Source organism: Coregonus clupeaformis, chromosome 30 (assembly GCF_020615455.1).
Source record: "Coregonus clupeaformis isolate EN_2021a chromosome 30, ASM2061545v1, whole genome shotgun sequence".
Lineage (NCBI taxonomy): Eukaryota > Metazoa > Chordata > Actinopteri > Salmoniformes > Salmonidae > Coregonus > Coregonus clupeaformis.
This window is the reverse complement of record NC_059221.1, coordinates 32,871,074-32,932,021: the sequence shown is the minus strand read 5'-3', so window position 1 is coordinate 32,932,021 and position 60,948 is coordinate 32,871,074. Positions and strand designations below refer to the sequence as shown.

Here is a 60,948-nt window from a genome sequence, read left to right as displayed (position 1 = left end):
TAAGCCAAGATAGACCACAGCCTGTCGTATCCAATGGGAACAAATTAAACATAGTGGGTCAAACAAGCAAGGAGGTGGGTAGAGCCAAGCACGAGCTAGCGATATCCTATTGGCGCGTTCTGGCATGTATTTGCATATTTCCGTTAGGGAACGCCTATTATGTAAAGTGCATGTGTGAAATAACTCAATTTGCCCTTGCATTCCTTCTAAAGAAAGCAATTTCTTACAACTTTGTCAAAGGGTAAACTCTATTTGACGTAGTACACTCTGTTCGTAATAGATTCTAGTTTGGGAAACAGAAAATTATATTGAAATCAAATCTTTCCTCGATGATAAAATTAGCAAAATGTCAGCCAAAATCCATCTTGCTCCATTTTATTCCCACTGCCGGACACTGGGCTTCCTCTCATCACCATATGGTAGCGAGTGGAAACGCCAACCGGATGCTTCACATTTATACATCCGGTGAAATATCTGGCTCTTTGTTCTATCTGCGCGGAAGCTCAAAAACAGTCAAAATGGCTACGACCATGTCATGGGGATCATATCTCCTCATTCATGTAGTAATATTTTCATGGTATGTCTTTACCTTATCGGCGAATTGCTCATTGAAAATCACAGAGGGCCACCCAGGAGCTAAAACATATGGAGGCCGCTGGAAATATCTGACTTTCCTCAATCTGGTGAGTGTGGTTGGTGGCTACTCTTGGTTGTTAACATCGAGGGCGATGCAAACGAAATGTCATTGAATGGGACCTGCAGTAGGCAAAAAAAAACGGCACTATGTTAGAAATCGTTTCCATATCTGCGCTATTGTATTACCCTACATCATTTTGGACCTTCCTGTGGCTTCGAGCCAAGTGAGACAATTATATAATTGCAATGCTGTGTTTATATAGCCATGTTGCTAGTGCCGGTGTCCTAAGTAGTCTAACCATTTCTGCATAATTTCCCCAAAGGTTTTGCAGACGGTGTTCTTCGGACTCGTTGTTTTGATTGACATTATCCACCTGATATTGCCATCCAAAAGTTTGAGGTGTGGTGTACCTCTCCTCCTAGTGAAATTAAGAGACACCATTTTCACCATTTGGGCTTTTCCTGTTGGGACAGTAAGTGCCTTTAATGTCTATATTTATATTTTGTGTGTGCGCACATTTGACCACATTTATGAGGTGTATAAGCTACAGTACATCTAAACTATGCTATTACTGATAACATGTTTTGTATTTGGACATAATAACCAATTTTCTCTTCATCTCTAATCCCCAGTTTGTGTTCTTGTCCTTCTGGTTGATATATCACTACAACAGAGAGCTGGTGTTTCCAACATTTCTAGATGACATTATTCCTATCTGGTTGAACCATGCTATGGTAAGTGTCACAATCATGTGCACAAACTGCACATGGTGGACTTTGTACCGACTGTGTGATCCCAATGTATTCAATTAAAGATGGGGCTGTATCCAATTGGCTGTGCTGGTCAGTGGCTTTGTATCACATGGCTCTTTGAAGAGGTCATGTTTTAGTAATTCAAGGGTAGAGTTTTCTGAATAGGATTATAGTCAGATTCACTTAGCTTTGAACAGTCTCTGATAATTCAATTATGGTTGCATTGCATATTAATTAATGTAGCCAGTCACACAGCAATGTAGTGTTGCCAGTGTTTTCCAACCAACTGAGCCATCGAGACAACATTTCAGAGCTACACAAGCTTCATTAGTAATCTGTAAGTGCACAGTGGACACACCTCTCACTCTGTGGCCTCTGTCTCCACTACACCTGTACAGTACACACCTCGTCAGTTTTACAATTTTAATAATAATAATATGCCATTTAGCAGACGCTTTTATCCAAAGCGACTTACAGTCATGCGTGCATACATTATTTTTTTTTGTGTATGGGTGGTCCCGGGGATCGAACCCACTACCTTGGCGTTACAAGTGCCGTGCTCTACCAGCTGAGCTACAGTAGCATACCTTGTCAGAACTGGTTTTAACCAGTTGCGAGCTGTACAAAAGTCTAACAGACACTTGCTGTAGATGTTTCACAAGCAGGCAGTGCTGAGTACATAATGGCCTGACCTCTTCCTCTATTTCTCCAGTCTATCCCATTGTTTCTCAATCTTTTCCAGGGGGTGCATGTTTTTAGTTCTTGCCTAACACTAACATGACTTACCCTTTTTTATGTGGCCAAAATGCATCAACACATGCAATGGACTATTACACATTGTTACACTTGGGGCTATGATGGTAGGGTTGGTTTCTGTCATTCTTTATTTCAGTCATGTCTTTAATCTCTGTTTACAGCATACTGTCATCCTGCCATTGGCGCTGTTGCAGATGTATATTCAGCCTCATAGATACGGCAGCAAGATGAGAGGCATCCTAGGTCTGGCTGTCTTAGCTGTTCTTTATCTGGGATGGTAAGTAAGGTTCTATCAATCACATGAAGTTGTTGTGGTTTGACGAAAAATGCTCTGTGTTTCTTCGAGGCCGTCTCTCTTACTCCTCCACTCTCCTTAACTGAATGTTATGATACTTTTAACAACATTTTGACATCTTCCTATAACCACGCTATTTAATTCCCCCCACCCCTCAGGGTTCTGTGGGTGCGTCATGCGGCTGGTATCTGGGTGTACCCCATCATGGAGCGCCTGAATTCTGTGGGCCTGGTGATATTCCTGGGGGTGTCGAGCATCACCATGGCCCCCCTCTACCTGCTGGGGGAGAAACTCAACCACAAGATCTGGAGGAGCACTGCCGTATCCGCAGGTGGGACAGCTCTCCGACTGTATGACAGGAAAGGAGAATAACCACACACTGTTTAGATGGACCAACCATTTCAATGTAGCAGTGTTTCTCTCCTAGAGTGCCACAAGGCCTTTGAATTTGATTTGGCAGGGTGTCAGAAGAGGAGGTTACCTTTGGTGTGTCAGTGTGTTGTTCATTAACTACTCTCTACTCTCGTTCTCTCTCTCTGAAAGGACCTCAGAGAAAAAAGAAGAAATAAGTGTGTGCTGGCATGTAAGCTGAGCGCCACAGAGGGGATCAGAGAGGAAAGACAGACAGGACACAGTACCCCCAGCACTGGTCACCTCATCCAAAAGAGACTGGTGGATCTCTTGGTGAAGGTAGAAGTTGCCCCTAGTCACAGATCTAGAATCAGATTACCTTACCCTCAGTCCTATTAATAACATTAGGATTAAACATCTATATCTTATCCTGTATCAATAGTTCGAGTCAACTTTTACCTGCTCAGTATCTCTCAGGCAGCTCTCAGGCAGTGGGCATTATGTGCTTCTATGGTCAGAGGCCAAATTATTTTAAGATTAAATTCAATAATTAGTCTTCATTTACGCCACCACAGGATATTGTGCTGTGTCACAGTGAGATAACAGCTCAATATAATATTTTATATTAAGTTGATCCTTATTGGTTGAGTTAAACCATATTGTTCTCTCACCCTCCATGGAGTAGACTTGCGCTGGCATAGTAGAATAAAATGACAGTATAAATACATTTTGTGATTCATTACCTTTATCATGATGCTGTTTCACTTGATACGGTACTGTTGGTTGTGAAAGGCACAGTTCCTTATGTGCACTTGTTATTTTACCTTTTGAATTCATGCTTATACTGTATGTTCACTTTTAGAACACTATGATTCCTTATGTAACTTGGAGGGACGTAAGACCTTGATCAAATTAAATTAAAAGAGTTGAATTATATACATTAATGTGACTCCTTTTATTAGGGGAAATAGTTGACATATTGCAATCTGAGCTGCTTTATGACCAAAGTGAGGATTAATTATATTTTACTGCTCTGGAATCCTTGCCTGTCACTGCCATTTGTAGCCAGGTGATGGAGCCATAAGGTCAATGTTTCTCCTCTGCAGGCAACCAGGGTACTACCCCCCGGGCTATCGGAAGGTACTACAAGCCTTGTCCACTAGTCTGCCGCAGGGCCTTTACCTGAATCCAACTGAGTGCCAAGCAGAGGGTCATCGGTTGACGGGTGCCATTTTTAGAGTCTATGTTATAACTTGACCGGGGGGGGGGGGGAATACTCTTTAACCACAAAGGCCATTGAGCTGGTTTTTGTTTACCTACTGAAAACGTTCAGATCTAGATTAAGTGTCAAGAGGGAGGGACTAGAGATTGTTTCTAGACGTTAATTTAGTTATTGTGTCTGTCCCTGGTTAGGCCTGCCTGGACAGCTGTCCCACACTATGATCTCATTCATCCGGCCAGGCTAATCTTCTCAACAGCATCCTCATCCAGAGGCCATGTATCACCCTCTATTATGTAACACTCCTACACAATTTGATATCTGTACAAAAGAGTGTACAATTAAGCATTGTGTCCTCAGAGGATTCAACAAGACTGAAATACTAAGCTGATCAGATAATACCAGAGATTACAGTAACCTTAAATCCTTCATGAACAATACAATCAGTTAAGTGCAGGACTGTCAATCCACTAATCAATTTATCCTCCTTACCATGTCACACATTCATCAATCATCTGTTGCGAAAGCCATTGTTGGCAACACGTTCTACCCTACCAGAAGGTTCCATCTTACCTCAAGGAGGCTGGAGTTAACACTTTCCCTTCCCAATTACCATTCATGGTTGCAGAATGGCCTGAGATGCGTCAGTGTCGTATCTTTTCCTTCTTAGACGTATCCATAATCATCTTTCAAGTACCTCAGGTAAGCAAATCATGATCGAACTTGACACTGTGCTTCCTATGTCATTCAGGTCCTGCCCCTTACCTGAGTAGGGTAGAGACGATCTACTCTACAGTGTCTGAACCTGGATATCACAGTCATTGATAGTTGCTTCACTTTGGTTGTTAATCCCATCAACAAATAAGTAAATGTACCATAGGATTTTTGTGTGTAGGATTGATATACAGTGCAGCATAGCACCCTGAATGACTCCATGAGATTACAGTTAATATTTTGGTGTAAACATACTGTACATTGGATGTATTGATTTCTGATCACATGATATCTCTGGATGATTGATCCGGAGACAGTAATGAAATGACAAACAAATGTTATCTCAGTGTGGTTATGAACTGAAGGGAGTTCAAATCTAGATGGTCAGAGATTACCAGTCATTTTTGCTCTATTGTGAATTTGAGTGGCCACTGGGGCTTTTGCCTGTTGAACCTATTTGTACAGTAATGAGATTAGTGGGTTAATCCAGGAGTCAGGAGGTACAGTACATGACTAAGGAGGAGAGGAGAGGAGTGTCCAGGGAGTTGTCTTAATGTCCAGAGCCATGCTACAGATCAATCTACACCTCCTCCTTTCTCTGACACCTTTCAATGGAGGCAGCCCAGGATGCTATATTCCCATGGGTCAAAATAGCTGTTCCTGGTGAGCTACATGGCACTGGCAGTCCAGAGATGAGCATAATGGATTCAGTGGATGGTGTCGTTGCCACACCCTCATTTACAGAGATAATCCAGGCTGATTAACTGAAGACCCGGGGTGGTGCAGGACTACTAAAGCTTAGAATGAAAGCATCTGTGCAGACTGCTGTCTGTGGGCATGTGGAGTCGTTTTATGTTGATGTCTGAAGATGCTGACGATCACTAGCTCCACATCCTTGTTGCTGCAGGTGTAAGTGCTGATTATACTTTATCTTACTATTTTGAGGTTGCTGTTACTTTGTTTGTTAATGTGATTAGGTTTTTATCTTAGACTAACCTGTGTGTGTGTGTGTCAAGGCACTGCCATGTCAGTGGAGGTCTGCCTGAGTATTCCGTCATCTAGTACTCCACCCTCAGACAAGCAGTGGAGTCCCCTACCTCTTCATGGAGTCAGGTATGCCTTTAATATATCATAGAGGATAATATAGCTAGTACTGTTAACAAAAATATTTGTTCAGTATGTATGAAAAGTTGAAATAGGTTGTTGTGTTGCTATTTCTACAGTAATTCAGTTACGTCTGGTGGAGTGTGCCAGACAGATTAGCTAGCTGTAAATGGCTGAACACCTCATACTTAAGCTTGACACTACTTCTTTACATTGTGAACACCTCATACTTAAACTTTACACTACTTATTTACAGTGTGCTAATCCAATCACAGATGTTGATTCTGCAGTTTGTTTCAGAAAGAAGAAACACTGTAGTGTATGCTTTACCTGTATGGTAGTCCATTGAAGTATCAGTTCTTTCCAAAATGTCTCCACAAGCAGACTGCAACATAAAATATAATTCTGAGCGCGAACTGCTGAGCTCAGATGGTTGAAGTGACAGAGGATGATATTCTACAAACACCACCATCCCACCACCCTTGATAACACCCCTCATCTCTCCTCTAAAACCCCCAATCCTCCCTGTGTCCCCCAGTCATGACCCCCCGGGCGAAGTACACGTTGGTCGGGGAGGTGATACGTCACGTCATCCCTTTGCCCACACAGTGCTCCATATGGTGTGGAGGTCTGAACTGCAAGTATGAGAACCCTGACTGCTGGAGCGAGGACAAGCAGGCCATCAAAGGCCTCTATTCCTCCTGGTAGGAATCAGAAAGGCTCTATGAAAATGTGTATGTTGAATGTAAATGGATTATACCCATAAGTTTAATGCAGAAACATGCCTTTCTTTTCAGGGTCACGGAGAACCTACTTGCCATGGCCAGGCCCTCTACTGTATTAATAGAAAAGTACAACATCATTGACCAATTTAAAAGGTAATTTAATAGACCTACTATTTCTGGGTTTGCTCTCCTCATAAATCAGTTCAATACAGCTAGTAAATATAAAATAATAGATGTGTGTATGTATGTGTATATATATACAGTGGGGGGAAAAAGTATTTAGTCAGCCACCAATTGTGCAAGTTCTCCCACTTAAAAAGATGAGAGAGGCCTGTAATTTTCATCACAGGTACACGTCAACTATGACAGACAAAATGAGAAAAAAAATCCAGAAAATCACATTGTAGGATATTTAATTAATTTATTTGCAAATTATGGTGGAAAATAAGTATTTGGTCAATAACAAAAGTTTCTCAATACTTTGTTATATACCCTTTGTTGGCAATGACACAGGTCAAACGTTTTCTGTAAGTCTTCACAAGGTTTTCACACACTGTTGCTGGTATTTTGGCCCATTCCTCCATGCAGATCTCCTCTAGAGCAGTGATGTTTTGGGGCTGTCGCTGGGCAACACGGACTTTCAACTCCCCTCCAAAGATTTTCTATGGGGTTGAGATCTGGAGACTGGCTAGGCCACTCCAGGACCTTGGAAATGCTTCTTACGAAGCCACTCCTATGTTGCCCGGGCGGTGTGTTTGGGATCATTGTCATGCTGAAAGACACAGCCACGTTTCATCTTCAATGCCCTTGCTGATGGAAGGAGGTTTTCACTCAAAATCTCACGATACATGGCCCCATTCATTCTTTCCTTTACACGGATCAGTCGTCCTGGTCCCTTTGCAGAAAAACAGCCCCAAAGCATGATGTTTCCACCCCCATGCTTCACAGTAGGTATTCTTTGGATGCAACTCAGCATTCTTTGTCCTCCAAACACGACGAGTTGAGTTTTTACCAAAAAGTTCTATTTTGGTTTCATCTGACCATATGATATTCTCCCAATCGTCTTCTGGATCATCCAAATGCAGTCTAGCAAACTTCAGACGGGCCTGGACATGTACTGGCTTAAGCAGGGGGACACGTCTGGCACTGCAGGATTTGAGTCCCTGGCGGCGTAGTGTGTTACTGATGGTAGGCTTTGTTACTTTGGTCCCAGCTCTCTGCAGGTCATTCACTAGGTCCCCCCATATGGTTCTGGGATTTTTGCTCACCGTTCTTTTGATCATTTTGACCCCACGGGGTGAGAACTTGCGTGGAGCCCCAGATCGAGGGAGATTATCAGTGGTCTTGTATGTCTTCTATTTCCTAATAATTGCTCCCACAGTTTATTTCTTCAAACCAAGCTGCTTACCTATTGCAGATTCAGTCTTCCCACCCTGGTGCAGGTATACAATTTTGTTTCTGGTGTCCTTTGACAGCTCTTTGGTCTTGGCCATAGTGGAGTTTGGAGTGTGACTGTTTGAGGTTGTGGACAGGTGTCTTTTATACTGATAACAAGTTCAAACAGGTGCCATTAATACAGGTAACGAGTGGAGGACAGAGGAGCCTCTTAAAGAAGAAGTTACAGGTCTGTGAGAGCCAGAAATCTTGCTTGTTTGTAGGTGACCAAATACTTATTTTCCACCATAATTTGCAAATAAATTCATTAAAAATCCTACAATGTGATTTTCTGTATTTATTTTTCTCAATTTGTCTGTCATAGTTGACGTGTACCTATGATGAAAATTACAGGCCTCTCTCATCTTTTTAAGTGGGAGAACTTGCACAATTGGTGGCTGACTAAATACTTTTTTTCCCCACTGTAGATGTGGCCTGAAGACTGTGATAAACCTGCAGAGACCAGGGGAACACGCCAGCTGTGGTCCCAACACACTGGAACCAGAGAGTGGATTCTCCTACCGACCTGAGGTGTTGATGGAGAATGACAGTAAGTTTATGACTTTCTCTACAATGAGGAAAACTAAAGAAGGCCAAGGCAAACATACAATGAGAATGGTTAAATAATGACTGTCCTTATACTCTAGTATATTTCTATAACTTTGGATGGAATGACTACGGGGTGGCCTCCCTCACATCCATCCTGGACATGGTGAAAGTTATGTCCTTTGCGATTCAGGAGGGGAAAATGGCTGTCCACTGTCATGCTGGTCTGGGAAGAACAGGTAATGTAGTATAGGACAAAAAGGTTTATGACAGTCACAGTAATCAAATGACTATGCTTTGTGGTCACGACTGACCATCACGCTGATGGTTTTGCATGTGTCTTCTCTCAGGTGTGTTGTTAGCGTGTTACCTGGTCTTCGCCACCAGGATGACCGCTGACCAGGCCATCGTGTTTGTACGTTCCAAACGTCCCAACTCCATCCAGACCAGAGGTCAGCTGTATTGCGTGCGGGAGTTTGCCCAGTTCCTGGTCCCCGTCAGGAGTATTTTCTCCTGTGCTGAGCCCAGGACTAACCCAGTGACCCTGTCCCAGTTCCTGACCCGCCAGGGACACATGCTGCACGGCTATGAGCGCCGGGAGCTCAGGCACCTGCCCAAGATCATCCAGGTGATCTGCAAGCTGCTGCTGGACATCGCTGAGCACTCTCAGGTCATCGAGGAGGACATGCTGGACATCCCTGACATGACGGCCGAGGAGGAGATGGAGTTTGAGCGCTACCGCGACTTTGGCTTCACCAAGGGTAGCTTCGGGGGAGGCAGCATGGGGGGCCAGCCCCGCTTACCGGGACCCCCAACCAAACACCGACACGCCAACGAACCGGCCCTCTTCTACCACCGCAAGAGCCTGAGCTACAGCGAGTCGGACCTGCAGAGGCTAGGCTGTGAGCTCCATCTGCTGACCCAACCTCTCTCCAACTCTCTGTCCTCTAGCAACGTGCCTGTGGCCTGTTCTCCCTCCCTGAACTCCCTGCCTAGAACCCTGGCCACAGGCAGCCACGTCACCACCACATACAGCTCCCAAAATGGATCCCTCCCCCATGGGTCCCTCTGGGAGCAGAAGAGCCTGGCGGAGGGATCCCCACTCCTAAAGAAGAGTCAGAAAGCCTGCCAGCGCAGCGAGTCCGAGTGCCACCCCAAGCAGAAAACGTTTGGCAGCATGTTGTTAAGCTGGAAGAAGAAGCAGAGGGAGAAGTTAGCAAACAATGGGAATGTGTCTCAGATAGAGGAGTCAGAGGTGCCCTTCATCACCATCCAAACAGAGCTGTCCAAGGAGGCCAGGCGGCAGCTGGTGGCCCAGGCTCTGGCTGTGGATCTGGAACTGGATGGAGAGGAGGAGCACAGGGAGAGACTCCACGCCTGGCAGGTAGGAACTCCATATTCAATCCCATCATTTAAAAAATACTGTACATACAATATAACAATCTCGATATACTGAAATATTATAAGACGTGATGGTACTTATAGAGTAACATAGCACAATTGACGAATCATGTTTACCTGAACCTTATCTGACAACTACATTTGTACATACAGTGAGGGAAAAAAGTATTTGATCCCCTGCTGATTTTGTACGTTTGCCCACTGACAAATAAATGATCAGTCTATAATTTTAATGGTAGGTTTATTTGAACAGTGAGAGACAGAATAACAACAACAAAATCGAGAAAAACGCATGTCAAAAATTTTATAAATTGATTTGCATTTTAATGAGGGAAATAAGTATTTGACCCCTCTGCAAAACATGACTTAGTACTTGGTGGCAAAACCCTTGTTGGCAATCACAGAGGTCAGACGTTTCGTGTAGTTGGCCACCAGGTTTGCACACATCTCAGGAGGGATTTTGTCCCACTCCTCTTTGCAGATCTTCTTCAAGTCATTAAGATTTTGAGGCTGACGTTTGGCAACTCGAACCTTCAGCTCCCTCCACAGATTTTCTATGGGATTAAGGTCTGGAGACTGGCTAGGCCACTCCAGGACCTTAATGTGCTTCTTCTTGAGCCACTCCTTTGTTGCCTTGGCCGTGTGTTTTGGGTCATTGTCATGCTGGAATACCCACCCACGACCCATTTTCAATGCCCTGGCTGAGGGAAGGAGGTTCTCAACTAAGATTTGATGGTACATGGCCCCATCCATCGTCCCTTTGATGCGGTGAAGTTGTCCTGTCCCCTTAGCAGAAATACACCCCCAAAGCATAATGTTTCCACCTCCATGTTTGACGGTGGGGATGGTGTTCTTGGGGTCATAGGCAGCATTTTTCCTCCTCCAAACACGGCGAGTTGAGTTGATACCAAAGAGCTCGATTTTGGTCTCATATGACCACAACACTTTCACCCAGTTCTCCTCTGAATCATTCAGATGTGCATTGGCAAACTTCAGATGGCCCTTTTATATGTGCTTTCTTGAGCAGGGCGACCTTGCGGGCGCTGCAGGATTTCAGTCCTTCACGGCGTAGTGTGTTACCAATTGTTTTCTTGGTGACTATGGTCCCAGCTGCCTTGAGATCATTGACAAGATCCTCCCGTGTAGTTCTGGGCTGATTCCTCACCGTTCTCATGATCATTGCAACTCCACGAGGTGAGAACTTGCATGGAGCCCCAGGCCGAGGGAGATTGACAGTTATTTTGTGTTTCTTCCATTTGCGAATAATCGCACCAACTGTTGTCACCTTCTCACCAAGCTGCTTGGAGATGGTCTTGTAGCCCATTCCAGCCTTGTGTAAGTCTACAATATTGTCCCTGACATCCTTGGATAGCTCTTTGGTCTTGGCCATGGTGGAGAGTTTGGAATCTGATTGATTGATTGCTTCTGTGGACAGGTGTCTTTTATACAGGTAACAAGCTGAGATTAGGAGCACTTCCTTTAACAGTGTGCTCCTAATCTCAGCTCGTCACCTGTATAAAAGACACCTGGGAGCCAGAAATCTTTCTGATTGAGAGAGGGTCAAATACTTATTTCCCTCATTAAAATGCAAATCAATTTATAACATTTTTGACATGCGTTTTTTCTGGATTGTTTTGTTATTCTGTCTCTCACTCTTCAAATAAACCTACCATTAAAATTATAGACGGATAATTTCTTTGTCAGTGGGCAAACGTACAAAATCAGCAGGGGATCAAATACTTTTTTCCCTCACTGTAAAGGAAATTCATATAGGTTTGATTTTCCTTTTTGATACTGCAGTGCCATTAGGTTAGCTCCACTAGGCCTTTTGTGTGCTTGGGCGGCACTGATTTGTCTATTCTGTATGTGATTGCAGTCCGGGTTAAACATGGGAGGGGCGTGGGAGAGGCTGTGTACATTGGAGAAGGACCCATTTGTGCTCTCTGGGCTCATGTGGACCTGGCTGGAGCAGCTGAAGGAGCCAGTCATCTCCGTCAAGGATGTACAAAAACTGGACCTTAACGACAGTGACCCTGCAAACCCAGAGGCTGTCTTCAAACCACTGGACCAGGTCAGCAGCACTTATTGTAAGCCACATCAGGGCTTCTCACTCTTGGCCCAATCCTACTGTACATGATAGATCTACCACAGAAAACTTGGAATTACTAAATACTGTGTGAATCTACTGACTACTTCTGTTCAGTTAACCTATTCATTTGGGGGCCGGCAGTTGCCTAGAGGTTAGAGGACCAGCAGCCGAAAGCCCCGGGCAGGGCAACACAAAAATGGGAATGGAACTGAACTGGCAGCTGGAAGGCTGCTGGTCTCTGATCCAATGGACTATCTACCTTGAGCAAGGCACTTAACCCCACATAATTGTTCCCCATCCAGGGGCACTGCACTGTTTCTAGGGGTGTTGGGAAAGGCAGAAGACACATTTTTGTTCAACAATAGTTGTTTTTTAATTTATTTGATCACACCCCCTCCAGGCTCCCAGGGAGATGTTGGTGTGCATTCTGGACTGTATGGCTCATGTTCTCACAATACCAGAAGAGGTGGAGGCTGCTTTCCTGGAGCGCACCATCAAGGCTTTCACAAAGGTAGAATACTAGATGATGTAGCGTTCTCCCTTTTAACCACAGTCGTTTTTTAAAGGTTTCAATGGGTATAAACAGCTTTTTTGACTCTTCACAGATGGGAAAATGCTCAGCGGTGTATCCGGCCTTGGCAGAGATCCTCAAGCTGGTCCTACATGACATGAGGTTTACAGCCATAGAGGAGGATGAGGTACCATTTATGCCTCCCGTCCCTATGATTCTGATCCCATAGCCCTGCTGGATTCTGTTCCAGACCGTCCCTATGATGCTGATCCCATAGCCCTGCTGGATTCTGTTCCAGACCGTCCCTATGATTCTGATCCCATAGCCCTGCTGGATTCTGTTCCAGACCGTCCCTATGATGCTGATCCCATAGCCCTGCTGGATTCTGTTCCAGACCGTCCCTATGATTCTGATCCCATAGCCCTGCTGGATTCTGTTCCAGACCGTCCCTATGCATAGACTTGTTATATATCAAACAGCCATATGTTGTGCCTTCCTGCGCAGTTTGGATTGTTTTGAATCCACTGTTTTTGTTATTTTGTCATCACATATTGTACTTTAAGTGTATTGTATATAAACGATTACTTGTTTACCTCAATATTGTACAATTTACAATGCAGACCCAAGGAAATGCAGTTTATTTGAGAGTTTAAAATTAAAGTGTCAGTTTGATTTTGTTAAGCAGATCAAGGTGGAGTATTTGTTACAGTATATGCCTTAAATACTTTTAGTTATATTGAACATGTAACATCCAACACAGGAATTGAAATACTTCATCTCCACATAAAGCCAGCTCAGTGACTATCACCATCCCTGTACAGAAATGTGGTATTACACAAAAATAAAGTATAATGGCACAGTAAACTGCAATGGTTTCCCCATTCATTCTTGCATGTGCAGGCTTAACATAATGGCAATATTCATCTGAATTAGTTATTGATTACAATGTCAATTGCATAAACAAATTGTTTATAAAGCAGGCACAATACCAATGATTAAACTACTCGTAAACATGTAGACATTTCATTGACTGGTGCGAACTGCTGTAGCACCTGCGAAGTCCTCCCAGAGGGCAGTGTTGCTCAAGAGTTGAAAGAGTGCCTTCAGGACATCCTATCAACTGCTTCCACTGAGGCCACAATGCTCGAGTAATCACAGACCACATTACGAACGCTCTGTAAACACAAGACATTAAATGTACATCCAGTTCATCACTACAGTACATCAATCCAACATTAAATACTGAGCCAGAATGTACTATTTTATTTGTTTCCATGACGGATGGAAATGTCTTTCTGTACCTGGACATGGAGTGAGAGCCTAGGGGAGAATATGTTGATCTAGAACACTGCAGATGTGTGGTTTCCCAATCCTATGTATAGTGCAGACATGCGTTTCCCTGATACTAGTAGAGCACCTAAATAAACAGTCCAATTATATCCATGGTTATTATCATCTGTAGTAGATACGCACAACAAATAAGAGTGAAAAGTTTACCACAAATGGAGGAGATTGGTCCATTATGGTCCTTGAAGCTACTCTTTTTGGCATGGCTAGCTAGATGGCTAATTGTTTTTGTTCGAATTATGCATCTGGACACTACCTAGTAGTGGGGATTCGACTCCAAATGAATTGATTCGTCAACTCCTTGCCCGTCGACTCCCATTTCTGGGTGTCAAACTGGAATCGACTCCTAACATTCAGTATTTTTGCAACGGAGGAAACTACTTTCTGTAGTCTACTTCGAGAACACGAACTTTCGCATCTTTCACAGCAAAGAAAGAGCAGGCAAGCATAGGTAGGTATGTCAGCCACAAGGCAGACAGTCCGAACCGTGCATCGATAATCAAAAGATATAGGCTACCGCAATGCTGTATTTCGCAATTTCCCCCACCCTAGCTAGTTAACATTAGCGTTATACATCTAGCTACTTTACATATTGAACTTCCGTCCTCTCAGGCCAGGGGCACAACAATGTATGAATTAATGGTTGGATCAGAATCGCCATTATAATCATTGGCCAGTACGGGGAATTAAGTAAAACGACAAGTCCAAATCCCTATCTCCATCCATGGCAAATGTAGGAAAGGGCCAATTTTTGCTAGCTAGCTAGCCACCGGAAGAAAACAACACAAGGAGATGCAACAATTCAAGTTATTTCTGTTAATGAAATATGCTTTCCAAGCGATTTGATTGGAGAGACGCCAAATCAAAGCTGGCTTCTCTTAACACTTTTTTTTCTGCTAAGACCACATGTTGTATACTTTTTTTGTCAAGGGAGGCTAAATGTTCGCTGGCTTCCCTTGCATTCAATGCTATGGACGGCAACAATGTCATACTCGTTTGGACCAGACAGTATCAGATAGATGGCCTACACGTAGAGAGACAAGAGGGGCGCTGTTTCGCTCACTCAGATGCTTTCTCCTGTGAGATACATTCAGCCTCTTGCGAATTGAAGGGAAATTATGAAACACAGATAAACGAAAGATAAAAAATAAAAACATAAAATACTTAAATTATTTTGGGAAGCCTGGCGTCACTTGGCGTCCATGAATACACGCCACTGACTGTACCTAACATCTTTACTAAACTTTAGACATGAGCTACCACACCCGGTCTCAGGGATGGTTAACTCTGGAAATTATTTTGGTCTACTGAGTTAGGTAAATCAGCTTTTAGGTTTCTTGCACCTTATTTGTGGAACAATCTTCACAATGTTCTTACATTTTATGTTTTGGTGCCTCTAGGGCAATTCAGAAGGCAGATTGAGGACCTTATTACTGATGAATTAGTTAGTTTTATATGACCATGTTGTTCTGTCTGCTTGCATTTTGTATTTATATTGATGTGTGTATTTTCTGTAATTAATGTAATTCAGGGCTCATCTGTAAAAGAGACCTTAGTCACAGTATGACTCCCTGATAAAATAAAGGTTAAATTAACATGAGATTGTATGAGCATCCATTACATTTGTGTTTTGTGAGTCGAGAGTCGACTCCTTTGACTCCAACCACAGGAGTTGGAGTTGAGCAAGAGTCGACTCCAATCACAGGAGTCGGAGTCGACTCCAAAAATCCTGGAGTCGTGCACCACTAACTGTACCAGCTGTTTTGGTTTCACCTGCCTGCTGGTTCCTGATCTTTTGAAAACATCAATTGAAGAGTCACCTGAACCTTGAGAGGAATGTGAGATGCAGTAAAGGAATGCAGTACTGAGACAGAGGGCTCGTAGTAAGGACGACTGGCTACTACTCTGAACTGTGTGTGGTGAGCTTTCTGGCGGCCAGAGCTGTTGAGGCATCACACAGGTGGGTGCTGTACTTTGTGAAGGAGGAGGTTCAGTAGCTACACGACTGCTTGTTTGTTTTTGGGGCTTTTGAAGCGCTTTGAAATGATGAAAAGTGCTATAGAAATTTAATAAATTATTATTATTATTACAGAGTGCTGCTGCCCTTCCCCTCCAGAAGGAAGTCGGAGGTCCTGCCCTCAAATACCAACTCAAATATCTCTACCTGCTCAACTGAAGTAGGAGAAAATGTGTGACAGTTAGACCAAAACTCCATTAAACACAACCATGAAAATGAGTACAACTGACAAAATGAACCTTGGGGACAAGCTTGTTAAAGTAACAGGTAACGAGAATCTAAATAGATGAAGATATTAAACGTCTCAACTTGACACTTTACCCTGGATCTCTGACTTGTATCTAGTCTTTTTTAATGCTGATGTCGAACACAGAGAGGACCTTGTTGTGATGTGTGCGAGTGTGAGTGGTCCTTGCAGGTGACACTGGCCAGTCTGACCGGCTGGGAGGGCAGGAACGCCGTAGCCTGAGACAGAGACACTGGCACAGATAGGCTCATGGCCGCAGGAAGATGTTTAGGGGTTGAGGGTGCTGACATTTTATTATTCAGATTTATCAGCGGGTGCTGCAGAACCCTCAGCAACCCGACTTCCCGCGGCAATGGATAGGCTGAGTTTACACAGGCATCCCAATTCTGATCTTTTGCCCAATTATGGGAAAGATCTGATTTGTCAGAATACCAATTAGTGGCAAAAAAGATCTGAATTGGCTGCCTGTGTAAATGCAGCCTTATTGAAATAGCCTAAATGGGTAATTCCATGTTAACAGAGTGACACTGAGGCTCATATTTTTCACTTTAAAATGTACATCAAACAAAAACCAATGATTGCAAAGTTAAACAAACCAACACAGAAAATGTTACAAAAACACATTTACTTGAAGAACAGTGCCGATGCAAAGTTTGATAAGAGAATATAGGCACAAACAACCCATCATTCTGTTACCAAACTTTGCATCTGAGTCTCAGTGTTACTCTATTATCGTGGAATTGCCTAAATCCATCAACAGATATATTACAAACGAATAATAGCATTGTTTCAAAGTAAAGCAACCGCTTGACAAAAGAGCAACAAAATGTGGAACGTTATGCTAAAACAGATAGAGAATAGCCTATATTCGAAACTATTTTGCAAAACTTGAATTCTTACTTATACATTGTTGTGACTCTCTTAGCTACTTTACAGACACTTGATGCTCGGATTAAATAATATTCGTGAAAAAACGAGAAATCTTAAATCAGACAATCATTCTACTTTTTACAGCTGTACTGTATTGCTGGCTGTCAAATATCATTTCAGCGAATCTTTATTCACTTTTCCTTTATTTGTTGGACGCTACCAATCCTAATTGGTCTGTAGATGGCGCTATTATAAAAGGTACAAAACTTATCCAAACGTGAGACGCACGGATGCACTGGACGCATGTGATGAAGGAGCTGTCACAGGTAAGCAAATAATGTAGAAATAGTGCCAACATGCTATATATAAAGGTGACCATTTGTTGACATGTTTTAATTCAAACTAGGTTATGTGGACAATTTATTAAGTGAGTGCAATGAAAATGTGTGCATGCAATTCAATTGGTGATGTGTTCGGCAGTTCGAGTTAGGCTAGGTTTATGCCCATAATACATTTTTATTTTTGAAGTGTAAAGGAAAGAAAACATACATAGACACAGTTTTTTTTGTTGTTTTTTGTTACAGAAATCAAAGTAGTCGGCTATTTAATGATAATCATACGTCATTAGTGAAAATCATTTATTCTCATTATGAACGCACAAGATGTACAACCATCACTATCCACTGCGTGTATGTTTTCATTTATTAGAAAGGTAATAGGCCTATAAATTAATGAGTAGGTGAACTGACACAACTGGAATAGTTGTGGAGAGATCCAGCCCAGGCGGGATTCCACAGTAGGGTCCCATGTCTTCTCTGAACACGCCCCGGATAGATGAGCCAGATATATAGATCATGCGGGTAGCAAAGGAACTGTGAGAAGGAGATAATCACACTACAAGACTTGCTCATCCTCAGTTTTACCTGTGACATCCTCGCAATGACAAGCCGGCGCAGCAAAGGAGCCACTTAAGAGGAATTTACGGATATCATTACAGCTAGGGTACTATATAAAATTAGTGAGAGTATCTATTGGGGATATTCGTTGGTACCGACTTGGACTAACTTTGGATACCTGGACAGTGACTATCGGAGAATATCTATCTATTCATCGCTTTCGCTTACACATTGCATGAAACTAAGAGTGAAGCACCATGAGTCGGAAAACTAGACGTTGGATTTTTCGGGTTTTGCTTTGCCTTGGGATTGTCTATTTGAAAATCGGGTGAGTTTGATTCTTATTGGCATGTTCATTTAACATAGTTATGTTACTAAATATCAGAATAGAAAACATAAGAGTGTAGCCTAAAACAGAAAGTTTTGGATGTCATTTTGTTACACAGGCTACATTTCTATAAATTAAACTGTCTTTCAATTATTCTTATTATTAATCTAAGCTATATTCATTGTTCATTTGACATTGTCCCGTGAACAATGCAAGGTTTCTGAGAGTTTGTTTAATTATTCTGTTCCAAAAAGTCTATCGAGTTTTTGGAAAATCTGAGTTTTTACAATTAGAGACATTTAGAGACAATTAGAGACCACCTGACAAAGTTTATTCTGATCTCTTGGCCTATACAAATCAATAAATTAAGCTTATAAATTAGGTTTCAGATGGCTTCAACTTAGTCCTTTATATTTTGTAACACAGTTGTAGATCCTTCAAATACAGGTTCATTGAGTTTAAGTGAAGGCATGTCCTCACCACTTAAATATGTCTCGTATTTCTACAACCCAGGTTTAATAACCTCTAGAGACAAGGAAAACATTAAGTCTGCGCTTTTAAATTGTATGAATGTAAAACCCTATTTCATGTTATAAACATGTAATAACGCTTTAATAAACACCATTTTAATTGAAGTTTGAAAACCATGTTGTCCATATAGCCATATCTGGCAGTCACTTTAATTAAATGTCTAACTCTTGTACCCTTACAGTGGCTTTTCATCCGTGGTCGCGCTAGGTGCAAGTATAATCTGTAACAAGATTCCCGGGTTGGCTCCCCGACAGCGGATAATCTGCCAGAGTCGCCCCGATGCCATTATCGTCATCGGAGAGGGAGCCCAAATGGGGATAAACGAGTGTCAGTTTCAATTCAAAAATGGGCGCTGGAACTGCTCTGCGCTGGGAGAGAGAACGGTCTTCGGAAAAGAGTTGAAAGTGGGTATGTTGCAAATCAATTCAAGCTTGGTTAGAGTATTTTTAAATGTAATTTCATCACTGAAAATGTCCCCAATTGTATAATATATATAGGCCTGTAGGTTAGCTTTCGAATTGTGCGTCAAGAGCGCACTGTGGCGCATGCAGCCAAATGTCCCGTATCCTTTTGAGAACCTGGCATAGCCTATCTATTCAAATGAGACTTGACACAAATCGTTTGTTGCTTTTCTGAATATTATCTACGGACTCATCGGTGTTAATATATTTCCCCCTTTTAATGTCACCAGTGCGTATAAATTCCTGTATTTAGGCTATATATACTTGCATTATGTGTGCGTCGATAACATGGACAGACTTTAGAGAAAGGGTATTGCGTGTCCATTTGAGAGCAACATTCTGTGGCAATTACAATATGTTGACTGTGAGATTTAAAAACGTTTCCCATAGGCTATACACTAGAAGTATCGACAGGCAACTTACTTGTAACAGCATACACATTTCCACAATAACCTAAATTATCATGATTAGGTTGAAGCTGTGTCATTTACTTCCCATCTCTAAAGTCTAATACTGGTCTTACAAGAGAGAGCCAGAGTGAGAGAGAAAGAAGCGGAACTGAACAAGTCCAAAAGGTATCAGAAGCCAGCACAGTAACAAAGCTCTTGTGAACATTGACAGCCTGTCTTTTCAGCGCAGCATAGTCTCCTGAGACACATATTCACTGGTCTTTATCTTTCTCTATCACTGGGTGCTGAGGCTCTCACAGTAAAGACGAGGGTCTTACCACGGGTATAAGTTACAGTGGATAGAAAGTACAGGGAAATAAAGGCCTAAAATACTGAACTGAACATACACAGGGGAATAATGAAAGAAAGGAAAGGTTCAAATGAATTACTGAAGCTACCTTGTCAGGCAATAGCATTGATGAATGTATTGGATGTCTTTGGGGACACAGGGATGGCCTACAGTAGATGCAGGCTCATGGCTGGTAACCTGGAGGCTGAACTTTTCTGCTTCAAAACTTTTCTATGTTGTGCCTATCAAACATGCCCTAGAGTTGTCTGAAGGACTTCTTGGAGTACGCTCCTGTGCATAATATTGCATAAAGTCACAGTTACTCTGGATAACAGAGCAGCTGATGTTGATCCCTATGTGATCAGATATTCAGCAGATGGTGAATCTGTGGCACCCACCAGATTGTTGCATATTCAGGCTGCAACTAGAATGTAGTCTAGGATCATATCCTAACCTGGATTTGGGCTCTTCAACAGAGTCGCACACAACAAATGTAGCTAATAGCATTGTAATAGAACACTTTTGGTGTTTAAACCATCAATGACAAGTAGCTACACTCTTAGAAAAAAGGGTTCCAAAAGGGTTATTTGGCTGTCCCCATAGGATAACCCTTTTTGGTTCCATGTAGAACCCTCTGTAGAAAGGGTTCTACATGGAACCCAAAAGGGTTCTGCCTGGAACCAAAAGGGTTCAACTTGCAACCAAAAAGGGTTCTTCAGAGGGTTCTCCTATGGGGACAGATGAAGAACCCTTTAATGTTCTAGATAGCACCTTCTTTTCTAAGAGTGTAGACTACAGTATAGCTTCTTGTCAGTTCCTGATCTCTTATTTCCCTTCATACAATGTATTACTATAAATCCACAACTAGTGCATTCAATGGCAGTTCACAATATTAGTGGTTGTTTGGCACCATGAAAAGCTCTTTGCTATCTACAGTGGGGAAAAAAAGTATTTAGTCAGCCACAAATTCTGCAAGTTCTCCCACTTAAAAAGATGAGCGAGGCCTGTAATTTTCATCATAGGTACACGTCAACTATGACAGACAAAATGAGGAAAAAATAATTCAGAAAATCACATTGTAGGATTTTTTATGAATTTATTTGCAAATTATGGTGGAAAATAAGTATTTGGTCAATAACAAAAGTTTCTCAATACTTTGTTATATACCCTTTGTTGGCAATGACACAGGTCAAACGTTTTCTGTAAGTCTTCACAAGGTTTTCACACACTGTTGCTGGTATTTTGGCCCATTCCTCCATGCAGATCTCCTCTAGAGCAGTGATGTTTTGGGGCTGTCGCTGGGCAACACGGACTTTCAACTCCCCTCCAAAGATTTTCTATGGGGTTGAGATCTGGAGACTGGCTAGGCCACTCCAGGACCTTGAAATGCTTCTACGAAGCCACTCCTTCGTTGCCCGGGCGGTGTGTTTGGGATCATTGTCATGCTGAAAGACCCAGCCACGTTTAATCTTCAATGCCCTTGCTGATGGAAGGAGGTTTTCACTCAAAATCTCACGATACATGGTCCCATTCATTCTTTCCTTTACACGGATCAGTCGTCCTGGTCCATTTGCAGAAAAACAGCCCCAAAGCATGATGTTTCCACCCCAATGCTTCACAGTAGGTATGGTGTTCTTTGGATGCAACTCAGCATTCTTTGTCCTCCAAACACGACGAGTTGAGTTTTTACCAAAAAGTTCTATTTTGGTTTCATATGACATTCTCCCAATCCTCTTCTGGATCATCCAAATGCACTCGAGCAAACTTCAGACGGGCCTGGACATGTACTGGCTTAAGCAGGGGGACACGTCTGGCACTGCAGGATTTTAGTCCCTGGCGGCGTAGTGTGTTACTAATGGTAGGCTTTGTTACTTTGGTCCCAGCTCTCTGCAGGTCATTCACTAGGTCCCCCTGTGTGGTTCGGGATTTTTGCTCACCGTTCTTGTGATCATTTTGACCCCACGGGGTGAGATCTTGCGTGGAGCCCCAGATCGTGGGAGATTATCAGTGGTCTTGTATGTCTTCCATTTCCTAATAATTGCTCCCACAGTTGATTTCTTCAAACCAAGCTGCTTACCTATTGCAGATTCAGTCATCCCAGCCTGGTGCAGGTCTACAATTTTGTTTCTGGTGTCCTTTGACAGCTCTTTGGTCTTGGCCATAGTGGAGTTTGGAGTGTGACTGTTTGAGGTTGTGGACAGGTGTCTTTATACTGATAACAAGTTCAAACAGGTGCCATTAATACAGGTAACGAGTGGAGGACAGAGGAGCCTCTTAAAGAAGAAGTTACAGGTCTGTGAGAGCCAGAAATCTTGCTTGTTTGTCGGTGACCAAATACTTATTTTCCACCATCATTTGCAAATAAATTCATTAAAAATACTACAATGTGATTTTCTGGATTTTTTTTCCTCAATTTGTCTGTCATAGTTGACATGTACCTATGATAAAAATTACAGGCCTCTCTCATCTTTTTAAGTGGGAGAACTTGCACAATTGGTGGCTGACTAAATACTTTTTTCCCCCACTGTACAGCTGTTGGTGTGAAGGGCATAATCCTCTCCTGCTGTTCAAGTGAAAATGGTGGTCTTTCACAATATGTTTTCTTCATGAATGAGTGGTTTAAGACATTGAAGAGTTTGGCATGGACAACCATGCAAAATAGATTGGTTTCACTGATCAGATTAGTGGTTAGAAATGAATGCCATTGTTGATGTCTAGCGTGAGTGGGGTGGAGCTTGCATGCTCTCACTTGTGGCCTAGGAAAGGCAGCCTAGGGTTTTTGTTTGCAGGGGTGCAAGGTGCATCTAATGTTTTTAGTATTTCAGTAGTTTTTCAGTAGTATTTTGTGCATTGCAGATCAACCAACATACATATGCACAGTGAACACTAAAATAACATTTGGTGCAATAAGAGTATTCATATTCAACACTTCAAAGCATTGCTTCCGTTGCTTTTAGGTCTTTCCACTCAGGTCTCATGACAAAGTACTAAATAATTCCTACCATTCTTTGTTTTGAACCAATGATCTAGGAACTCCTGGGGAAAAATTTACAACGGAGCAGTCAGAACTGACTGACTTTGTGCTGGCACACCTTCTTTTTTGGCTCGGGGCCAATCAAATCTATAAAAACGTCCACATAATTTATGACTCAATATGAGGATTTTTTTCAATGGCAAGGGCACAGATCCAAGATGTCAAGAACAGGGCAGCAGCACCTAGTGAATCTGGGTTCACCAGAAAGTACCGAGGATGGTATCATGTTTGTTTTGCAGAAATGTCAACTGGAGGAGTTTGTTTACATAGATATGATGGATATTGCATCAGTAGTTTATTGTTTATATATACTGTAGCTACATAACTGCAGATGCAGATATTTCACTCTCTATGCATGCACACAGAGAATTCATGTTTGGTGAATAATAAGATTGATAACTGCGACCCATTTGTTTGCATCAGGAAATAATGTTAAACTAAACTAACTCATTGGAAAATTACACAAGTATGCACTTGTACATTAAAGCTTGGTATTGGTATGAGCCAGTTTCCTTGTTCCCTATTTACTTATAATCTTGAGACCTTAAAATACATGTTATGACTAAGAACTTTTTGCAAGAAGCTCTCTCTTTAAATCATGACAGGTTAACCTTAAATTATTTGCCGATAATTCGAACACCCCAGTGTGCGTAAATTATTTGTTAGTCGGACCTTGGGGAGATAACCTCTGAATCAAGATCCTCCCTGCAAGAATACACAGAGCGTACCAGGCTCTGATCGGATCAATAGCTCTTCCTTCTCCACAGCCCTCTCATTCATACTGCTTTATTGACTAGGAAGTTCACACCCATTTTGGTTCAGGCAGGCCAGTTTCCAGATTACTGTAGTCCTTGCGTGGTCGTGAGTGAGACTGACAAAGAGTTTGATATGAGTACTCACACTTAATGGTTAATCTGCTTTGAAGTTGCTATTTTTCAACATACAATATACAGTATATTTGATATACACCATTTAGACGGAAGTATGTAATGAAAATCCAGATTCCCTCCCTTATCCCTGTCCCATTTATCAAGTTGTGAAACATACAGCTGTAGCACCATAAATAGATTCATTCTCCCTGATATCAGATATCTCCCAGATATCACACCAGTTTATACATTAAAATGATGAACTGCAAGTCAGTAAAATGCTCAAGTTCCTCCTGTGTTCTCTCCTAGGCAGTAAAGAGGCTGCGTTCACCTACGCCATCATTGCGGCCGGAGTTGCCCACGCCATCACTGCAGCCTGTACGCAGGGAAACCTGAGTGACTGCAGCTGTGACACGGAGAAGCAGGGTTTCTACAGTAAAGGCCAGGGCTGGAAGTGGGGCGGCTGTTCAGCAGATATCAGCTACGGCCTGGGCTTCTCCAAGGTGTTCGTTGACGCCAGGGAGGTCAAACAGAACGCCAGGTCTCTCATGAACCTGCATAACAACGAGGTGGGACGCAAGGTACGTGACCACGCCACTCCACTTCCTGTTTCTTTCTCCAAAGGGAAGGATCTTACAGATGTGCTATCTTAATTTGAACAGTTTCTCAATGCAGGAAAATATTCCTGCAGCAGCAGGAAATGTTCATTATTATGTGGATTTTAATTAATGGACATTTTTGTAGGGGTTGATACATTTTCCGTTCAAGTCTGAAATGTTTACATGGAAATTACAAACTTTATAAGCCTTTTTAAATCTCGAATATACTACAAGTTTGCATTTCCTGCTGCGCAGGAAAATTCTCTGTGACAACAGAGTGATCAAATTAAGATAGCACATCTGTAGATGGAAGGCTCCATGCATTTTCAAACAGAAATCCAGGTCTCTGATGAACCTTCACAACAACGAGGTGGGATGCAAGGTACATGACTACGCCACTCCACTTCCTGTTTCTCTCTCCATAGGGAAGGATCTTAGATGGAAGGCTGCATGTATTTTCCATGGTAAAAATGTCATCCCAGCTAACCTAAACTGGATCCCGGAATATTTCATTAGGTGATGTAGGACCATTCTCCAAAAACGTTTCAATACAACAAAATCTGACGGTAGTTCACTCCAAAAACCTTTTTTTTTTTGTGGTATGAAAACATTGGACAAACAGAGATTTTTTGGATCAATCTCATTAATCTTATAATGTCTTTACTGTAATCAGGAGATAGTTCCTTGAAGATAAAGATGTGCTGTAGTTTACCCAAACAGGTACAGAGAAGACTTGAAAGTAAAGACCGAATCTAAATCTGAGACCGAAGTGTTGGTTAACAACATGGCCTTCCGAATGTAGGCTAGGCCTCAGTAACCATGGCTGTTGTGATTTAGTAGTCTCCACCATGCTCAGGAGCGGGTGGACCTTGCCAAGGATCTAGGCATTGGGGCCAAGATTAAACAGGCAGTGAAATAAATGGAAGCTTTTAGGGGGGAAGAGCAGTTTAAGTGGCAGGGTTTAATTAGGACCCAGATCTCTGGGCTGAAAACAGATTGACACTGTACAAAAAGGCATTAGCCTACTCCCTTTTGGGAGAGGATACAATTACTTCATGTTTATCGCAATACCTAAATTCCTTGGTTTGTCTGATATTGCAGAGCCAAGTGCTTATCGTGTGTGATAGTCTTGTGCCACAGGTTTCTATGTGGTACTTATTGTCCATAACCTCTCCTAACATCGTAGAATCATATCTAATGTATCACCATGTCTCTTGGGAGCGGTTACCTGCCTAACGAAGACTTTACAGCAACTTGTGTGAGTCACCTGCTGTTTTGTATGGCTTGTAGTCTGTCAATGACTAACACTGTGGAAAATCCCTAGAAACAACCAAGAGGGATCAGGGACTAGGGACTGTTCACATTCTCAGATCAAGGCTCCTGTGCATCCATGGCTGCAGCAAATAATAGATCAGCCCTGAGACTCCAGCAAGTCTGGAAGTCAAAGAAGAAGCGGAATAATTGTGCCAAACAACTTGGGCGAGGCTCCTTAGCAGTACACTGGAGTTAGTGAAGAGGAAAGAAGCACCTCTCCCTCCAGAGTCAAGCCTTACCCCTCTCTCTCTCTCTTCTTTCTGTGCCACAGATGCCTGATTCAAACCACCAACACGTACCCAGACAGACTGAAAAGCCTTCACTCACACATTGTGCTCAACAGCTCACTGTTGCCTTTCTGTGTGGGGCCTGAATTCATCCCCGCTTATCTAGACAGCTAAATTGCCTCTCACAGTGAAACGGGCTACACTCGTGGATTCAGATCAGTTGGGCTTTTTCTTTTTCCTTCTCCTTGGTAATAAATGGCCTCTCTGTTTTGATAGTTATCCCCCCTCCTTTATTTATGCTAATCAAAGCATTGACACTGAGCAGGAGCGCGGTTCACAGCCCCCAGGTCCAATACGACCAGACAAAGCCTGTCACAAGTGTTGGTCACAGGGCTACTGATGGATTAGGAGCTGGGAAGCCAAGTGTTGTCTGGTATACCACAGAGGGCTAACCGCAAAGACCGTTGTTTCTCCGCACTTTCATGCATTTGTATGCATTCCCAGTACAAGGCACTAAAATACGATCTGTTTTATTGATTCTAGAATTTGTGGACATGGAAAATCAATATGTATTGTTCTTATACAACATAATTAAAGGTTTTTCACTAGTCATTGATTGCAGGAACTCTCCAAATCTCTACCTATCCTATTATGGAGATAGTAGAATTCCAAACAAACTCCCCATACAATTTAGTTCAAGGAATTGGGACAGTAGTGTAGCTATAGTGTTGCCTGTGCCTTTTCAGGTATGAGATAGCAGACACTTGTAATAGTCATCGGAGCAGGCTTTAACAGTAATCCACATCATTCAGCAGCTTGTGCAGTCACTCCTACACACAAGGAGACTGTAACCTGATCCAGAATTATGGCTTCTGTGTACAGTCTGTGTAAAGCTACTGTTTTCTAAAGGAATGTTGTATTCACAAGTAGCTAGTTGCTAATCTAATGCTGCACTGTGCACACAATGATACCCAATTCCTTGACTTTTACATACATGAGTGTCAGAGTGTGTCACTGTGCTATGTTGCTGTTTTCAGCAATCAAACTATGTAGGCCTGTAATTTACTTCAACATCCACTGACTCTTGGGCCTATACAGAATGTTTTGATTTCAGAGGATCATGTTATTATGACAATAAACATGTGGAACCCTTGGGGCCATTATCGTGCAGTATAAATGCATTATATACATATTAGGATGGTATGTTTGCAGATGCTTTTCTTTTTCAGTGACTTACTTTTATAAATAGTAATAGAACCTTCAGCAGATGGTTTGCAAGGCCTGTAAAGGTAACCTCTTTCCTGGTTGTTTGTGTGTCTAGATCCTGGAGAAGAACATGCATCTGGAATGCAAGTGTCACGGTGTTTCGGGCTCCTGCACCACTAAAACCTGCTGGACTAAACTTCCCAAGTTCCGCGAGCTCGGCTACATTCTCAAAGAGAAGTATGCCCATGCTGTGCACGTGGAACCGGTCAAAGCCAGCCGCAACAAGCGGCCCAAATTCCTCAAGATCAAGAAGCCCTACTCCTACCGGAAGCCCATGGACACAGACCTTGTGTTCATCGAGAAGTCCCCTAACTACTGCGAGGCGGACCCGGTGACAGGCAGTATGGGGACGCAGGGCCGGATGTGTAATAAGACTGTTACGCAGCAGATCAGTGGCTGTGACCTGATGTGCTGCGGACGGGGGTACAACACACACCAGTACTCCCGCGTGTGGCAGTGCAACTGCAAGTTCCTGTGGTGCTGCTACGTCAAATGCAACACCTGCAGCGAGAGGACAGAGGTGTACACCTGCAAATGACAGTATTTATTGGACCGTTGGATGTGTGTGTGTGTGTGTGTGTGTCTGTGTGTGGATGTGTGTGTGTGTGTGCATAGTGGACATTTTGTAGGTAATGGATCAATGCTGTTTTTGCAGCAATAGACATGGAGGAACCATAAGCAGAAGATGGAACAACAGCGATTTTTCTGCACACAATGCTCCTTCTCCCCTCTCATTGGACATATACTGGGATGCCTGCAACAGATCACCATAAAGGGAAACACACTGTGTCCTGGATGCCAGGATGGGACAGCCTCAGGACATGAACTATAACACACTGAGCTATCTGCCAGCCAGCCAGCCTATATTTTTGGACTAGGTGTCAATACTGAGACTGTTAAAAAGCTATGGATGTATGTGTACTATTTGTTGACTGTAGAGTGAATCGATTCCCCCAACGCTCACCATGAATCAATGCTGGATATAATGCTGGACTGTGCTACTACTGTAGTTCTCTGTACCTGTACACTCTTAGAAAAAATGGTTATAGAAGGGGTCTTCGGCTGTACCAATAGGATAACCCTTTTGGGTTCCATGTAGAACCCTCTGTGGAAAGGGTTTTACATGGAACCCACAAGGTTTCTACCTGGAACCAAAAATGGTTCTTCAAAGGGTTCTCCTACGGGGTCAGCCGAATAACCTTTTTAGGTTGTAGATAGCACTTTTTTCTAAGAGTGTAGCTCAATAGGACACGCTCTGTGCAAATGAAATTAAACAGCCATCGGGAATATTTAACACACTGTATTTAGAGACAAATAAATAATATTAATTTATTTCATAAAGAAACTACTGATGTTGCCCATTATGGAGCAAGTCTTAATTGTGTAGATGATGGGTTCTTCCCCAATGAGAGTTTTTGTTATTGTTTTGTTTGTTAATGCAATCTGAAATAGAACTTAGAGTCATACACTGGAATTGAGTCAGCCTGGAATATTATGTTGCTCATATTGTTCCAGGTTAGGCTGGTAATAGGCTACTGACATTGACTTTCTCATGAGTTTGGGCTTAATCTGAAATCGTACCCTATTCCCTTTATAGTGGCTCTGGCCAAAAGTAGTGCACTATATGGGGAATAGGGTGCCATTATGGATGTGGCCTTAGTCTTCATTCTGTTTGCTGCTAGTCTGGAGAATCCCTCACTGTGGTCTAAGGGCATCAACACTACTGTCTGTGTTGAATGACCATGCTCACCTCAAGCTGACTAAATTTAACAAGACATATTCAACCAGACACTCTTTTTGGTAAATATTGGTAAAGAGAGTATATTTTGTAAAAGCCTATTTTTATATAAATGTCTTATTTATACTATTTCTTCTGGCATAATTCAATATCACGCTCTTCCCTCTTTATCCTTCTGTAAAATCCATGTGGAAAAATGTGCGATCTTGTGTTCGCCACTGCTGTCACTTCATTGTTGTATACTGTATGTTATATGGAACCATGTGTTTGTCCCTGTGAATATATGGCTGTGTTCAAACTGCTTCGTTTACTGCATTTCTTGACTGCTATGGTTGGAATACAGTAACGGGATAAGACTAACAAGCCACGACTCTGAGGGTTTCATTTCACTACTAACCCTACAGATGTAGGATCTTTATTTGATCACCCTGTTGCATGAGAACTTTCCTGCAATGCAGGAAATGTAAAACTTGTAGTGTATTTGAGGTTTAAAAATACTTCTTAAGTTTGAAATTTCAAAGTGGAAATTACAGACTTGATTTAGCTGAAAAATTGATCAATGTATCAACCCCTAATTATAATCTACATAATAATTCACATTTCCTGTTGCTGCAGGATTATTTTCCTGCTGTAGCAAACTGGCTCAAATTAAGATCCTACATCTGTAACTTGCACGACAAGAGAGGCAGCTCAAATTGGTTCTGATTTTCAGCCTAAATATAGCCTGGTCTCTAAAACCACAATGTTATTACATATTAATTACATGTTAACTACACATTAATTAACTATGGGCTTTATTACTTGGACTTTAAGTTGATTGTATTGTATGACAGTTTTATGCTGCCATTAGGCTACAACACGCCACATTGAGCAAACTATTATTTACTAAAGACAATGAAGCTAATAGACCATAGATATCATATGTGATGATGGTAAGGCCTAAATGCTTAGAGTTAAATCAATCACTGACACGGTTCACCCTATGGTTGCGATCTGTGAAGTAAGCAGGGGAAAAGAAAGAGAAAAAGTGGGGAAAGTTATTCAGGCTTAATTGAGGGCCCATCTTGGCCTCGCAGACTGGGAAGGATGCGGTTGAATGTAGCGGAGGAGAAAAGCGTTTGTGCGCTAATGGTAGGATGTTGGTGTAATTGATGAGGCTGGTTGGGCTGGCTGTCACGGTGGTGATGACTTGCTCAGGCAGGGAGGAGTTGGAGCTGTCAGCTGATAGATGACTAGCACATCTGCTTCATTCACTCCTAAAGCCACTAGTTGCTACAACAACTCCCTCTGCACCCCAGAAAATGTGAGGCAGTCCAAAGGAGATGCCGGCCAACACATCAGGGAAATGTTAACGATGCTCAAGCCCACAATCGCCCACTTCCACTTCCCATATAAAACTAGAACAGGGAGAGAAAGGTGTTAACGGATAACTTGGTCACAATGACCCTCTGAAATATAGTTATGTATGAATTTGGCCCATAGCTCAATATTTCACTAATTTTGAGTTGACCACTTACATTCCTACAGTGAGGGCCTTCTTTCGTTCCCTAATAAAATCTTCTTCTGATGTAATATTCTGTACTCATAGAGCATCTTAGAGTAGGAGTGCTGATCTAGGATCAGTTTTGCCTTTTAGAATAATGAACGGATAGGGGGGACCTGATCCTAGATCTTTACTCTGAGACGCTTTATGAATACAGGCCCAGCGCTCTAAATAGGGATCCGGCTGCACCTGAAGTACTCTAACAAAAATTATAGTGGAATGTATTGCTATTGTTGACCCCTGAAGAGGGACATGGGATTGAAGGAGGGTAGTAACTGTGACTTATTTTTGGTTGAGAGAAAAGCTTCCAGTGTTCATTGCTTCAATAGAGTCCAGTATAATAAAAGGCAGCTGGCTAATCAGCCCTGGTTAAAGTTAAACCAGGGTTTGTGTTGAAGACACACCATGTTATCTCAGAGTCTAAAGAAGTCCTCCCTCCCGCTGCATCTCTGAGGATCTAATATGGGTCATCTTAGGCCTATTCACACTCACTTAGTCTTCAGCTAACCTTTCGATGACTGTGGAGAATCTCAGGCTTGGGTAAACTCTGTGAATGATGTGTCCTTATGTTAGAGCTCCCCTAATGGTTCAGCATCCATTTATGGTGAGTAATGACTAAATGAGGTACTGTTACAGTCATATTGTCAGTGGCTAAAATAAACCCTTCACATTGGATCTGTTTGTTTGTGTGTGTGTGTGCGGGTGTGTACGTGTGTGTGTGCGTGTGTTATCCACCTGCCATGTGACTCAGTAAGATCTACACCACAACAGAAGACACAGTCTCTCCCACACCCCCCACAAACACACACTGTTTCATCAACCCAAAACCCCATGTTCTTTGATATCATGGCATAAGCCAGACACTCTTAATCAAGTTAGAGGATCACTGCAATACTAATTATACCCTTAACTGTGTTTCTCCATAAACAAGACTATGTCACTGCCAAAACATTCAGGGGTGTAATATACATGTCACTCTGAACTGGGGGGTTTGTACCCTTTGAAGATTATTTGTTTACAAACACGAGCACAAACACACACACGCACACGCACACGCACACACACACACACACACACACACACACACACACACACACACACACACACACACACACACACACACACACACACACACACACACACACACACACACACACACACACACACACACACACACACACACACACACGCCAGAGATAGCACCTGTGGTACCTGGAGATTGGCGGTAGTGACTGATTTATAGTTAGTAGTCTGGCTGGCTCTGTGTTGTTGCTGGAGGCTTGCCATGGCTTTCCTATCTGCTCCTGTGACCTGCTACATTAGGGCAGCCATTCAGTCTGCTGTAGCTAGCACCCACCGTCTAAATCACTCATTATTCATTTAAAACACTTATAAATGATTCAACCTCAATATCACCTGTTTAGAATAGTGATGAGATTGCCCGTCAACAGGTTTCACCTGATGGAATCTAACATCAGTGAGTCTTTGGCGTCTATTTGAAGAAGCAGATGACAGCAATGTAGTCTTACCACTAATATTGACATACAAAACACAGAGTTCAACTTATTTTATTTTATCTTAATTCAAGGCTTTTGGTGCCACTCACCAGATATGGCACAGAATTTAATTCTATAAAAATGGCAGCTCTACTCTTCATACTCACTTGCCATCTGCTTAACTGTTGTGAGTTTACCTAACCATCCAGAGGATTAGTGTCCAATGATAGCATTTCATCTTTGCAGCTTTGATTTGTGAACAGGCTGGCTATATACGGTATGTATACAATGACATCTATAGTAGTGGGAGGTGACTCACAATTTCACAGCATAAAAGTTTGAAGGAATTGGAGATATACAGTACCAGTCAAAATTTTGGACACACCTACTCATTCAAGGGTTTTTCATTTTTTGTACTATTTTCTACATTGTAGAATAATAGTGAAGACATCAAAACTATGAAATAACACATATGGAATCATGTAGTAACCAAAAAAGTGTTAAACAAATCAAAATATATTTTATATTTGAGATTCTTCAAATAGCCACCCTTTGGTTTGATGACAGCTTTGCACACTCTTGGCGTTCTCTAAACAAGCTTCACCTGGAATGCTTTTCCAACAGTCTTGAAGGAGTTCCCACATATGCTGAGCACTTGTTGGCTGCTTTTCCTTCACTCTGCGGTCCCAAACCATCTCAATTGGGTTGAGGTCGGGGGATTGTGGAGGCCAGGTCATCTGATGCAGCACTCCATCACGCTCCTTCTTGGTAAAATAGCCCTAACACAGGCTGGGGGTGTGTTGCATCATTGTCCTGTTGAAAAACAAATGATAGTCCCACTAAGCCCAAACTAGATGGGATGGCGTATTACTGCAGAATGCTTTGGTAGCCATGCTGGTTAAGTGTGCCTTGAATTCTAAATAAATCACAGACAGTGTCACCAGCAAAGCAACCCCACACCATAACACCTCCTCCTCCATGCTTTACGGTGGGAAATACACATGCAGAGATCATCCGTTCACCCACAACGCGTCTCACAAAGCCACAGTGGTTGGAACCAAAAATCTCAAATTTGGACTCCAGACCAAAGGACTAATTTCCACAGGTCTAATGTCCATTGCTCGTGTTTCTTGGCCCAAGCAAGTCTCTTCTTCTTATTGGTGTCCTTTAGTAGTGGTTTCTTTGCAGCAATTCGACCATGAAGGCCTGATTCACACAGTCTCCTCTGAACAGTTGATGTTGAGATGTGTCTGTTACTTGAACTCTGTGAAGCATTTATTTGGGCTGCAATTTCTGAGGCTGGTAACTCTAATTAACTTATCCTCTGCAGCAGAGTTAACTCTGGGTCTTCCATTCCTGTGGCGGTCCTCATGAGAGCCAGTTTCATCATAGCGCTTGATGGTTTTTGCGACTGCACTTGAAGAAACGTTCAAAGTTCTTGAAATTGTATGTATTGACTGACCTTCATGTCTTAAAGTAATGATGGACTGTCGTTTCTCTTTGCTTATTTGAGCTGTTCTTGCCATAATATGGACTTGGTCTTTTACCAAATAGGGCTATCTTCTGTATACCCCCCCTACCTTGTCACAACACAACTGATTGGCTCAAACGCATTAAGATTGGCTCAAACGCATTAAGAAGGAAATAAATTCCACAAATTAACTTTTAAGAAGGCACACCTGTTAATTAAAATAATAATAATAATAATATGCCATTTAGCAGACGCTTTTATCCAAAGCGACTTACAGTCATGCGTGCATACATTTATTTGTGTATGGGTGGTCCCGGGGATCGAACCCACAACCTTGGCGTTACAAGCGCCGTGCTCTACCAGCTGAGCTACAGAGGACCAAAATGCCTTCCAGGTGACTACTTCATGAAGCTGGTTGAGAGAATGCCAATAGTATGCAAAGCTGTCATCAAGGCAAAGAGTGGCTATTTGAAGAATCTCAAATCTCAAATACATTTTGATTTTGATATGATTCCATGTGTGTTATTTTATAGTTTTGATGTCTTTACTATTATTCTACAATGTAGAAAATAGTAAAAAATAAAGAAAAACCCTTGAAAGAGTAGGTGTGTCCAAACTTTTTACTGGTACTGTATGTATTTACAGTATCTTAATTTTTTTTTTTAACAGCCTCTGTGTGTCAGAACAATAATTAGCTGGTTTCAAGCACTTCACTCATAGAACACCAGTAAAGACAGTAATTTGGGAGAGGGGGAGGAGAGAGAAAATGTGCTTTCCACTCTCTCTCTCTCTCTCTCTCTCTCTCTCTCTCTCTCTCTCTCTCTCTCTCTCTCTCTCTCTCTCACACCTCTGTTTCTCTCTCTCTTCTCTCTCACACTGTCCATAAATCTTCTGACACATGATTCTGTCAGTCACATGTACTTTTTTTTTTCTCCTCTGGTTGGGACATGCACAAGCACCTGAGCTCCGCAGCAGTAAATTGCAGAGTACAAGGTTGTCTTTATGCGATTTCTCTGAGATATGGGCACATATGCTCAATGTGCAGTCTCTTAACAATGTGTGCGTGGTGTTGGAGGTCCTGCGAACGAAGCGGGAGATAGCCGACAGTATCCACTCCCCACAAGAGAGATCCTCCACTGTTTGTCTCAAAGCAACCCTCACAGGGTCTATCTGATTTCCGATGTAAACACGTTTTGCATGATAGCCTACTGGTATTGTCGTTGGCATTAGAAAAATCCGTAAGAGCCCCTGACATAGGTCTTATCAGCTCTCTAGGGGACATTCAATTGGAGGATACCCGTTCAAACAGCCCCTGTGGTGGAGAAAGCTCCTGAAATATGTAATCAGGGCACAACAATGCATCTGAGCAATCTAGAAATGAGACCTTTGAGTGCACTGTTTAAAGACTGCCTTTGATGATTCTACATGAGCTGTGTAATATACTGTAATGCAGTATCTTCAAAAGATCTGAGCGGCCCCATACGATACTTTTCGTTTTTTCTCTGTGAGTGGTTTGAAACAGGGTATGGAAGGCCCTCATGCCTGCCCCCCTCTCTGACAACGTCACCTGAGCCAAGCTTACAGTAATCCGCCGACGTCTCGGGCGTCCTGACACGGGATGTTGTGAACAAAAACATCAACCTCAGTGTAACCCCACAAGGCCCAGAGACACTGGGGAAATATCACTGATCTTCCTCCAGCAGCGTGCCAGCCAGCCAGCCAGCCAAGCTCCTATAGTTGGCTGTTTCCTCTTTGGTTGACAGTGCAAAAGGTTCATAACTAACCACAGAGTTGCTCACTCTCACTGTCAGTCAGTAGTTGCCGATGTATTACGAAAGCCCTCTCCAACTAGTGTTCACCTCACCGGTTCAACACATACAGATGTAGGATCTTAATTTGACCACTCTTTTGTTGCTGAGAATTTTCCTGCACTGCAGGAAATTCAGTGAAATGTACACTAACACACAGTTATTTAAACAGTATTGCACTTTTCATGTAGGCTAATCTTGGCCAGCTAATAGCCTAACTACCGATCAAGCAACAGTATGGACTAAACGGTCAAATTCGGTTGCTGCTGGATTATTTTGCTGCAACAATACTGGTCAAATTAAGATCCAACATCTGTAACCCCATGATCTGTGAACTGGGAAGAAGAAAGGAACAGCATCTAACTTCAAATTGAGCCAAATCTTCTCCCCTTTTTCAATTAAAGAGACTCTTACTCTTAGGACTACTCCTTCATATAAACATATCTAATGTCATATTTCTTTGATGTTGAGGTGGTGATGCCCGTCTTAGAGAACGGTGAGGAAAGGTGCTCAAACAAGTAATTGTGGAGTAAACATTCTGTGTGTACTTTACTGATGGTGTCATAGCTTCCAAACCCTGTCACTTGGCTGATGGGTTCAGAGGGAGTTGCAAGGTATTCTCTCCTCCAGCATCTTGCTACCTGCCCGGACTTGCTACTAAATGTATCATTGCAGAGAGCCATGTAACAATTTGAGCTGATGCTGCCAGTTTAAATAACTAAGTCATGTGGTCAGAGCTATTATATCATTCATCTTCTGTTCCTCTACTCCTGCTGTGCCAAGTGATGGATAACACCCAAGGCTGTAACCAGGGTTTGAGTTTTAGTGAGGTCCCAGGACATTTTTTGAAAGTTGAAGCTCATTTACTGCATTTCTATACAATTAGAAAATGTTTAAAAGCTATTTGAAGAACAGCAAAAATATGTAAAAATGACCCCAGCCATTATCACCTTGGCTGCTGTAGGTTCATTCACCTCAGTCTACAAACACATGACCTATTAGCTATACAATTGCAATGTTATACCCCTGAAAGGGGGAAAATATGATAAATTATTCACAATGACACATAGCATCAGCGACGATACGAAAATTGATTGCATTTTAATGTCAGCCTATAGGAAAGATAGGCCATGTGGAGATGTTCATATTGAAACACGTCTTCTTTTTTTTTGTCCCTAACTTGTTTGATAAGATTAGTACAGATGTTCTCAAAGGACCCCACATGGGGCCCCAACCCCAAGTTTGGAACCACTGTACTAACCTCTCTCTCTGCTTGCTTCCTATCTCTCTCTGTCTCCTCTGCTTCCACCTGCATGCATTGCAGTCTGCCTCAGCCTCACCCCTGAGCGCCACATCACTGTCTGTCTTAGTATCCTACTTTCTGTAAAGCAAAGTTATCATGAGAACTTAGTAGCCTATTTTTTGCTCCTGCTGAGGTAGGCTCCGTTTAACGTTAGCATCTTACTTCATCCTAGCTGGCTAAGTAACACTGGCCAGAGCCTTTCAATGTTACTGCAATAGAAGTACCTATAGCCAACTCACTGACTGATATACTGTATCTATAAGCGACTATTTACCAGTTGTGCACTCATTCTCCGAGAATCGGTTTTTGTTTGTTTGGGGGGCGGTTTTAAAAGGGGGGACGGTTTTAAAATCGCCTTTTGCGAGCTGGAGTAGGGGTAGGCCTAGTTCATTTCACTTCTCAGGTCCTCGGCCTTTGCCGCGAGAGTGCGGAGTTGGCCGTTTGAGAGAGTGGTGAATGTGCTGCTAAAAAGGCAAATGAGTGAGGCAAATCCGTGGGACGCAGATGAAAATAATGTACAAAACACTGTTCATGATTCCACTCGTTCGCAAAGAGGCAGGCACGAATATAACTCAGTCAGATCAATAATATAAGCATTGCCTTTTCCTCTGGTTTTACAGATAGTAAAATACACAACAGGGGAGTTTCAACTTGGTATGTGTTTTTAGAGCAAAGCATGATTTAGCTGTAACAACAAAATCTGTAATAGCAGAGAAAATGTGTTCTGCCAAATTAAAGATGCACAAGAGAGTACCACAGTATGAGTCATAATACCCATAAAACCTAGCGGTCAAACCGGGAAATGGTTCCAATTGTTTTTCCACCATTCATTTTTCCCACAGGGAAAGTTAGAAACACTTAAAATAAGGGTTGTGTTTCGTGTAGGCTTATCCTCCTGTGAAGTTTTGATAACCGTGTAAATCTCTCTAGGACAAGGTGACTTTTATCAATATATTCACCTGTATTTACCACCCAAAAAAGAAATGCTAATTAGCTGCTAATGTGGCTATCATAAAGAACTACAAATGCCATGATGATCTGGACGAGACTGCCAGATCGAGGCAAAGGTAAGAATCTCTTGATTAACTATCTAATGTTAGCTAAATGTAGTAAATAAATTGGCTACATTTCTTTAAATGGACAATTCTGTGAACTGTCTTGTGCAAGTTTTAAATTGACACAATAACTGTTAGCAAAGGTGTCAGCTAGAGATGACGTGCAGTGTTTTGTAGTTTTGCATGATGTCTACTTTTATGCTAATTAGCATTTTTGAATTTGAGAGTAAATGGAGCCGGATATATTGATAAAAGTCACTTTGTCTGAGAGAGATTTACATGGTTATCAAAACGTCACGCCAGGGTAATACTACACAAAACACAGCCCTTATTGTAAGTGTATTTAAAATCCCATGTGGGAAAAATGAATGGTGGAAAAACGATTTCCCTGTTTGACCGCTAGGTTTTATGGGTATTATGACACCTCCACTGTGGGACTCTATGCAGAAATCCCTCCTCCATTTCCTGGTTGCTAACATTCTAATAGTTTGCTTAATTTCAGTACAAAATCTAAACTTAAGAACAGGAAGCATAAAAATAGCGCACATAGAACAGATCTACCACTTCTTAGACTTCTATGTGAATTTGGTCAGGTCGCTCAAAAAGTTTCGTATTGCAGCTTTAAAAGGAGCATACTATAGATCAAAAACCACCCTAGAACTCAGTTGATAAAAGAGTCAACTTAACAGTAGATCTGCTAAGGTGAGAATCTTCCATCCAGAGTAGTTCTACATCCCTGATTCCCTCTCTGTAAATAACAGGCAGTGTTTGCTGTAAACAGTTGAAAGACCTCAGTGGAGAAGAGCTTTGATGAGTGGTACCTCCGGTCATTCTCCCTATACACACTGGTTAGGCTATTCTGAAAATGTACCACTGAGAAGAATAAAAACATTGTTTCCACCAGGTGCTCAAAGCACTTTCCATTGTATGGGGTTGGTTGGGAAATTGACCTCATCCTCAGCCCCCATGGAACAGTGTTCTGAATAAGGCCCAGTGTGGGAACAGCCCCTTGTGACACTTGTAGATGGTTATACAGTTCACATGGAGGTCAAAGGTTGTTGTGTGTGGCAGAGGACCACAGTTGGGTGCACTGCTCTGAGGTCAGCCTAAGTAATGGTAATGAGATAACGAACGGGACAAAAGATGGAGGATAAAGAGAGCGATGGGGGAGAAGAGGATCATTGTATCATTCAGACACCAATCAGAGGTTAGTTTGTCTCTCCAGAATGATTGCACTGATGTAGGATCTTAATTTGACCAGTTTCTCACAACAGGAAAATAATCCTGCAGCAACCGGAAATGGGAATTATTGTGTGTTATAATAAATGGAATTTTTATATGGGTTGACACATTTTTTGTTATGGCAAATCAAGTCTGACATTTTTATGTTGAAATTACAAACTTTAGAAGCCTTTTTAAACCTTGAATACACTACAAGTTTGCATTTACTGCAACAACAGTGTGATCAAATTAAGATCCTACATCTGTATTCTACAGACCCACTGATGATAGTGGCAAACCATTCTCTTTATCATTAGGATGGACATGATCAACGATGAAAAAGAGAAGTTGAGTCATATAATTACAGTACTTGGTAGTTAGGCAATAGGCGTACATTATTTGAGTGTGACATCCACAGGGGCATGTAGTTTCGGCTCCATAAAGTCGGTAAGAAAAGGCTGGTAAATGGTGACACTGCAATAAGAGCTACATAGTCCTAAACTCCAACTAGGGGTTTCTGGCAGGAAGTGTTAAGACTGGAGGCTGTTCTTCAACCAAGAGACCATGCAATGAGGAGAGGAAGACATTAGTGGGACATGTCAGGGTGCTTAGAGTAAGGCCTAATAAATGGGGTGGTGTGGAAGGATGTGTCTATTGAAAGGCCGGTCCCACAGGGGGGAAACGTATACTGATATCACCATGAACTATTGTCACCACTGCCTCCTTCAGAAGAAAAAGAGTGGTAATTGTCAGCCGGTACAGATACCTGAGCGATCACTTCCATCATAAATTACACTTGTTCAAAAGCACAGATCTCTGATTACAGGAAGAGCAACAAAGAGGTGTCTGGTGGTCTAGTTACAGTAGCATCTCAATAGGAGGGATGGTTTAACACCTCAGGTCATGGCTGGTGATACAGGGACAAGTCCAAAACCGACTTAGGTAAAAAGAGTAGGGGTACAATCATACAGTAGACCATATATTGTTCTATCTCCATTGGTACACTCCAAAAGGTGTGCCTGGGGCACAGTGAGTAGTTCAGAGAATGGCAGGTAGAGTGGGCATGTTGTAATTCATATAATTTCTACTTTAACTGTTTCCCCTCATAGCAAGTCTACCTTATGATGACAGTATTTCCTGATTGAAAATCGTACCTGACATTTGTGTCTATTTAAGCCTGAATAAACACCATAACCATTATGCAGGTTGATACAGGATTATGCAGCACAGCATGTGGTTTCTGTTTGTATTTGAATCATCCATCTATGAAAAAACAACACCATTTTGGCCCACGGGTTGATGATTTCATATGATTGGTTCATAAAATTGCAAGATTCCTACAGAATGTCTCGATACATATGTGTGCCTTCTTAGAGCCTGCATAAATCTGGGTTGCTTTGATTATGATATCTATGAAAATGATCAGCATTGGCAAGAGAGCTAGAATCCTCTACAAGATGAAGCATGACACTGAGTTTTTCCAGGTACAGGCTGGAGACATCTACACTGCTGATGTAGCTTTTAACAGGTGGAAGCTTGCTGCAGGTGACAGACCTTCAAAGGCAAGAGAGGGAGACAAGTTAAGACATCAAAACTCTACTGTAATACATATAGCTAGTATTTGGGGAGGCTGCATGCAAAGATAATGTAGTCATACACACATAGTGAGCCAATAAAGTTCAAGGTAAGATGAGAACTACAGTATAACCTTTTCATGTTTGATGCGGTATATGGGCCATTGGTCGTGGACTCAAATAAAGTATGAAATTCATTTATTTAGTCATCATTAATAGTAAAAACAAATCTAATCAAATTCCAGAATGAGATGCAATCAATGTAATATGCTTTCCCCAGTGATCGTACATACTCCCTACAATAATATTAATATAATGTTGTCGTTGATGTACAGTGCATTCGGAAAGTATTCGCACCCCTTTATAACAAATAAAAAACAGAAATGCCTTATTTACATAAGTATTCAGACCATTTGCTTTGAGACTCGAAATTGAGTTCAGGTGCATCCTGTTTCCATTGATCATCCTTGAAATGTTTCTAGAACTTGATTGGAGTCCACCTGTGGTAAATTCAATTGATTGGACATGATTTGTAAAGGCACACACCTGTCTATATAAGGTCCCACAGTTCACAGTGCATGACAGAACAAAAACCAAGCCATGAGGTTGAAGGAATTGACCGTAGAGCACCGAGACAGAATTGTGTCGAGGCACAGATCTGGAGAAGGGTACCAAAAAATGTCTGCAACATTGAAGTTCCCCAAGAACACAATGGCCTCCATCATTCTTAAATGGAAGAAGTTTGGAAACACCAAGACTCCAAACTGAGCAATCGGGGGAGAAGGGCTTTGGTCAGGGAGGTGACCAAGAACCAGATGGTCCCTCTGACAGAGCTCCAGAGTTCGTCTGTGGAGATGGAAGAACCTTCCAGAAAGACAATCATCTCTGCAGCACTCCACCAATCAGGCCTTTATGGTAGAGTGGCCAGACGGAAGCCACTCCTCAGTAAAAGGCACATGACAGCCCGCTTGGAGTTTGCCAAAAGGCACCTAAAGACTCTCAGACCATGAGAAACAAGATTCTCTGGTCTGATGAAACCAAGATTGAACTTTTTGAGCATGGTGGTGGCAGCATCATGCTATGGGGATGTTTTTCAGTGGCAGGGGCTGGGAGACTAGTCAGAATCAAGGGAAAGATGAACAGAGCAACGTACAGAGAGATCCTTGATGAAACCCTGCTCCAGAGAGCTCAGGACCTCAGACTGGGGGCGAAGGTTCACCTTCCAACAGGACAACAACCCTAAGCATACAGCCAAGACAATGCAGGAGTGGCTTCGGGACAAGTCTCTGAATGTCCTTGAGTGGCCCAGCCAGAGCCCGGACTTGAACCCGATCGAACATCTCTGGAGAGACCTGAAAATAGCTGTGCAGCAACGCTCCCCATCCAACCTGACAGAGCATGAGAGGATCTGCAGAGAAGAATGGGAGAAACTCCCCAAATACAGGTGTGCCAAGCTTGTAGCATCATACCCAAGAAGACTCGAGGCTGTAATCGCTGCCAAAGGTGCTTCAACAAAGTACTGAGTAAAGGGTTTGAATACTTATGTAAATGTTATATTTCAGTTTTTTATTTTTAATACATTTGCAAAAATGTCTAAAAACCACCTTTTGCTTTGTCATTATGGGGTATTGTGTGTAGGTTGAAGAGGGGGGAAAAAACAATTGAATTCATTTTAGAATAAGGCTGTAATGTAACAAAATGTGGAAAAAGTCAAGCGGTCTGAATACTTTCCGAATGCACTGTATGTGGAAAAACACAATCTGAGTTGATATCATCATCATTAGTGGGCATGAACTTGTTCATAAAGATACATCATGGCTTTCTAAGCCATGTCCAATAGTGTATTTTTAGAGGGTTCTATATCATATTTCTTTGTCTGGCAGGCAGGCAGATACAGTCACATTATGTATAAGTGTTTTACTCCAAGTTTCAGAAGACTATGCCAAAAGTCTATGGTAACTTCTCCACTCCTCTGCCCCGGGTAGTACTATAGGGCAACCCTTCAAAGAACTGCTTAAGTAAAGGCATTAAAAAACAGCCTTAAGTGACTTCACTCCACCAGCATGTATGGAGACAGGGCCCACTGTTTCATAAGGGATTAATTCATAAAGGTCTGAAGGAGTGACTAGTCATCACAGGACAAATCCCTCCCATTCGCTGGGTAATACAGACGTTCTGAGATCTGGGATCCTGTTTGTTTTGTTGGAATAGAGAGAAAGGCTTGCCACTTGGAGCCTGATCCACACCATTGGATGTGTCTTTTTTTAAAGTGCAGTGAAAGGCAGAGTATAAATCAAATGTATTTATAAAACCAAATCAAATCAAATGTATTTATAAAGCCCATTTTACATCAGCAGACGTCACAAAGTGCTTATACAGAAACCCAGCCTAAAACCCCAAACAGCAAGCAATGCAGATGTACAGTAGAAGCATGGTGGCTAAGAAAAACGTGAAAGGCAGGAACCTAGGAAGAAACCTAGAGAGGAACCAGGCTCTGAGGGGTGGCCAGTCCTCTTCTGGCTGTGCCGGATGGAGATTATAAGAGTAAATGGTCATTAAGGCCAGATCATTCTTCAAGATGTTCAAACGTTCATAAGACTAATAAAGATAGATAAAGAACATGCTGATGATGGTGTGAATCATATGTAGTAGACGTCCGTTAGTACAGATGTAGGATTTTAATTATATCATCATGTTGCAGAAGAACTTTCCTGCAATGCAGGAAATGTAAAACTTGTAGTGTATTTCAGGTTTTCAAAAGGCTTTGACTTGATTTTCCCTTACGAAAAATGTATCAACCCCTACAAAAATGTGCATTCATTATAATCCACATTTCCTGTTGCTGAAGGATTATGTTCCTGCTGTAGCAAACTGGCTCAATTTAAGATCCTACATCTGTATCTAGTTGGTCAGATCTGGATGAAATAACACTAGTCAGCCTCAGATAAAGGAGTTGCTCTAATGCTGCTGTGATAGGGGAACAGAGTTTGCATGGCAGAGAGAACGGAAAGGGACAGTCGCCCCCTGGGGTTATGGACAAGTATAACATACAGTGCCTTCAGAAAGTATTCCTACCCCTTGACTTACTCCACATTTTGTTGTGTTACTGCCCCAATTCAAAATTGAATAAATTGATTTTTTTTCTCACAATATCCCAGAATGACAAACTGAAAACATGTTTAGACATTTTTGCAAATGTATTGAAAATTATATACAGAAATATCTAATTTACATAAGTTTTCACACCCCTGAGTCAATACTTTGTAGAAGTTAAGTTAGATGGGGAGTGGCGATGAACAGCAATCTTCAAGTCTTTTCAATGGGATTCAAGTCTGAGCTTTGGCTGGACCTCTCAAGGACTTTCACATTCTTGTTCTGAAGCCATTCTAGCATTGCTTTGGCTGTATGCTTTGAGTCATTGTCCTGTTGGACCGTAAATCTTCGCCCCAGTCTAAGGCCGTTTGCACTCTGAAGCAGGTTCTCATCAAGGATTTGCTCCATTCATTGTTCCCTCTATCCTTACCAGTCTCCCAGTCCCTGCCGCTGAAAAGCATCCCCATAGCATGATGCTGCCACCACCATGCTTCAATGTAGGGATGGTGTTCGACGGGTGATGAGTTGTGCCTAGTGTTTTATCCAGAGACTGTTGTTCTTCTGGTAGGTTCTCCCATCTCAACCAAGGAACTCTGTAGTTCTGTCAGAGTTGTCATTGGGTTCTTGGTCACCTCCCTGACCAAGGTCCTTCTTGCCCAGTGGGTCAGTTTGGTCGGACAGCCAGCTCTGGGCAGAGTCTGGGTAGTTCCATATTTTTTAAATTTCCCAATGATGGAGACCACAGATATATGCCTCATCACAATTCTATCTCGGAGATCTACGGACTTCATGGTATAGTTTCTGCTCTGACATGTACTGTCAACTGTGGGACCTTATATAGACAGGTGTGTTTCTTTCTAAATCATGTCCAAACTATTGAATTGGCCACAGGTGGACTCCAATCAAGTTGTAGTGACGTCTCAAGGATTATCAAAAGGAAGTTGGATGCACCTGTGCTCAATTTGGACTGTCATAGCAAAGGAGTGTGAATATTTATGTAAATTAGATATTTCTGTATTTCATTTTCAATACATTTGCAACATTTTCTTAAAACATGTTTTCACTTTGTAATTATGGGGTATTGTGTGTAAAACAAATAGTAACACAACAAAATGTGGAATAAGTCAAGGGGTATGAATACTTTCTGAAGGCACTGTACAGTACAAGTCTCCTTGTCTCCTTGATCACCCTGTACTTGGCATTTCTGTCTATTGTTTGTCACATACGTCAATCCATTAACAGTGTGAATACAGTATTACTCACTATGAGTAATTTAATTACTGTATCAAACACAGAGGAATAGCAATGTTAGAAAGTGGATGAAACTACAGGTATTTCCCAGGTGATTGAGAAAAGATAGAGTCAAACTGAAGACGGTGGTTGTTGGAGCCTAGCTCTGCTCTACACCTTAAAGACAGTGAGCGCCATATCTATAGACAGCAGAGATCTATCCTGGGGGGAATTCCATTCCACTAATGCCCCTCTCAGAGCAGACTGCAGTTGTCAACGTTGGGTCATATGATGATATATATGTGTACAATGTCAGTGGAAAAATTCCACTATCATGAAGACATTTATGTTCAGCGAGGATGTTCTTGATGTGAAGATATACATATGTAGGATCTTCATTAGAGCCAGTTTGCTACAGCATGAAAAGAATCCTGCAGCAACAGGAAATGCTGTGGAGGAACATTCTCAGCAACAACATAGTGATAAAATTAAGATCCTACAAGAGTAGCAAGGGTATCTTACGCTCACAGTGAAAAACAGAGTAAAAACTAAGCACTAACATGTGAGGTTATGAAGTTGAACATGTGACAGAATGTTAAGATTAGGTGAAATCAAAAGTTTTTTGGGACCAAGTTACACTTCTCAAAAGGCACCGAGTTGGTGGAACGACCACCCTTTTGTACGGACCAGAGGTAGTGTGGCATTCGAAAGAAGTTAGGTGAGAGTAGAATCTGTCAAGATCCCACCACCAGCCTGCCAGCTGTTTCAGTATCAACACTTCTTTTATCGCTTAAGATAGTCATCCTGCCAACCATGACAGTAATTCTGTCAGAGTGATGGCCACACAATGTCTCCTCATCTTGAAAACAAAGGACCGGATTGGCTGAGAGCTGCTGCATACATTTACAGTAGAAAATGCAGTGAGTTTGGAGGTTTCTGGGTAGCGAATCATTCTAGTAGTGTTTGGATTTATGTTTTCAATAAGAAGAAGAGCGATGCATTCATTCCTTCAAGGTGCCCTGTCGACCGTGTCGACCCGCACTATCTTACTTTGCACAAAGAGTAATAATTTCACATGGAGGAGAATGAAAACAGATTGACTGCCACAATGGCAGGTTAATCCACTTATATTAACACCCAGGAGCTGGATGATTTAACATCAGATCTTCAGATGCTTAGGTAATGCAAAAACAACAGAGTCAACATAGCCCATGACTTTCCTGGCTTAGTTAAATAAGCTGTCATACACAAAAACCCCAACTCTTTCTCTGGCACTTGATTACGTTTTACAGCTATACAAACAAGTGTACACTGTGTTGCATACAATAATTATCCAATCAAGCTTCATATTTTCAGATGCTGTTCAGATGCTCTCTCTCTCTCCCCTTCATCATCAGCTACATTTCTCTACCATTTGATTAGTTTCATTTAGTTGCCTGCGAGGTCTTCCACCTCCTCTAGCCTGAGGAGTGTTTGTAGGTAAGCTTGTGTACATGGCACAGTGTTTTATGGGAGTAATAAGTGTCCCATGCACATTGTAGAGAGAGAGAGCGATGAGTTTGGTTTGGCTGCTCTTTGTTTTGTTCACCACTGCCAATATCACTGTGGCAAACAGTTTGGTTTGTTTATCTTTGTTTATTCTGGTTCCATGTCATATAATACCAAAGAATACCAACCCACTGGGCACAGATGTCAGATCAACGTCTAGTTTTGATTTACATTTGGTTGACTTGTCAACTAATGTGAAATCAAAAAAAATGTCACCATGTCATTGGATTTAGTTTAAAAGTAGGCTGAAAAAAATAAGAAATTCCCTTACGTTGATGACTTTTGTTCAAATCCAATCAGTTTTCCACGTTGATTTAATGTCATTACATTGAATGTTTTGGTTGAAATGACGTGGAAACAACATTGATTCAACCAGTTTTTTCCCAGTGGAAGTTTGTTTAAGGCATACCTGTTGTCATTTACATGTCATGGCTGCACAGTATGTGATCATCCCTGCCTGTACAGTACTTGTATTATAGAACAATATACGTAATAAGGTAGCCTACGTAATTTGGAGCTGACTATTCAGTATGCAGTATGCAACCATTGATTTCCTTATCTCAATTCATCAGAAATTGTGGTAAATGTTGTATTTCAGTAATTTTATAGCAAATTCAAATTCACACACCGTTTTCCCCACTTAAATGTTATTTGGAGACCAACGTGCTGCAGCACATTCTTGCGATGTGACGATGATTGCACCTCGAAGAGGATAAATGCCTTTAGAAAACACAACGCTAGCTCATTACTCCAGCAGCTACATTGTTTCTCCTGAGACAAGGCCCAACTCTGCCCATTGCTCACCTACAGAAAATGTATAACCTTCAAATCCACTAATAGCATTCTACAGCCTCTGTGTTACTTAGGGCAAGGGGAGAAACACAAGGAAGCTCTCTGGAATGCCTGACACCAGCTGAGAGGAAAGCAGAGGAGAGGTGTCAGGCATGAAGGCCCAACACTCTCACATGGATTCCGTTCCAGGTGTATAACCAGTAATCTACTGTACGTCTACCGTGGATAAGAGAAAGTAATATGGCCGACACTGCGTCATCAAATTGCTTTCACCTATCCAGTCTTATTGAAACAATAAAAAAGTATTGATCAACTACATCGGTGTCCATCTGTTTCAACAGAGAGAGAGCAGAGAGAGCTTTCTGTGTACAGGGTAAGGATGAATGAAACACAGCACAAACTAAGTGAGTAACAACATGTTCTAGGTAGACTCATTTGTGGTGAGTGGCATTTACTCCATTGTTTGATAAGGGGTTTTAGGACAACACAAATCAAGCTGTTTCACAACCTAAGCTTCTCCTCGCTCCCATGATGCATCCTTTACAAAGTTTTGAGTCATCTGCTCCTGTGGGAACAAGTCTGGAGATAACCTATAGAAGAAGCCCATATTAAAGTCAATGAGGCAGAATAGAAAAAACTGAGCCCTGCAGGTAGCACTGCTAATTCCAAATGCTTGGCCTGTTCAATTATTCCTACAGCTACTGCAGGAACATAACACTGTATGTTCTTCCTCAATTAGGAATTTAGAGCTTCTAAAGTCTAAATACAACAAAAAGCTGCATACCTAAGGAATACAATTATTCCTTGTGATTGCGACATACCTCGGCAGCCGAGCCAAATGAGGGGTTTCTACCATGACTGATAGGCAGTGATAGTTCATCACCCAGACCAAGTATCACTTCCTGTGTCAAAGGTCAACATTTCTCATCCTTCGACAGCTGAGCTTTTGAGGGAAAAATACATTGAACCATTCACAACATACTATCTCTACACTTACGTCACACCGAATTGGGTCACTTGATATGAAAAGGGTGACATCGCTTTAAGATAATAAACCTGTTTCCAGAGACTTCAAAGTGTGATTGAAATTCACCTAGACTTGCCGAGTGTAACGAAGCATCGCCTCACAAAGACCTTTGAGGCCACCCAGAACTATGTCTCTCATAACACAAATATCATCAAGGCAGATAAGCACCAAGCCAAGGTAAATATGACCCTGCTGTCACTGTTTTCCTGGAGGAGACTGTGGTGGAAGCCAACAAGTGTACTCAGAAGGTTGCACAACATAACACAGTCATCTAGACGGGAAGAGGTTATTTCTCAGATGATGCATAATAGAGTCAACAAACCATTGATGACCCTTTATAGAGTTTAAAGGCCCAGTGCAGTCAAAAACGTGATGTTCCTGTGTTTTATACACACTGAGTATACAAAACATGACTTAGACTGACCAGGTGAATCCAGGTGAAAGCTATGATCCCTTATTGATGTCACCTGTTAAATCCACTTCAATCAGTGTATATGAAGGGGAGGAGACAGGTTAAAGAAGGATTTTTAAGCATTGAGACAATTGAGACATGGATTGTGTATGTGTGCCATTCAGACGGTGAATTGGCAAGACAAAAAATTTAAGTGCCTTTGAACGGGGTATTGTAGTAGGTGCCAGGCGCACCGGTTTGTGTCAAGAACTGCAACGCTGCTGGGTTTTTCACACTCAACAGTTTCCTGTGTGTATCAAGATTGGTCCACCACCTAAACGACTTCCAGCCAACTTGACACAACTGTGGGAAGCATTGGAGTCAACATGGACCAGCATCCATGTGCAACACTTTTGACAGAGTCCATGCCCTGATGAATTGAGGCTGTTCTGAGGGCAAAAATAATTTTATGTTTGGTATACTCTGTGTATATTTCCACATTATGAGGTTGGAATAATACTGTGAAAATGATGATAATGCCCTTTTAGTGTAAGAGCTGTTTGAAAAGACTGCCTGAAATATCAGCCTGTTTTGCTAGGATGGAGTTTTGGCAAGATGGATTTTTTGGCCTGCCGGGTGACATCATCAGGAGGTAAATTAGTTAATACACCAATAAGAAAGAGCGTTCCAAACCTCTCTGCCAATAACAGCTAGTTTGAAGTTTTCCCCTCCCCACTTATACCACTCCCAGACAGTTCTAGCAACATTCTTGCTTGAGAAATTGCTCTTGCTAAGAAGCTATGAAAACAATCACAGTAATGTACTTAATTGTTACCCAGAAATGATTTGATATTGAGATAAAAACATCTGCATTGTGCCTTTAAACTATCCTTACTGTGCAACATCATGCAGACAAGGATGATTTAAACAGTAAATAGTAAAATGTTTGAACAGTAAATAGAAACTGTAATGATAGTAAGTTATTTATATGGTAAAATATTGTAAAATTGACTGTGTCCATATAACTTCCAAGCTGGAAGTAGAGGCCTAAGCATTGATGTTCACTAATTTACTCCAATTAGGGAAGGGGTGGTGGGGTTGGAAAGTAATAAAGGGAAATATATATTTTTTTAAAGGATATGTACAGTATATGTGTGTGAATGTGTATGTTTATATATATGTGTATGTATGTAACTATATATGTACAGTGGGGGGGAAAAGTATTTAGTCAGCCACCAATTGTGCAAGTTCTCCCACTTAAAAAGATGAGAGAGGCCTGTAATTTTCATCATAGGTACACGTCAACTATGACAGACAAAATGAGAAAAAAAAATCCAGAAAATCACGTTGTAGGATTTTTTATGAATTTATTTGCAAATTATGGTGGAAAATAAGTATTTGGTCAATAACAAAAGTTTCTCAATACTTTGTTATATACCCTTTGTTGGCAATGACACAGGTCAAACGTTTTCTGTAAGTCTTCACAAGGTTTTCACACACTGTTGCTGGTATTTTGGCCCATTCCTCCATGCAGATCTCCTCTAGAGCAGTGATGTTTTGGGGCTGTCGCTGGGCAACACGGACTTTCAACTCCCTCCAAAGATTTTCTATGGGGTTGAGATCTGGAGACTGGCTAGGCCACTCCAGGACCTTGAAATGCTTCTTACGAAGCCACTCCTTCGTTGCCCGGGCGGTGTGTTTGGGATCATTGTCATGCTGAAAGACCCAGCCACGTTTCATCTTCAATGCCCTTGCTGATGGAAGGAGGTTTTCACTCAAAATCTCACGATACATGGCCCCATTCATTCTTTCCTTTACACGGATCAGTCGTCCTGGTCCCTTTGCAGAAAAACAGCCCCAAAGCATGATGTTTCCACCCCCATGCTTCACAGTAGGTATGGTGTTCTTTGGATGCAACTCAGCATTCTTTGTCCTCCAAACACGACGAGTTGAGTTTTTACCAAAAAGTTCTATTTTGGTTTCATCTGACCATATGACATTCTCCCAATCCTCTTCTGGATCATCCAAATGCACTCTAGCAAACTTCAGACGGGCCTGGACATGTACTGGCTTAAGCAGGGGGACACATCTTGCACTGCAGGATTTGAGTCCCTGGCGGCGTAGTGTGTTACTGATGGTAGGCTTTGTTACTTTGGTCCCAGCTCTCTGCAGGTCATTCACTAGGTCCCCCCGTGTGGTTCTGGGATTTTTGCTCACCGTTCTTGTGATCATTTTGACCCCACGGGGTGAGATCTTGCGTGGAGCCCCAGATCGAGGGAGATTATCAGTGGTCTTGTATGTCTTCCATTTCCTAATAATTGCTCCCACAGTTGATTTCTTCAAACCAAGCTGCTTACCTATTGCAGATTCAGTCTTCCCAGCCTGGTGCAGGTCTACAATTTTGTTTCTGGTGTCCTTTGACAGCTCTTTGGTCTTGGCCATAGTGGAGTTTGGAGTGTGACTGTTTGAGGTTGTGGACAGGTGTCTTTTATACTGATAACAAGTTCAAACAGGTGCCATTAATACAGGTAACGAAGTGGAGGACAGAGGAGCCTCTTAAAGAAGAAGTTACAGGTCTGTGAGAGCCAGAAATCTTGCTTGTTTGTAGGTGACCAAATACTTATTTTCCACCATAATTTGCTAATAAATTCATTAAAAATCCTACAATGTGATTTTCTGGATTTTTTTTCTCAATTTGTCTGTCATAGTTGACGTGTACCTATGATGAAAATTACAGGCCTCTCTCATCTTTTTAAGTGGGAGAACTTGCACAATTGGTGGCTGACTAAATACTTTTTTCCCCCACTGTATGTATGTATGTATGTATGTGTGTGTATGTACAGTGAGGGAAAAAAGTATTTGATCCCCTGCTGATTTTGTACGTTTGCCCACTGACAAAGAAATGATCAGTCTATAATTTTAATGGTAGGTTTATTTGAACAGTGAGAGACAGAATAACAACAAAAAAATCCAGAAAACGCATGTCAAAAATGTTATAAATTGATTTGCATTTTAATGAGGGAAATAAGTATTTGACCCCTCTGCAAAACATGACTTAGTACTTGGTGGCAAAACCCTTGTTGGCAATCACAGAGGTCAGACGCTTCTTGTAGTTGGCCACCAGGTTTGCACACATCTCAGGAGGGATTTTGTCCCACTCCTCTTTGCAGATCTTCTCCAAGTCATTAAGGTTTCGAGGCTGACGTTTGGCAACTCGAACCTTCAGCTCCCTCCACAGATTTTCTATGGGATTAAGGTCTGGAGACTGACTAGGCCACTCCAGGACCTTAATGTGCTTCTTCTTGAGCCACTCCTTTGTTGCCTTGGCCGTATGTTTTGGGTCATTGTCATGCTGGAATACCCATCCACAACCCATTTTCAATGCCCTGGCTGAGGGAAGGAGGTTCTCACCCAAGATTTGACGGTACATGGCCCCGTCCATCGTCCCTTTGATGCGGTGAAGTTGTCCTGTCCCCTTTGATGCGGTGAAGTTGTCCTGTCCCCTTAGCAGAAAAACACCCCCAAAGCATAATGTTTCCACCTCCATGTTTGACGGTGGGGATGGTGTTCTTGGGGTCATAGGCAGCATTCCTCCTCCTCCAAACACGGCGAGTTGAGTTGATGCCAAAGAGCTTGATTTTGGTCTCATCTGACCACAACACTTTCACCCAGTTCTCCTCTGAATCATTCAGATGTTCATTGGCAAACTTCAGACGGGCCTGTATATGTGCTTTCTTGAGCAGGGGGACCTTGCGGGCGCTGCAGGATTTCAGTCCTTCACGGCGTAGTGTGTTACCAATTGTTTTCTTGGTAACTATGGTCCCAGCTGCCTTGAGGTCATTGACAAGATCCTCCCGTGTAGTTCTGGGCTGATTCCTCACCGTTCTCATGATCATTGCAACCACGAGGTGAGATCTTTCATGGAGCCCCAGGCCGAGGGAGATTGACAGTTCTTTTGTGTTTTTTCTATTTGCGAATATTCGCACCAACTGTGTCACCTTCTCACCAAGCTGCTTGGCGATGGTCTTGTAGCCCATTCCAGCCTTTTGTAGGTCTACAATCTTGTCCCTGACATCCTTGGAGAGCTCTTTGGTCTTGGCCATGGTGGAGAGTTTGGAATCTGATTGATTGATTGCTTCTGTGGACAGGTGTCGTTTATACCTTTAAGAGTGTGCGTCTAATCTCAGCTCGTTACCTGTATAAAAGACAACTGGGAGCCAGAAATCTTTCTGATTGAGAGGGGGTCAAATACTTACTTCCCTCATTAAAATGAAAATCAATTTATAACATTTTTGACATGCGTTTTTCTGGATTTTTTTGTTGTTATTCTGTCTCTCACTGTTCAAATAAACCTACCATTAAAATTATAGACTGATCATGTCTTTGTCAGTGGGCAAACGTACAAAATCAGCAGGGGATCAAATACTTTTATCCCTCACTGTATACTAAGGCATTTGTGAAAATTCTATAGCAATATAGAGTGGGAAAGCGGCCGTGCGTTTGGACAGTTAATAGACACTGCAGTAAATAAAACCAAATAAAAACATCTGTCTTGTCCAGGACCGGAGTCTACACAGACCAGTGTGCTATAGCCAATCAGAGCTACAGTAGACCTTTATAAAAACAAGCCATTTGCCACACTGGCCTGCCATCATTCACTTTGAACTAGACTGTGTGTTTACAGGCAGTTGCAACAGCGCGACTTTAAATCATTAGAACGCATTCGCCGAAAGCCACAAAATACAACTGAATGGATTTCTGCAAATTATGTAGATTTGGGAACTTTACAGTCCTATTGATCAAACAACCATGAAAAGGTAGGCTCTCTCACTCAGTTATGCACATCAACAACAACAAGATCAACAACTAATGCTAGCCAGAGCAAGATGAGGTAAAATCTAACGTAGGAACATTAGATGAACCCTCTCAAACATTTTCAGCTAGTTGGCCATCAAAATTGCACTGATAAACGATGGGGAATTGTAGCCTCCTCGTCCTTCTGCGTTTTGCCTGCCAATGCATGCTTCTTTCAACCAAGCACCCAAACTAACTGGCTAAAGTTGGCTAGCTTGCTACCTAGCTACTTCGAGACACAAATGAGAGAACACCTCACTCTGACCATTTTACTCACTGTAGCAGAGCTGGTCAGGCTGTTTACATGTTCTCTAGAGTGTTCTTGACTAACTATTTACTACGTTTACTGACACCGGTCATATTCAGCAGGTGTTGCATGTTCGTGAATTCATCAGTTGTTCTGCACTCTGGCACACTCAGGTGAGAGTGCTCTGAAATTGGAGTAGAGAGCCAGAGTGAATTTACGAACGCAAGAGATATGCTAACTGTATAACAGCCGTTCAAGTTATGACTGACTTGTGATCATTGCCCTTGCTAGTTTGATTGTATTAACATTCCCAGCCTTAGCTACATTCGCCCGTTTTTGTCCAGAATATTGAGTCATTGAAACTGAAACAGTGCATCCAGAAAGGAGGCAGCAAACAATGTACCATGCAAGCTGTGATTTACAACCTGATTGCAATAATTTTTGGACTACCAAGTAAGGTATTGGTGAATTATATGAATCATGCATTGAACTGCATCCATCTATTCTGCCAACAATGCCTTAATGTACGTCATGGAAAATGGAGTCAAATATAACCTATTTTTAAAACCTCTTACAGTGCATTTGGGAAGTATTCAGACCCCTTTACTTTTTCCACATTTTGTTACATTACAGCCTTATTCTAAAATGGATTAAATAAATATTTTTCCTCCTCAATCTACACAAAATACCCCATAATGACAAAGCAAAAACAGGTTTTTAGAAATTTGTGCAAATTTAACAAAAAATAAACAGTAAAACCTTATTTCCATAAGTATTCAGACCCTTTGCTATGAGACTCAAAATTGAGCTCAGGTACATCCTGTTTCCATTGATCATCCTTGAGATGTTTCTACAACTTGATTGGAGTCCACCTGTGGTAAATTCAATTGATTGGGCATGATTTGGAAAGGCACACACCTGTCTATATAAGGTCCCATAGTTGATAGTGCATGTCAGAGCAAAAACCAAGCCATGAGGTCGAAGGAATTGTCCGTAGAGCTCCGAGACAGGTTTTTGTTTATGCACAGATCTGGGGAAGGACATCCAAACATTTCTGCAGCATTGAAGGTCCCCAAGACCATTCTTAAATGGAAGTAGTTTGAAACAACCAAAGACTCTTCCTAGAGCTGGCCGCCTGGCCAAACTGAGCAATCAGGGGAGAAGGGCCTTGGTCAGGGAGGTGACCAAGAACCCGATAGTCACTCTGAAGGAGCTCCAGAGTTCCTCTGTGGAGATGGGAGAATCTTCCAGAAGGACAATCGTCTCTGCAGGACTCCACCAATCAGGCCTTTATGGTAGAGTGGCCAGACGGAAGCCACTCCTAAGTAAAAGGCACATGACAGCCCGCTTGGAGTTTGTCAAAAGGCACCTAAAGACTCTCAGACCATGAGAAACAAGATTCTCTAGTCTGATGAAACCAAGATTGAATGACTGAATGCCAAGTGTCACGTCTGGAGGAAACCTGGCACCATCCCTACAGTGAAGCATGGTGGTGGCAGCATCATGCTGTGGGGATGTTTTTCAGCGGCAGGGACTGGGAGACTAGTCAGGATTGAGGGAAAGATGAACAGAGCAAAGTACAGAGAGATCCTTGATGAAAACCTGCTCCAGAGCGCTCAGGACCTCAGACTGGGGTAAAGGTTCACCTTCCAACAAGACAACGACCCTAAGCACACAGCCAAGACAACCCAGGAGTGGCTTCGGGACAAGTCTCTGGATGTCCTTGAGTGGCCCAGCCAGAGCCTGGGCTTGAACCCGATCGAACATCTCTGGAGAGACCTGAAAATAGCTGTCCAGCGACACTCCCCATCCAACCTGACAGAGCTTGAGAGGATCTGCAGAGAAGAATGGGAGAAACTCCCCAAATACAGGTGTGCCAAGCTTGTAATGTCATACCCAATAAGACTCAAGGCTGTAATCGCTGCCAAAGATGCTTCAACAAAGTACTGAGTAAAGTGTCTGAATACCTATGTAAATGTCATATTTTAACATTTTATTTTTAATAAAATGTCTAAAAACCTGTTTTTGCTTTGTCATTACTGGGTATTGCGTGTAGATTGATGAGGGGGAAAAACTATTTAATCAATTTTAGAATAAGACTGTAACGTAACAAAATGTGAAAAAAGTCAAGGGGTCTGAATACTTTCCAAATGCACTGTATAAAGTTGGTTTTGTATCATAAACTGGGAATTTTAGATTTTGGACTGATATGATTGTCTGTTACTTTCATATTTGTAGTTAAAAGTAGTTAAAACGCTGTCAGTTCCACTTTAAACTTTAGGTCACCGGTTTCTTGGTTACTTGACATATTTTTTGCAATGGGAAGCAGTAGTTGTACATTTTGATTGGGAAATGCTTAATGGTTGTGTTTTTGTATTCTTATGATTGGGACCTACTGGCGTATTATGTCAGAGTTTATGGACTGCTTATCCTTTAACATCATGCTGTGTGTGACTGCTGTCTTTCCATCGGCCCTATGCAGTGGTGTAGTGGTGTCTGGAGAAGTGGCTATACTCTAACTTTGCCAAAAAGTTCCCAAACGTCCCGCCAGCAAAGGAAAGGCACCCTGTGATAAAAATCCTATGTTTTCCTATGTTTAAAAAAAATTAGTTTCCCTTTAGATTTTTCAGATTTCCACTCTCAAAAACACACTTTTTTTAAATAGTGATGGTCTAAGTCCACAACAATGCTTAAGCCACATCAATCTGATTGGGTGGGCCTGTCAGGGCCTGGCTCTCCAGTGGGTGGGCCTCTGTCCACCCCATCCATGTCTACACCCCTGATGCAAACAGGCATGATGGCAATTGCACATCACAAATAGCCTACTAACCAACACTTCGGACTAAACTTTTTTAATACCTTGGTTTGCATATCCATTGTTGCCTTAGTTAACATTTACTGGTAGATATCATTAGTTGAAACGTCTTTCCTACCCTAACGGCTACCGACGTCATTCTTCTGTGAGCTGCTCCATGCCAAAACCAGCTGGGAGCTGCACACTCCTGCTGCCTGCAGATGATATTCCGCTAAAACTAGGCTATGTGTGCTGCGCGCATGTGAATATATTTCAGGTGTTTTGCGATTGTGTAGGCTACTTTGTGCATGATTTCTCTATTGTACTACATAATTGATAAGTCGTATACCTCCACTACACTACTTTGATACGCATCAGTAGGGATTAAGAAGTAGATATAAGCAATGCCCACTGAAAAAAAAAGTGGGTATATGACTTATACATGAGTATACCCTCCACTACACCACTGGCCCTTTGTGTTTTGTGTGTGTGTGTTTGTGTGTGTGTTTGGTAATCAAAACTGTAGTAATGCTCAGACCAGATTACTGTGCTAGGCCTCTGAAACACACATGGAACACGCTTGGATTTACGTCTGAAAGAAGCCCTTGGGCTCGACTATATTTTCACTGAACTCCCGACATACACTCATATCATTTTACCAGGGTGATTGAAGATTTAACTCTTTCATCATCAGGTGTAGGTCCCCTCCTATGGTAAAATGACTACTACCTTTCTTTAAACCCAATTTCTATTTGATCAAGAAAATGTCTCATGCTCATCTCTGATCAAGGTAATTCATAAAAAGATTAGACTTTGCTTTTAAATCAGGCAGAATGGAATGCACATCTACTGTCAGTTCAGCCTCAGGGCTTTGCTTGCACCAAACATGTTTTTGTACTAGAAAAAAGAGCACAAATAGCACCCACTGGGGAACTCATGGGCCTATGACTAGCAGAAGCTGCTACCATGGCTCCACTCCAATTCTCATCCTAGACCTGACATATATTTTATAGCAATGAACTACAAATTACAAACAACAATGTCCTATTATGTGCAAATAAACTAGATTGTTGATGTTACTAATGAGATGCAAAGCTGGTGAAGGCCTGACAAAGTTAATGGCTGTAATGGAAAACCCCAGACAGACAGACAGACAGACAGACAGACACACACACACACACACACACACACACACACACACAATTATTGCATTCGTACGCTCATGAAACCACAAAGTCCTGCCCCTTGTACTTTAATGGTTTACGGGTGAACCCAGCCCTAACCATAACATTCACAGTTCAATAGATCCATATAGCTAAGCCATCAGAGAGAGAGAGAGGTGGCACGCAACCTGCCCAACTCTCTCACGATTAATGAGCCTTCACATCTGAACAATCCCACTGAAAGAAAATCACCTAGATGAAAGATTTGCTTGTGCAAATTAACATTGTGATTGACTTTTTCCAATAGGGAATTCCCTGCCTTGGTAATTAACAAGCCTTAACCATCCTCTGTTTCTCTTCTACCCATCTGATTCATCAACCACACAACTAAGAGTCGTTAATCTTGGGGGTTTTCAGAGCTGCACACACAATTAAAAGTCAACATGATAGAGAGGAGTCTGGGAATAAAGATGTAGGATCTTCATTTGATCACTCTTTTGTTGCTGAGAATTTTCCTGCACAGCAGCAAATGCAAACTTGTAGTGTATTCGAGGTTTAAAAAGGCTTCTAAAGTTTGCAATTTCCACTTTAATGTCAGACTTGATTTGGACGGCACATTCACATGGATTTGCATATTGGGTTTTCAGTGGGAATGCTGTAATAAGTTGGCCTGATGTCCCTGATGATAAGGCTGTAATAAGTTGGCCTCATGTCCCTGATGATAATGCTGTGATAAGTTAGCCTGAGCCTAGCGATTAGAGCATTGGGACAGTAACCGAAAGGTTGCTTGTTCGAATCCTCGAGCCGGGAAGCAGTTAACCCCCCTCAACAACTGCTCCCAGGTGCCGATAACGTCGGTTAAAGCAGCCCCCCGCACATCTCTGATTCAGAGGGGTTGGGTTAAATGTGGAAGACACATTTCGGTTGAATGCATCAGTTGTGCAACTGACTAGGTATCCCCTTTCCCCCTTCCCCTCTGATAATGCACCACAATGTGAGTCATGACCTCTGTAGAAGTGAGGTTCTCTGAACAGCTCATTCTGTTTGTAAAGTGTCTCGAAACTCCCTATCCAAACCGTCTATAGTGGCATAGTGGGGACACGCAAAGTAGAATTAAATGCAATTGTGAGGGAAAAAATCCACCTGGAGTGGTGGATGTAAGAGAGAGAGAGAAAAAGAGAGAGAGAAGTGGGAAGCAAGAAAGGTGTATTCATTTCAGAGAGGATATGGCAGTCCTCTTATTATTGGCAGCTGTTTGATCAACCAGCCTTGGTGTAGGCCTACTGACTGTTAAGCATCATTTGTTGTGATTCTCTGTATTTGTTGTTTATCGCATACACTCTTAGAAAAAAAGGTTCCAAAAGGGTTCTTCGGCTGTCCCCATAGGAGAACCCTTTTTGGTTCTAGGTGAAACCCTTTTTGGTTCTAGGTAGAACCATTTTGGGTTCCATGTAGAACCCTCTGTGGAAAGGGTTCTACATGGAACCCAAAACAGTTCTACTTGGAACCAAAAGGGTTCTACCTGGAACCAACAAGGGTTCTTCAAAGGGTTCTCCTATGGGGACAGCCGAAGAACCCTTTAGGTTCTAGATAGCACCTTTTTTCACCTTCATAGAAATTAGGCTATCACACTTTGAGGAAGTAGATATGTTACTGTGTCCTTACACAAGGATAGTTTGAGAACTTGGCATGTGACACAGATACAGAGAGGGCATGCTTTGACACCATGTTGGAATCTCTATGGAGATCTTAGCTCACATCATTCATCGTCACTGAGATACAGACATGCACAGGAGTCTTTGCTAAGGGAGATAGCAGAAAGAGGGGGGAGACTAAACGCTACTTCTCAACATAACCTGTTGTAACCACGGCCACTGGCAGTGAATAGAGGGAACTGGAGTACTTGCATGTCTCTTTTCAGCCACAGAGTGGTGTTCATAATGGTTATCAGGGCTGTAGTAGATGACTGATAAAGAAGGGTGTGTACCGTCAGTGTGTGTGTGTGTGTGTGTGTGTGTGTCCATACGTATGATCTGACTGACTGCACAACAAAGAGTCTGAATGGATCTGAGTCAAAGCTCAAAGACAGTGATGCAGCTGCATTCCCAAAGGTTTATGATGTGAAACACCAAAGGGAAGAAAACAACGATCACATTCAATATCTGAGGAATTGGTTGGGGTTTTTCATAACGTAATGTCCACCTCAACCAAAGTGGCCCTTTGTTAAAAGGCAGTGTTTGAGACTTGACCTCATTTCCACTCAAACCGGAACAGAGTGAGTAGGCATTGCCCTCCGCAGGTAAATAGAAGCCTATCTGCACAATGCTAGGCTAGCCATTTTGTTCATAATAATTTGTTCACCCTAATAGCAGTAAGGCAATGATAATGTTCCCATTGAATGTCAGCACAGAAATTAGACATGTATAATACCATGTAACAGAACAGGTAGGCCACTAATAGACAACAACTTGTGACTGTTTGATTTGAATGAATCTAATTGTTCATGCTGTACTTTAGCATCATCAACTTTATAGTGCAACACTGGGCTTCTTTCTTCTCTGTTCTATTGGTCCTCTGTAGCTCAGCTGGTAGAGCACGGCGCTTGTAACGCCAAGGTAGTGGGTAGTGGGTTCACCCATACACAAACATTTATGCACGCATGACTGTAAGTCGCTTTGGATAAAAGTGTCTGCTAAATGGCATATTATTTATTGGAAAGAGCAGGAAGCCACTGAAGGTAGTTCTATGATATTGGTCATCCCACATATGGGCATTGTCCATAAGCCTCATTGATATCACACCTCCCATTCCTAAATGCAGAACTATCCCATTGGATGCACTATCCTCACCGTCTTCAGGAGAGGTACGATCCCCTATGATCACAATGGGTTGCTCATTCTTGAACAACCTTACTCTCGTTTTGTTTTCGGTCACAAACTGGCCGGTAAATCTGAAGTAGTAAACACCTCTCACTGGTGCTCTGAAGTCACCTGTATCAGAAAGACAAAAGTCAGTCATTGGATGTTGGGGAAATAAGAATTCACACAAAAGCATTGAATTCACATTGAATGCTGTTTAGGCAATGGGCATTTTTCTGTGGTCATTGCTGTTACCAAATCTTAACAGAAAACCAGACAATTATGTAGAGTAAAATGGGAACAGTACAAGACTATTATTGAATCAGAAAATCCCCCCTTCCCTCCCCCCAAAATAAAATAAATACTGTACCTGTGGCTGAGTTGCAATGATTGCCAATGTTTGTGAAGACGTTCCTGAAGATCAGTTTGGTTTCGTAGTCATTCGGTCCTGTGTTTCCTTCACC

The 60,948-nt window shown here is 42.1% G+C and overlaps 3 protein-coding genes across 8 annotated transcripts; all 3 read left to right on the top strand.

Annotated features, from left to right (window-relative positions):
* The first annotated feature begins 473 nt into the window (after nucleotides 1-473).
* On the top strand, nucleotides 474-3,727 carry LOC121545398 (androgen-dependent TFPI-regulating protein). Its single transcript, XM_041855896.2, has 6 exons — nucleotides 474-683; nucleotides 960-1,109; nucleotides 1,270-1,371; nucleotides 2,307-2,422; nucleotides 2,599-2,771; nucleotides 2,984-3,727. The coding sequence occupies exons 1-6, from the start codon at nucleotides 519-521 to the stop codon at nucleotides 3,007-3,009; spliced, it is 732 nt and encodes a 243-aa protein (XP_041711830.1). The 5' UTR covers nucleotides 474-518; the 3' UTR covers nucleotides 3,010-3,727.
* A 182-nt stretch (nucleotides 3,728-3,909) lies between these two features.
* Nucleotides 3,910-13,398, top strand: LOC121545397 (protein tyrosine phosphatase domain-containing protein 1). Of its 6 annotated transcripts, none has more exons than XM_041855893.2 (10): nucleotides 3,910-4,712; nucleotides 5,741-5,837; nucleotides 6,367-6,532; nucleotides 6,626-6,706; nucleotides 8,416-8,537; nucleotides 8,635-8,772; nucleotides 8,884-9,917; nucleotides 11,811-12,005; nucleotides 12,424-12,534; nucleotides 12,629-13,398. In XM_041855893.2, exons 2-10 carry the CDS (start codon nucleotides 5,828-5,830, stop codon nucleotides 12,761-12,763), a joined length of 1,992 nt encoding a protein of 663 aa, XP_041711827.1. In that variant the 5' UTR covers nucleotides 3,910-4,712; nucleotides 5,741-5,827; the 3' UTR covers nucleotides 12,764-13,398. The 6 variants fall into 6 exon arrangements, with proteins under 6 accessions (XP_041711827.1, XP_041711826.1, XP_041711824.1 ...); XM_041855892.2 differs by having other exon boundaries at nucleotides 5,346-5,837; XM_041855890.2 differs by having other exon boundaries at nucleotides 3,910-5,633.
* Nucleotides 13,399-17,821: 4,423 nt separating this feature from the next.
* On the top strand, nucleotides 17,822-28,420 carry LOC121545399 (protein Wnt-7a). Its single transcript, XM_041855897.2, has 4 exons — nucleotides 17,822-18,239; nucleotides 18,952-19,178; nucleotides 24,182-24,453; nucleotides 27,334-28,420. The coding sequence occupies exons 1-4, from the start codon at nucleotides 18,169-18,171 to the stop codon at nucleotides 27,814-27,816; spliced, it is 1,053 nt and encodes a 350-aa protein (XP_041711831.1). The 5' UTR covers nucleotides 17,822-18,168; the 3' UTR covers nucleotides 27,817-28,420.
* The last annotated feature ends 32,528 nt before the right edge of the window (nucleotides 28,421-60,948 follow it).

Excerpts from the sequence above, each read along its gene's own strand:
- LOC121545398 (XM_041855896.2), top strand. The coding sequence starts at position 519 with ATGGCTACGACCATGTCATGGGGATCATATCTCCTCATTCATGTAGTA. Across the intron at positions 1,110-1,269 it reads GGGCTTTTCCTGTTGGGACA|TTTGTGTTCTTGTCCTTCTG; the intron begins GTAAGTGCCTTT and ends TCTAATCCCCAG. Across the intron at positions 2,772-2,983 it reads GAGCACTGCCGTATCCGCAG|GACCTCAGAGAAAAAAGAAG; the intron begins GTGGGACAGCTC and ends TCTCTCTGAAAG.
- LOC121545397 (XM_041855893.2), top strand. Across the intron at positions 6,707-8,415 it reads ATCATTGACCAATTTAAAAG|ATGTGGCCTGAAGACTGTGA; the intron begins GTAATTTAATAG and ends TCCCCACTGTAG. Across the intron at positions 8,773-8,883 it reads TGCTGGTCTGGGAAGAACAG|GTGTGTTGTTAGCGTGTTAC; the intron begins GTAATGTAGTAT and ends GTCTTCTCTCAG.
- LOC121545399 (XM_041855897.2), top strand. The coding sequence starts at position 18,169 with ATGAGTCGGAAAACTAGACGTTGGATTTTTCGGGTTTTGCTTTGCCTT. Across the intron at positions 19,179-24,181 it reads CGGAAAAGAGTTGAAAGTGG|GCAGTAAAGAGGCTGCGTTC; the intron begins GTATGTTGCAAA and ends GTTCTCTCCTAG. Across the intron at positions 24,454-27,333 it reads ACAACGAGGTGGGACGCAAG|ATCCTGGAGAAGAACATGCA; the intron begins GTACGTGACCAC and ends TTGTGTGTCTAG.